Raw genomic sequence first — 72,089 nt, 5'->3', positions numbered from 1 at the left:
TCGGCAGGCTGATTGTCTTTATACCACAAGAACCTCAAAAAATTTGATATTCCTCGCAGACTGTGAAGCAATAAAACATCTGCTGCACATCCGAGTGACTTCGGCTGGTTCTTTGCAAAAACAGATCAGGACCCCGATAAGGGTGTTGTTCAGATCAGGACCACAAAGGAGCACGTCATTAAGAGAAACTCTTTCATGTTTAGCACTGGAATCGAGCACTGATTCAATTTTATTTTCAATTTTATTTACAGTGGCAAATCATAACAAAAGTTATCTCAGGACACAGAGTGGCTATAGACAGCACTCGTAGACATAGACACATAGACCAAACAATTCCCCCTATGAGCACAGTGGCAACAAAAACCTTCCCTTTAACGGGCAGTTCCACACCATTGTACGATATTGGAGAAGTTTAAATGGAATAGCTGAGGAATGCAATAAGGTGGGATGAGGGTGCGTTTAGGTGGGATAAAGAGAGGGGTTGAGGGAATGATGAGGGTTGATCGCCAGGGATTAAGGCCGTGGGTCGATCGTTGGGGATGAAGGATGTGGGTCGATCCTCGGGGATGAATGGTGTGAAGCAGGTTGGGTTGAGCGTGGCTCAGAGTGGGTTTACGCCTTGATGTGTGCTGCTTCATCAAACCCCAAAACTTCATTGGATAAGACAAGAATGGACTGTTCGGATATCGTTTGGATGGCTGTGCATAGCTTAGGTAGTGTTGTTGAGGCTTGCATGTAGCGATGGGTTGTAGGTGGTAAATGCTGGACGCTTGAGGAAACCAAAATTGCTAAGACAAACATAATTCAAGAGTTGGGTTGACACGGGAGAAGATGCATTCTGCTCGTAGGGTCTGGATGCCGGGGATGAGGAGGTCGGCTACCGAGGGTGAGTGCTTGGAGCAATAAGGGGTTCTGTGTTTCGTAGGTCTGATTAATACATTTATGCGGGGTAAAGGGTAAAAATATAAAATAGAGGGGCTGATGCTCCGGCAAGCTGTATGGGTTATGCAATTAATTGGATTTAGGAATAAGAGGGGGTTGGCGATGGAGTTAGTTGCCTGAAAAGTGGGCGGTGCGGCTGAGTTAAGGCTGTGGATGGACATGTGGTGTTGAGCTGCCTTGTTTATGATTTTGACGGTAATCTGGTTGTCTGGATGGATTTATGAGAATTACCACTCATGCCCCCAAAGAATGGCAGCGACAACAATGAGGCAGGGTTCGAAAGCGCAGGGGGAGGAATAAGAAGTTCTGGAGGCGGACCGCCTACCGCCGAGGTGACGGCCGACGCTGCGGGACAGGGGGCTGCGTCTGTGCAGAGCCCGATGTCGCCGGATCGAGGTACGCTGCTAGGTGAAGGAAGGTGAAGTAGAAGAGCCAAGGCTGGGAGGAGTTACGGTGGCTGATGGACCTTACATGGGCGTTGTCGCATGAATTCGAAGTTACAGTGCTGATTCATAACAAAAGTTATCTCGGGACACTTTACCTATAGAGTAGGTAAAGATCGCACTCTACAACTTAATATGGTTTACACAGCCACAACAATTCCCCCATGATCGGCAACTTAGAGCACACGGTGGCACCGAAAACCTTCCCCTATACGGGCAGGAACGTCAAACAGACCCGGCTAAATGGAGGACAGCCATCTGTCTTGACCGGTTGGGGAGGAAGAAAAGGAGAAAGAAAGAAAGAAGCGACAGACAGTTGGATAGAGAGACAAAGACAGAGATCCGTGGAGATGGAGACTGACACAGACAGACACAACAAGAAACGTTACCATTCGGGATGTTAGGGGTCGAAGGGGAGGGATGAAAGGAGTAGAAGGGGAGGGATCGGTCGTTGTGGAGTGAGGGAGGGATAAGGAAAGGGGTCGGTCTTTGCGGGACGAAAGGCGGTCAGTTAATGCGGGACGAATGGTGGTCAGTGGTTGCGGGACGAGGGATGAAGGGAGGTCGAAGTGGAGGGATAAGGGAAGAAAAAGGAGGGGGGTCAAAGGAGAGGGATGAACCGGGTCGAAAGGGGAGGGATGAAGGGGGACGAAAGTGGAGGGATGATGGGGTCGAAGGGGAAGGATGAGGGGAGGGGTCGTTGTCTGCGGGACATACGGCGCTCAAAGGGGAGGGATGAGGAGTGGGGTCGGCCGTTCTGGTCACTGCTCTAAACCGTGGAGATGATGGAGGCAGTGAAGAGCCTGAACAACGTGGATTTATTGTCGGCTCGATAGAAAAGGATCGCTCTATCTTTGAGGGCGACAGTCCAGTCAGAAATGTCTGTAGCACGGGAGGCGGCAGGATCCAGGGCCAGCCATGGAGCGGTCAGCGGCGGTGCGGCACGTACCTTACCGGTGCGGCATCCAGAAGAGCAGCTGCCCGCCGAAGGACGGCAACGGCGGCAACTGCATCCCCGGCGAGGTGCAGAGAGCAAGGTTCTGTGGTGATCAAAAAGGTAAGGGGGTAACCCATGTGTTTGCTTTATCCTTATACGTTTGTTGATCCAGTGTTTCCAGAAAAATCCTATCTTCATTTAACAGATCAAGATTGTCGTCGTGTTCTGTTCTCTGAAATACTTGGTAACCAAGATCATCAGTCTCCCTTGCTTGGTTAGACAAGCTTGGAGTGTGACAATTGAACTTCTCTTTGACCTGAATGTTATTGTTGCATGGACTCAAAAGTGAAGCTTGTCCATGATGTAGAATGTTGGTTTTGTAGACACACCTCTCCAACAACAACCCACCCAAGGTCCAGACGTTGAGCGTATGGTTTATTGTGGAGTCCATTTTGCTGCTCTCTGACTTTGTGCACGCAGAGAAGTCTCTACCAAAGAGGATGAGGATTTCTGCCTGCGGAACGACTCATTTACAATGAAGGATTTATTGTTAAGGGATCTAACATTGAGGAGAGCCAACTTTAAGGAGCTTGCAGAGTGAGTAGGAGTGTCAGTTAAGGCAGATTCTGGCCTAGGATGGCAGGGGTTGTTCACTGACAGTGTTTGAGAATCAAAGCACACAGTGGCAGGACTCATTCTGTTAAGAATTGCTATGGTATTTGGAGAAACAGAGGCCTGGATCGAGTCCTGCATAACAGAGTGAAAATGCTATAAACTGAATAAAATTATTGGTCAACTGATTTATGCCCTTTCTGTTAGGATACACACCATCTGCTCTGTATAGGCTTGGATTTGTCCAAAAGTAATCAAAGTTTGAGATGAAATCATATCCTGCTGCAGAGCAAAAGTTTTGTAACCAGTGATGGAGACCGAACAGTCGACTAAAGCATTCTGAGTTTTTGGAGAGAGTTGAAATGGGGCCAGACAACAGACAACATTTTTTCCAGACTTTCAATTGTGTAGCAGAGGGACTCCAAGTCTGCATGCAATTTGCTGGAATTTCTAGCCATGACGTCACACGACGTGTGCTAGAACAATATTAACAGTGGGATGTAAGTCAATGAGCGTTGGAATGAGTTTAATTAAATCGACTACCTTTCCACCAGAGAGACAATTGGTAATAGCACCAGGGAAAGTCAGATACCTAACAATAGAGTCACCAACTATCAAAATCTCCAGATTGCTGCCTACCACACTGTTGCTGTAGATGACTAGTTTCAGTGGCAGCTGACCCGCCACGCTAGCTAGGCTAACCGGGTTAGCATCAGCGTCGGTCGCACCCAGCAGATTCACCGGTGCAGCCCCCTGGTAGGAGGGACCATGGCAGGGCTGAGATTGTAGACCTGCCGTGGTGGTGGCCAGGGCTCTAGATGTCAGAGCCGGAGCCACATCACTGCCCTCCGGTGACGATGCACACACTCGGGGTCGCCTGTCAGATGGAGAGACTGTTTGAAAGTGTGCAGTAAGATGTTAAAATCCTGCAGTCAAAACAGTGATTTTTGTTTGTTATGTTAGTGACGCTGCTGACAGCGGTTGGTCTGCCGGTGGACAAGAGTAGCCCTGTGTGAGTGAGAGAGGGATGTCAAGAGGGTGTCTCAGAGCCTTGGAGCTCTTAAAAATAGAATTAGGGTGCATAGCACACAAACATGTGTTGTCTCTGGAAGTACACGTCTTCATGTGAGCAAGAGATATTAGTGGGCTTCCATGTTTCAATAGTTCACATTGACAAAACAATGCTCATCTGGCCATTTTTGACACAAAGAAAATAGTTCCATCTAAGTACAACTGTGTAATTTATTCTCTCAGGTCTGATATAGTCCACAGAATGAATGATCTAACCATTTACAACTTACATCAATGTGACTATGACTCGCATTTACATAGTTCAAAATATAAAATATTGGAATGGGGCTTTCAGCACATATTTCCTTACCATCTCAAGGAGATGCAAACAGGCTTGCTCACCCCCAAGGAAGCTACTAGTCCCAGCTTGAGTTTCCCTAGGCTGACTAACTCCACGGGAACTGCTAGGCCTGTCTACATTCTTGCATGTTTGTGGGTTTGGATAACTTCTAATGCTACTAAGAAGAATTCTCACTGCATTTTCAATATCTGCATTCAGTTACTGACAGGAAATAAATACTAGGAATGAGGTAGTACAGCATTATCTGTATCTTCATCTGTATCCGTTTACCATAAGAATTATCCGTATCTGTGGAGTGGGTGTGGTCTAACCCGGAAATGGGTGGGATTTGACCAAGAAGTGGGTCGAGTTGTCTCGAAATGGCCAGGGCTTTAACCAGTATGTTATTTTAAGAGTGCAATTGATATGGGTTGATCAGAAATAGCTATATTTATTGATGATTAGTATTTCCAGGATAGCAACAGCATTGAGGTTCAGATCAATGGTTTTGATCACGACAGCGAACACACTATTTACACAAGTTTGAACAAGAATGTAATGAACAAGAGTTTTCATACTCAACATAACTTTCTTTTTCTGACTTTTAATTTTTTATGATCAGTATCAGTACTTATTTATTTGGTTCTTTTTTTTAATTTTATTTTTAAATTTTTTTTTATTTTATTTCCACACCAGGTATGTGTGTGTGTGTGTGTGTATGTGTGAGTCTGTGTGTAAGAGAGACAGAGAGAGGGTGGCAACGAAAAGTGACTGGTAGATTGAGAGCTTTGCCTTCCGGCTCAGCTCTCTTTTTTCATCACAATTGTAGAGCGACTGCAATACCGCCCCCACTGTTCCAATTTTCCGGCCAAACTCACGCTCCATCGTCCCCTCACCTGTGAACAAGATCCCAAGGTACTTGAACTCCTTCACTTGGGGAAAGGACTCCCTAACCGGAGTAAGCAATCCACTGGTTTCCTACTACTAATAGCCATGGCCTCAGATTTAGAGAGCCCTCACCGAGAACGAATCCGACTTACTGCCGAGGATCCGGACACAGCTCTCACTTTGAGTGTATATGCCTTCTCCAAATCCACAAAGCACATGTAGACCGGATGGGCATACTCCCAGGCCCCCTCCAGGATCCTTGCGAGAGTAAAGAACTGGTCAGTTGTTCCACGTCTAGAACGGAATCCGCATTGTCCTCTTCAATCTGAGGTTCGACTATAAGAACCTTTACCAGGGAGGCTGGTAAGGGTGGTGTTAATTTTTATTCTATTTAACATAGGATTGCACCAATTTTTACAAAAGGTAGTACCAAATGGAGCTAAAAATGTAAGAATGATAAGTATTAAATATTTCATCCACCACATTTTATGTGTACTCATACCAATAATAACTTTTATTTCAAAATATAACCGAAAATTAGATTTAAATTATATTTGTTCTTGCAGTATCAAGTGAGCATCTATCTATCTTCCCTATATATTTCACTATGTAATTAAAAAAAATACAGGGGATAGTGAGTGAGTGAATAAGAAAAAAATTAAAAATACAGCTATAATTAACATTAGCCAAAGTACGCATTCACTCTCATTTCACTGCTACACATTATTAGGAATGTGAGCTTTTTGTGGCGTATGTTTATGTACTCCTTAATCAGACAAGTAATCAAACAAAGCTTTCAGAAGAAACTTACCCTGGCTTGGCATGCTATAGTGGCTTCTCAGATTTGCAATTACGAAGGGCCGTGAACGACAGCAGAGCGCTTATGCAATATCATATGAGAAGCTCAGTGCAAGTGCTACAGACATAGGTAGTAGCACTAGCAGCAGGTCCTCTCTTGTTTGTCTTGCGCATCACTTTAGTTACATTACAAATGTTCTCACTTCAACTCCAACAGTAAAAGATAGTGTCCAAGACATCAGATAATACATTGTGGCACTCCAGAGTAAGGAAACAAATTGTGTCTAACATTATAATAATAATAATAATAATAATAATAATAATAATAATAATTATAAAGTAAAATGATTCATCTTTCACATCCAGAGTCTATTTTTTTTCTTCTTTAACTCATAACCGTGATCTTTTCCATGAAAGCAGTAAAATCATACATCTGCGGGGGTCACTTCATTGCCATCAACCTTCATTTTAATCACAAATAATGCAATTCTGCCGGTCATGCATGTTTTGTATGTATAACAACAAAAAAGAATGCACAGTTATTCTTGCATTTTCCATGTCTATATTGTGTGTATTCCATGTGTTTGTAAATTAAGAAAGCAATGCACTGCAGTGCGTGTTTATTCCATGTATTTTCTTGCTGTGTATTTCACGTATTGCAAGCAGGGGACGTAGTAAACTCAGAATGTTCACCCGGGCAAACAGAGTTCGTTTCCCAATGACCTTCATGTCCCACTTAAACAAACCACGGCATGTTTTCCATTGCTCACCCTTTATTGGCTAAAATTAATCTTTTTTTTTTCCAGCTGGTCTGGTTCACTTTAGCAGCTATTAATTCGATCTGGTCCGAAGCAGTTGATGATGTGCTGAAGGTAACCAAAATGTAGCTGCACTTCGACTCAATAAAGGTTTGGGACAAATAAAGCACTTCACTCAATGGTCAGATGTGTCTGGGCCTGCGCATAATAACGTAGATCCTGAACTGCTTTCTGGTCAGAATTGCCATGCTGACAAATGCTGAGAATGTAAACAGAGTGATAGCAGACAACTATCCACCACAAGTAATGTTACAATGGAGAGACAATTGTGGAGGTTGATTTTGGCGTTGGTTGGTAAATCACGTAGCTGCCTACAGGAGCTGGGTTTGTCCGAAAATGCACAGTGCTTTCTGCAGTTAGTATTGACCCAGGTCCTATCACGTTCTCACCACAAATGAAGCACAGCAGAGTTTGTTAGGAAGCCGACCACCTCTCCTACCAAAGAATCTCAAGGTTGTTGCTCCATTATGTTTAAAGATGACCAATTTATTATTTTAAAAAAACGTTATTTCCTCATTGATTATAGTGCCATGCAAAATCCTGCTAGCTGCAGCAGTGATAGCATCAAATGGCACCAAATGAAAAAGAGGAGGAAAGAGCAACAGGATTCCAGTGGAGAACGGACCGGACAACGCTTGCGGGTGAAAACAACAAAATATTTTACGAGATGTGCCTTTCGTTTAGACCGCGATGGGATTTTCGGGGCTTAAAAACGTAAAAAAGTGAAACCACCCTCCCGAGTGGGAATCTTAATAACTGCGTTTCTGTGTAAAGGGGTAAAAACGCAAAAGTGTGCTCTGATCGGGGCAGCCGGTAGCTGAGTGTTTAGAGCAGTCACCCGATATAAAGAGGCTGACTCTGACCAGCAGCCCTTTGCTTCATGTCTCTCCCTCTCTTTCACCCCATTTCCTGTCTGTCCTATCTAATAAAGGCTTGGAAACCTGCCATAAAAATTATCTTTAAAAAAAAAAGAAGTGTGCTCTGATCTGCTCATGCTGGCTCATGTGGCGTACGTGTTAATTAACATCCATGTGCAGAGTACAGGTAAACAACAACAAACATGTCAGACTATTTCAATCAGTCAGACATTTTAGTGTCCTGGGTGGGAGCTGAGGCGGTGGGAGGCTGAAGACCACGCTGCAGATCCTGTCACACTGTACGGCATCCTGCTTCACCAGCTGCAGGGAGATAGTATTTTTTATTTTATTTGGTTGTTTACTGTTTGTAAAATACATCGACTGATGCAACCTGGACACATCATCAGTGATGTTACCTGGGGTCACAGAGTGTTTCGGGTCTTTCAAGCGTCATACACTCTCACCCAGGCGACCCAGCTGGGGTTGATCAGGCCCTAGCTTGTGTCCAGGTAGCGCTACCGCACCCATGGTTCTCCTCTCCTTAACCACAGCCATCTTGAGGCAACCTCTGCTGCCTCCGTGACCTCCTTAATGGCCCTTCGCTTACTGGCCCCTGTGATGCCCAAGATGTTGTAGGCCCTGCATAGAGACTGGCCAGCGAACCCTCTGCATCCCACCTCGATGGGCTCACACCGTGCTCTCCACCTGTTACTCCGACACTCCTCCACTAGCTCGGCATATTTTGCCCTCTTCCTCTCATTAGCCTCCTCGATACGGTCCTCCCAGGGTACAGTGAGTTCCAGGAGAACGATCTGCTTGGAGGCCTCAGAGATAAGCAGCATGTCAGGCCGCAGTGTTGTGGTGGCGACAGACTCTGGGAATTTCAGTTGCTTCCCCAGGTCAACTTTCATCTCCCAGTCTTGTGCTGTCGCTAGCAGGCCAGATGAGGTAGCCCTGGCAGCTGATGGTGGCTTGACCCCAGCCCGGACGAAAGCGATGGATTGCTTCACTGGGCGGAGACGCTTGCATTGGCCAATCCCACAGCTGATGGTGTTTGCTATGGCCTTCAGGACTTGGTCATGGCGCCAGCGGTAGCGCCCCTCGCCCAGGGCCTTCGAACAGCAGCTGAGGATATGCTCCAGGGTCCCCCTCTTTAAGCAGAGGTTGCAGGCTGGTGACTCTACTAACCCCCAGCTGAACAGGTTGGATGGGCTTGGTAATACGTCGTAGACAGCCTGGATCAGGAATCGTATGCGATGGGGCTCAGCTTTCCACAGCTCTGCCCAGGAGACTTTGCGGTCCACTGCATGCTCCCATCTTGTCCAGGCTCCCTGCTGCCGCATTCCAACCATCTTGCTGGCCCGCTCCTCCTCTACTGCTGCCCGCACCTCTTGCTGCACCAATAATCTCCGGTCCTTCCCCTGCGCCTTGTCATAGCAAGGTGTTGTGCTGCTACCCAGGCCAGCTCTTCCATGTGTCACTGTCCCCACCAGTGCCCTGTGCCGTAGCCGCGACTCAGCCACATCCACCGCTTCTGCTACCCTCCACTTTCTGCCAGTCCTCACCTCGATCCCAGCCTGGGAGACCTTTAGATCCTGTGATTCTCTGTATTGCAGCACCTCCCTAGCACGGCCCACCTTGAACTCCTCATTCAGGCTGCTGATGGGAAGCTTCAGCTTGTTGTTCTTGCCATACAGGGCGATGCTGCTCAGGCTTCGAGGTAGGCCCAGCTATTTCCGTAGAAACCTGCTGACTCTCCTCTCAAAGCCCTCGATGGTGGAGATTGGAACCTCATAGATCAGAAGGGGCCAGAGGATTCTCGGGAGGATGCCGTGTTGATAAATCCAGGCCTTGAACTTGCCAGGTAGGCCTGACTTATCCACTGTGGCTAGCCAGGCTTCTAGCTCAAGGTTGGTAGCATGGATGGCTGCCGTGTCTTTTAGGCTGCAGTCAAACACCTTTCCCAGGCTCTTCACTGATTTCTCAGTGATTGATGGTATCTGGGTAGTGCCAAGTGTGAAGTGGAACTTGTTGGTGACCTTTCCTTTCTTCAACACCAGGGATCTGGTTTCTGCTGGCTTGAAGCACATGCGTGCCCAGGTGGTCATCTCTTCCAGGCCCTTCAGGATCCACCTGCTTCCTGGGACGTGTGATGTTGTCACCGTCAGATCATCCATGAAAGCCCTAATGGGCGGCTGGCGGACACCAGACTTGGTGAGGGGACCTCTGCACTGGGCCTCTGCAGATTTCACCAGCATGTTCATGGCAAGCGCGAATAATATCACTGAAATTGTGCACCCAGTGATAATACCCTTCTCAAGCCTGTGCCAGTCTGATGTCGTAGACCCAGTAGAGACTCTCAGACTGAAACTGTCGTAGTAGTCCAGAATGAGGTGTCTAAACTTGTCTGGGATGTGGTGCCGGCGAAGGGCCTCCTCAACCAGTTTGTGGGGAATGGACCCATAGGCGTTTGTGAGGTCCAACCAAAGCACTACCAGGTCTCCCTTGTTCTCCCGGGCTTCCCTGATCAGTTGTGTGACCACGCCTGTGTGCTCCAGACACCCTGGCACCATTGGGATCCCTCCTTTCTGGACCGAGGTGTCGATGTATGAGTTCCTCAGGAGGTAGTCAGACAGACGCCTGGCCACAATGCTGAAGAATATCTTCCCCTCAACACTGACGTGTAGACGGGACGGGGAATACTGAGGGAACCCGCCTCCTGCTCTGGTACGTGCTGACGTGTTACGGTGACGTATTACGTTATTTCCGGTGCTTGTGTGTTGGTCACTCGTTGTTGTTTCACTGTTAGCTGCTCTCGCTAAATTCAACTGTTTTTGCTATAATATTCACCACAGCGGCTAACTACCGCTTAACATTTAAACATCCACTAGTTCTACTCAAGCACTCACAGCTCTCCTTCTTTCAGCCGCTTTCTGGCTAATTAATCGTTACACGCTGTTAGCCACTTTAGCTTAGCAGTTAGCTTCACGGCTGGTGATGGCTTCCCCCGCTCTCTCTCCTGCTCTCTCTTGCTCGGAGTGTCGTATGTTTAGCTACTCCTCTGCCTCCTTTAGTGATAATGGTAAGTGTAATAGGTGTAGTGTATTTGTAGCGCTGGAGGCGAGGCTCAGTGAGTTAGAGGCACGGCTCCGCACCATGGAAGCTCAGTCTTACGCTACAGTAGCTAGCCAGCCACCTACAACTTTAGCCGGTGCAAAGCCACATAGTGTAGCGTTAGCTCCTGCTAGCCCTCCCCCGGCAATCCCTGAGCAGCCAGGGTCCTCCTGGGTAACTGTGAGAGGAAAGCATAGTTCTAAATCGAAGCCCATGGTTAACCATCCACCCGTTCACGTTTCAAACAAGTTTTCTCCACTCAGTGACACGCCTGCTGAGAAAACAACACTGGTTATTGGCAGCTCCATTTTGAGAAACGTGAACTTAGTGACACCAGGGACAATAGTAAAATGCATCCCAGGGGCCAGAGCGGGCGACATTGAATCCTATTTGAAACTTCTGGCTAGGGATAGACGTAAATATGGTAGGATTGTTATTCACGTCGGCGGTAATGACACCCGATTACGTCAATCGGAGGTCACTAAAATTAATGTGGAGTCGGTGTGTTCTTATGCAAAAACTATGTCGGACTCCGTAATTTTCTCTGGTCCCCTGCCCAACTTGACTTGCGATGACATGTATAGCCGCATGTCATCATTCCGTCGCTGTCTGTCTGGATGGTGCCCGGTAAATAATGTGGGCTTCGTAGATAATTGGCAGTCTTTCTCGGGGAAACCTGGTCTTATTAGGAGAGATGGTATTCATCCTACTTTGGAGGGTGCCGCTCTCATATCTAAGAACCTGGACGCAGTTGTTAGCGGTCTAAAACCATGACAACCCAGTGTTGGGATCAGGAAGCAGAGTCGCAGTTTAATACACCTCTCTGCGCTGCCCTTATCGCAGGTGCCCAGGAAGCAGAGTGGCAGTCTTACACACCTCTCTGCGCTCCCTGTGGAGCATTTTCCAGCTCAGTTTAGTATACAAACACTGTCTGCCCCACGATCATTTAAATTAAACAGATCAAAAATGAACAGAAGAGGAGCTACAAAGAAAAACCTGATACAAATCAACGCAAAATCTGCGACAATGCAACAATATCAGAAAATAAAATGTGGACTTTTAAACATTAGATCTCTCTCATCTAAAGCTGTATTAGTAAACGATCTGATATCAGACAACCATATTGATTTACTCTGTCTGACCGAAACCTGGCTGCGTCCCGAAGAATATGTTAGCCTAAATGAATCCACTCCTCCCAGTCATATTAATACTCATATTTCTCGAGGCAGGAGGAGGCGTTGCAGCTATTTATAATTCAGGCCTATTAATAAACCCTAAACCTAAACTAAATTATAATTCATTTGAAAGTCTTGTTCTTAGTCTTTCACATTCAACCTGGAAAACTGTGCAGCCAATTATATTTGTGATAGTGTACCGTGCTCCTGGTCCGTACTCTGAATTTCTCTCCGAATTCTCAGAGTTTCTGTCAAATTTAGTCCTTAAATCCAACAAAGTAATAATTGTAGGTGATTTTAATATTCATGTGGACAGCGATAATAATAGTCTCAGTATCGCGTTTATCTCTCTATTAGATTCGATTGGTTTTAGTCAGAGTGTACATAAACCTACTCACTGTTTTAATCACACCCTCGACCTTGTTTTGGTTTATGGTGTGGAAATTGATGACTTAATAGTCTTTCCACAGAATCCTATTTTATCAGACCATTATTTAATAACTTTTGAATTCATATTACAGGACTACTCACCACTGGGTAAAAGTGTCTACACCAGATGTTTATCTGATAGTGCTATGACTAAATTTAAGGAAGCGATTCCATCTGCATTTACTTTAATGCCTCATCCTAATATTCAAGACTCTTGCACTAACGTTAGTTTCTCTGAAATTGATCACCTTGTTGAAAGTGTTGCAGGCTCTCTAAGAACAACACTTGACTCTGTTGCTCCTTTAAAAAAGAAGATAATAAAACAGAGGAAGTTAGCTCCGTGGTATAACTCACAAACCCGTGAATTAAAACAAATATCGCGAAAGTTGGAAAGTAAATGGCGCTCCACTAAACTGGAGGAATCTCACTTAGTTTGGCAAGAAAGTCTTAAAACCTATAGGAAGGCCCTCCGTAATGCCAGAGCAGCATATTACTCATCTTTAATAGAGGAGAATAAGAACAATCCTAGATTTCTTTTCAGCACTGTAGCCAGGCTGACAGAGAGCCACAGCTCTATTGAGCCATGTATTCATATAACCCTCAGTAGTAACGACTTCATGACCTTCTTTAATGACAAAATTATAACTATTAGAGACAAAATCAACTCGCTTGGCACCAATCTTTCATCGAACCCAGGAACCTTACAAACTGTACGACCTGATATATTCTTGGACTGCTTTTCTACAGTCGACCTTAACAAATTAAACTCTACTATTTCAGCATCAAAACCTTCTACTTGTCTTCTAGACTCTATTCCAACTAGGTTACTTAAAGAAGTGTTACCTTTAATTAGCACTCCTGTATTAGATATGATTAACATGTCTTTATCAGCAGGTTATGTACCAATGTCTTTTAAAGTAGCTGTAATTAAACCTCTTCTTAAAAAGCCCAGTCTTGATCCTGAGGTACTAGCCAACTATAGACCTATATCTAACCTTCCTTTTCTCTCTAAGATCCTCGAGAAATTAGTTGCCAATCAGTTGTGTGACTTTTTACATAATAATGAGTTATTTGAGGATTTCCAGTCAGGATTTAGAGCAAATCATAGCACTGAGACAGCACTGGTGAAAATTACTAATGACCTTCTAATAGCTTCAGAAAAAGGACTTGTCTCTGTACTTGTCTTACTAGATCTTAGTGCTGCCTTCGACACTATTGACCATCACATCCTGCTACACAGACTAGAGCATCTGATCGGCATTAAAGGAACCGCACTGAGCTGGTTTAAGTCATATTTATCAGATAGATCTCAGTTTGTACATGTTAATGACAAATCCTCCATGCACACTAAAGTTAGTCACAGAGTCCCACAGGGTTCTGTCCTTGGACCGATTCTTTTCACCTTATATATGCTTCCCTTAGGAAATATTATAAGGAAGCACTCTATTAACTTTCATTGTTATGCTGATGATACACAATTATATTTGTCGATCAAACCAGAAGAAACCCATCAGTTAGATAAACTTCAAATGTGCATTAAGGAAATAAAAAGCTGGATGACCTGCAATTTCCTGATGTTAAACTCAGACAAAACTGAAATTATTGTACTTGGCCCCAAAGGCCTCCGAAATTCAATAGCTAAAGATATTGTTACTCTGGATGATGTAGTGTTGTCCTCCAGCACCACAGTAAGGAATCTGGGTGTTATTTTTGATCAGGATATGTCCTTCGATTCTCACATAAAACTAACAACAAGGACTGCATATTTTCACCTGCGTAATATTGCAAAAATTAGGAACATTGTGTCTCAGAAAGATGCAGAGAAACTTGTTCATGCATTTGTTACTTCTAGGCTGGACTATTGCAATTCCTTATTATCAGGCTGCTCCAATAAGTCTGTTAAGAGTCTCCAGTTGGTCCAAAATGCTGCAGCTCGTGTACTAACTAAAACAAATAGAAGAGAACATATTTCTCCTGTATTAGCTTCTCTGCACTGGCTACCTGTAAAATCTAGAATAGAATTTAAAATCCTTCTCCTTACGTACAAAGCTCTTATTGGTCAGGCTCTGTCGTATCTTAAAGAGCTCATAGTACCGTATCACCCAACTAGATCTCTGCGCTCTGAGAATGCAGGGCTACTCGTCATTCCTAGAGTCTCCAAAAGTAGAATGGGAGGCAGAGCCTTCAGCTACCAAGCTCCTCTCCTGTGGAACAAACTCCCAAATGTTATTCGGGAGGCAGACACTGTCCCCATATTTAAGAGTAAACTTAAAACTTTCCTTTTTGATAAAGCTTACAGCTAGGGCTTACGATGAGACTTTATTCTGCTTAATTATGCTGCTATAGGCCTAGTCTGCCGGGGGATAATACTTTTCCTGATACTCTGAGCTTCTCTCCTCTCTGTCTGAATCATTCATGTCCCATCAATGCATGTTACTGATTCAGCTTCTTCCCCGGAGCTGTTTGTGCTTTGTCGTCTCGCAGGTCTCTGCTGATCGTGGTGGTGCTTGCTGCCATGGTCCTACATGACGCTTCCTGCTGCTATTGTCACTGTTACTCATATATACTATCACTAGTTTAATAAACTATAAAATTTGTAGCTGTATCGTAGCTGCTATAGCCACTACTCATCATTGATCATGTTTGCCACCATAATTATTATCATTTTCATATTCTGTCACCTTAGCTGTGCTTGTTTCTACTATTCTGTTGTATTAACTGCCTTAACATATACGTTATATTCACATTACTATAAATATTATAGTTACTGTTAGGCTTTGCTTGCATCTCTGGAAGTGTGTCTGTCTGTCTCTCTCTGTCCATCTGTGTGTCTTTTCTCTCTTTCTCTCTCCTTTTCTTCCTCCCCAACCGGTCAAGACAGATGGCCGTCCTCCACAGAGCTGGGTCTGTCTGACGTTCCTGCCTGTTATAGGGAAGGTTTTCGTTGCCACTGTACTCTACAGAGGAATTGTTGGGTCTATGTAAATCATAAATAAGTCATTGAGTGTGGTCTTTACCTACTCTGTAAAGTGTCCTGAGATAACTTTTGTTATGATTTGACACTATAAATAAAATTGAATTGAATTGAATTGAACTGAGCAGCGAGATGTTTCTGAACTGGTCGATGGACTTTGACTCTTCCTCCTTTGGAATCCACACCAATTAATGTCCCATGTTCTCTTGTATGTGCTGCTTGGGTTTTTGCCCTCCACTGCAAATCAAATTTCTCCTTGAAAGACAACAAAGATCTCAAGTGGATGGAAGATAGAGTGACAATTGATGAAATGTTGATGAAAAGTGATGAGCGGAAACCTATGTTTCCTTGTTTTGGACAATTTGTGCATTATGAATGCAGAATGTTTTTTCTTCTTTTAATCAGAGTGCTCTTGACTACTTGTCTCTATGTGCCCTGGGATAGACTGGTGTTCTATCAAAGGTGTACCCCGCCAGATTTCGGCTGGGATTGGCTCCAGCCCCCAGCGACCCTGGTAGGGACAAGCGGTTGACGATGGATGGATGAATCGGTGAATACCATCAACGGGTACCAACTAAATAAGATTTCAATATGTCTTGCATTGGGCAACTTTCTTATGTGTGATGCTTATTTGTGTATTTTAAGTTTGTATTTTTAGTTTGTCTCATTCTTTAAACCCTGGCCAGATGTACGCAACATTTGTCTTACTTGTCCCTTTAATGTCAACTCAAATCTCCAGGAGCTCTGTAACCCGAACCCATTGTTGTTATTTTATATGTTCAACAGGGCCTGTCTACTTTGATTTGTCTCTGAAAAACAAAGCAGAGAAGCCAAGCCAAGCGCTCATCAGCTGTTGCGTCAGAGACAGAACAATACTTCTAGGGACAGCATGACATCCCCATCAGACAAATATTGGCTTCCGCATGTCCTCTATTATCCATCAATATTTAATTTCATGCTGATTCCCTTCCCCCTGTCAGCTCTTAGCATGCTGCTCTGTATTAAGTAGTGCAGCAGTCTGCCGTGGTGTCCAGCGTCTATATAAATGCTAATGAATGGCAGGGCAGTGAAAGACCACAGAGCTTTTGTCATGTTAATAATACATTTGCCTCAGAGGAAGTTGCAGGCCTTCGTATGGGGCTGCAGACGAGTACTGAGGCTTTGAAGATCTAACACATTATTATCTAAAGTGTAATCACATGAAAAGGCAATGATTCCCTAGTAGAGGAGATCTCACAGCCCTCATATAAAACCTACTTACCTATTCTTTTTCAAAGATGGAGGGAGAATGAGACTGAGTCTGAATAATGTGACAGAAGGAAATGCTTGCTCTGTCAGGTGTGTTGCTTTCGTTCATGTTCACACATATTGGTTGAAGATTAAACCAATGGTTTCAGGTCTTCTTGAATTTTGACCTCTTACAAAGATTTCAAAAAAAGTCAGGAACTAAAAACAGATGTGTGTATCAGAACTTCTTCTTTCATTAAACATCTTATCATCCCTCAGATTTATCTTGTGACCATTTAGGCTGTGACTTTTAACCAAAAATCGTATTTGAAGTTTGTTTGTTTATTAATAGTAATATTAGAATATATTTGTACATTTATTAATAATATTGTGACCATTAAAATGCCTTCAGTAAGACCTATATTGGTATCAAAATTAAGTTGTATATGTTCTTCTGTCCACCAGAGGGCAGTGTATGTGACAATGACAATAGGCAGGCAATGATGTTCTCATATCACCATATTCAGATCATCATTTTTCAATGCTGAGTGAAATTCCCCCACTGACGCTAAAGTCAGCTAGAGGCGCCCAGATGGACTATAGCAGCCTTGCTAATGAGCTTCACCAGGTGTGAAAAAGCTTCAGAATCTGAATTGAAAACAACGTTTACAAGCAAACACATTCACAAAAAATAACGTCCATAACAGGTTTGAATATTAAGGGCTGCCTAATATTCGTTCAACTATCATAAATATTTTTATTATTTGAATTATATTCGAATATTGAAGTTAGGAGTCAAAGCATTAGTTGGGAACCACTTGACTAAACCAACTAACTGTATATAACGTACACCATAAGTAGCTCCATCTGGGGCAGCTCTGATATTTAATTCCCCCTCCACTCAAAAATGTGCTTTTCTTCTGTCTATGTCCTCTAAATGTATGTGTGTGATGAATGAGCATATCTGAGCATATTTTGCCACTAGAGAGGTGTTGAAAATCAGAATCAGAATTCTGATTCTGATTTCATATTCCTCTCGTGAAGGAGGAGCTGTCTGTGCACTTCTCTGAGCTCTGAGATTCAAGATGAGATGAGATGAGCTGGATACTGGTGTAGGTGCAACCGGCATCCCACCGATAATTGTTCATATCTGGATTAATGTGAACTTTGATTAGTGAAGTTTGATTATGAGAAGGCCTCAGCCTGATCAAACAAAGGAAAAGACTAGGCCCACAGCCTCTTTCTGTTCAGTTCAGTCCTGCTCATCCTCCTCTCTGCATCACTGTGAGAGTGATGACAGTGCTAGCATAGTCTTGCCTTCACCGGAAAATATTGTTTTTAACATGGTTGGTCCATGGTTTCTTCAAACCATGGACCGAAGCTTTTAACCATAGGGCCTGTGGTTGCCTCTGATTACACTGGTGAAGTAAAACACGGAAGTCATGACGCCAATTTTTAAAGAACTTCAACTCAGTGGGATCTAAAAGCAACTGGTGAAGTGGGCTGCCTGCCCAGGAGTGATGATGGTCCACCTCTTTGTGGTGGTTCTGTGTCCCGGGGTGACGGATCCCCAGCACAAACTACGACATGATGGCCGTGTGCAAGTCCTGTCTCCCCAGGGAGAGCGTCTCTGGCCTGAAGGCTGACCTCAGGGAGAGGGACAAATCCTCCTGTATCTCTCCACCATCGCCACGATCCATGCGAAGCTCGTTGCCCATCTTAGGCCGCCGACAACACCACCCTGCCGTGGACTGGCTCCATCACCACCGGATTTCCCGCACCAGCACTCACGGAGTCCCATTGGCACCACCAGGGAGCCACGCCTAAGTCTTTGGCACCCCTCACCTCCTGCCTTTGCCCAGCGGATAGGCATTGCTCCATCAGGGAGGACAGAGCGGTGGCTCCGGTTCTGGTGAGTGCAACTCCACTCAAGCCGAGTGAACCCTGATCAGAGGTGAACAGGGACACTGGGGCTTGCCCATCTCTCCCTCCTCCACCTCCGGATCTACCACTGGATAACAGGTAAGACGTCCTAAGCTTGCTGGATTTCCCTCCGCTGGGTGTGCACTCCAGCTTTTCCCCGGGATCCGTCCATCCAGTCGGTCGAGGCCCTCGCCGATCAAGTGGTCGGGATCTGCTCACGCAACCTATCCCTCCCCTCCTTCTCGGTTAGGAGCAACAGGCACGTGAGGGTACGCGGCGGCCAGACCTTCTACTGCCCTGGAGCCCGCGTAAGGGAGGTTGAGTCCTCCGCCCTCTGGCTGTGTTCACAGCACAACTCGGCCTCCACGCTGGTCCTGCAGGCCGGTACCAACGATTTAAAGAACCGCCTCAAGCTGGACTTCAGGTCCATGGTGAACCATGGGAAGCGACTGATTATTTCTGGCCCGCTTCACTCGCCGCGTTTCGGTGACGTCATGTACAGCCGACTCCGCCAGCTGCACCTGTGGCTTAAAGTAAATGGATGGTAAATGGACTTGTACTTATATAGTGCCTTTTTAGTCTTCTGACTACTCAGGGCACGTTCACAGTGTTTGTCACAATCACCCATTCACACAGACATATACACAGATGGCAGTGGACATCTACATACCATCTAATCTAATCATTCACACCATGCTTGGCACGGGGAGCAATTCGGGATTCAGTGTCTTACCCAAGGACACTTCGACATGTCCGAGCGACAGGACGACACAGTCTGCCACCTAGACACAGTTGCACAAGATACTGCCTGGGGAAAAGTATTCCATTTGTGGACAACTTTCCGGCTTTTTTAAACAGACCCAGGCTTTTAAACACGATGGCCTGCACCCTAACCAGAAGGGGATAAGACTTTTATCTGCCAACATTGATCTGACTGTCGAGTCCTGTACCACCACCTCCTCCTGACAACAACCCAGTGTTGGGATCAGGAAGCAGAGTTGCAGTCTTACACACCTCACCGCGCTCCCTGTGGAGCACTTTCCAGCTTAGTATCCTAATCTGCAATAATGCAACAAAATCAGAAAATAAAATGTGGACTTTTAAACATCAGATCTCTGCCATCTAAAGCTGTATTAGTAAACGATCTGATATCAGATAACCATATTGATCTACTCTGTCTGACTGAAACCTGGCTGTGTCATGAAGAATATGTTAGCCTAAATGAATCCACTCCTCCCAGTCATATTAATACCCATATTCCTCGAGGCAGTGGTTGAGGAGGAGGCGTTGCAGCTATTTATGACTCAGGCCTATTAATCAACCCTAAACCTAAACTAAATTATAATTCATTTGAAAGTCTTGCTCTCTGTCTTTCACATTCAACCTGGAAAACTGTGCAGCCAATTTTACTTGTGATAGTGTACCGTGCTCCTGGTCTGTACTCTAAATTTCTGTCTGAATTCTCAGAGTTTCTGTCAAATTTAGTCCTTAAATCTGATAACGTAATCATTGTAGGAGATTTTAATATGCATGTGAACGTTGATAAAAAATAGCCCTAGTATTGCGTTTATCCCTCTATTATATTCGATTCGTTTTAGTCAGAGTGTACATAAACCTACTCACTGTTTTTTGTATTTTTTTTTTGTATTCATTTATTTCAGACTTGTAATCCAAAGATGAGAAAAAAAAACAAAAACAAAAAACAACACATTGAGAAGAGAAAAAAGAAGAATTAACAAGTTACACATACAGTCTGAAAAGGGGATGGAAGGAAGCAACGCTTATAAATTTCCAACCCCTCACCCAGCACCACCCAACCCAAAATAACATATTATAACAATACAATATATTGTAGTGACACAAACAGATATACATGACAAACAAAACAGACATATAGACAGACAGACAGGCCCAAACTTTTCCTGCTTCTACACCCCCTCTTCCCTCCAGAACATATAGGCAACAGAGCAAATGCCAGACAGGCAATTAGCAGATAGACAGGCATTCAGACAGACAGGTGTTTAGACAAACAGACACACCTTCAACCTTCTGGCTTATGGTGTTGAAATCAATAACTTAATAGTCTTTCCACAGAATCCTATTACACAGACCATTATTTAATAACTTTGGAATTCATATTACAGGACTACTCACCTCTGGGCAAAAGTTTCTACACTAGATGTTTATAGTTATGTAACTAAATTTAAGGAAGCGATTCCATCTGCATTAAATTCAATGCCTTATCCTAATATTCAAGATTCCTGTACTACCGTTAGTTTCTCTGAAATTGATCACCTTGCTGACAGTGTTGCAGGCTCACTACAAGCAACACTCGACTCTGTTGCTCCTTTAAAAAAGAAGATAATGAAACAGAGGAAGTTAGCTCCGTGGTATAACTCACAAACCCGTGAATTAAAACAAGTATCAAGAAAATTGGAAAGTAAATGGCGTTCCACTAAATTCAAGGAATCTCACTTAGTTTGGCAAGAAAGTCTAAAAAAATATAGGAAGACCCTCTGTAATGCCAGAGTAGCCAATTACTCATCTTTAATAGAGGAGAATAAGAACAATCCTAGACTTCTTTTCAGCACTGTAGCCAGGCTGACAGAGGAGATGACTTTGGCTCTGCAGTGCGTCTTGCTGCAGCCGCGCGCCAACACATTCATCCTGTTGGGGTCGCGGGGGGCTGGAGCCGAGCTGTTTAGAAATATAAAAGAATCGTGTGTGTGTGTGTCCCGGCCACCATGTTTAAAAGCGATAGCTTGACATCACAAATCACCTGTACATTTATCTAGTGGTAGTTTTGGCAATTGATGAATGTGTAATCATTCATGGATGGTGCTTTCAGACGCACATGAGTGCAATCAATTGCTCAAACCACAATTTTTTTTTTTTTATTCGTTTTAAGAATCCGTTTTGATCTGTTCTTAATATGTGACTGCTTATGCTTAATGACAGCTGAGGTTTGTTAATTAATTTCAGCCAGATTTTGCTGTGCTGCACCGCAAATACACAGGCTCAAATGTGCGTACACAATCTCAGACCAGACGTGAGATTTGATCGTAGCTCCCGCTCACGTCCAAATTGATAAATGCCGAAGTTTGCCAGAAAATGGTCGTACACACGTTTTTCTGCCGTACGTTCGTTTGATAAATGAGGGCCATTGTGTCTCAGAAAGATGCAGGAAAAACTAGTCCATGCATTTGTTACCTCTAGGCTGGACTATTGCAACTCCTTATTATCAGGCTGCTCCAATAGGTCTGTTAAGTCTCCAGTTGGTCAAAAATGCTGCAGCTCATGTACTAACTAAAACAAATCGAAGAGAACATGTTTCTCCTGTATTAGCTTCTTTGAACTGACTACCTGTAAAATCTAGAATAGAATTTAAAATCCTTCTCCTTACCTACAAAACTCTTATTGGTCAGGCTCCGTCGTATCTTAAAGAGCTCATAGTACCGTATTACCCGACAAGATGGCTGTGCTCTGAGAATACAGGGCTATTTGTCGTTCCTAGAGTCTCCAAAAGTAGAATGGGAGGCAGAGCCTTCAGCTACCAAGCTCTCCTGTGGAACCAACTCAACACTTCATTCAAATTAAACATTCTCGTCAAGAGACTCCCAGAGACGATCATAAACGTTTGAGACACGTATACTTTCAGGGAAAGAATGCACCAGGCTTAGAAAAGAGCCTGGTGCAAGTTTCTGTACTTGCAGAATCTTCATCCTTGTATACATACGAACGTTATTCTTGAGACAAGAAAACATAACCTCTCTCTAAACAAGGTTAGGAAAATAGCACAGGTGGCTTGGGAAACTGTTGTCACTTGACAAAGAAAGGGGGAACAACATCTGCTTCCAACAGCTCAAACACCGTGAGGTCACACAGACCTTCTGTCTCAGAATCTCACCCTCAGAAGAGATCGAAGGGGGGTGACAAAAGACAGTATAGTGACGCAGAGTGTACACGCCATGTCCGCCAGCTGCCACAGGATAGTAATGCCCACAGCAGGAGCTTTAGAAGGCCAGATTCTGGTCCAGCATAACGACCAGCAAAACCACTTCATGCATAGCCAAGATATTAGCAGTGTTTAGCCTATTAGGCCAACCCCTCCCCCATCAGGCCACACCCAGGTGGGGGAAAACCCTCAAAGGGACCCCAAACTGATATTGTTACTGTCTATTGGCTGACCTGACCTCTGGCTGATGACATCAGCATGTCTATAAAACTGGAGGACGCCATTTTGCCCTCTCTCTTTCTTGGAATCTCTTCACTCAACTCTCTCCTGCTGGATATCATGGAGCCTCAGTGGCCTGGCACAGAGAAGAGCCTCCTGACGAAACAACAGACCGGCAGAGACGCGGGTGCCTGCCGTTTACCTGCTGATAACTGTCCACAGAGACCACCTTTGTACAACCACCTCTCCTGTATTTGAGGGCAACACAGGAAAGACTTTCAGACAAACTTGTCTTAAGGATTTGTCATTAACCTGTACAAACTGAGATCTATCTGATAAATATGACTTAAACCAGCTCAGTGCGGTTCCTTTAATGCCAATTAGATGCTCCAGTCTCTGTAGCAGGATGTGATGGTCAATAGTGTCGAAGGCAGCACTAAGATCTAGTAAGACAAGCACAGAGACAAGTCCTCTGTCTGAAGCTATTAGAAGGTCGTTAGTAATTTTCACCAGTGCAGGAGCACGGTACACTATAACAGATATAATTGGCTGCACAGTTTTCCAGGTTGAATGTGAAAGACTAAGAACAAGACTTTCAAATGAATTATAATTTAGTTTAGGTTTAGGGTTTATTAATAGGCCTGAATCATAAATAGCTGCAACGCCTCCTCCTCGACCACTGCCTCGAGGAATATGAGTATTAATATGACTGGGAGGAGTGGATTCATTTAGGCTAACATATTCTTCAGGATGCAGCCAGGTTTCGGTCAGACAGAGTAAATCAATATGGTTATCTGATATCAGATCGTTTACTAATACAGCTTTAGATGACAGAGATCTAATGTTTAAAAGTCCACATTTTATTTTCTGATACTGTTGCATTGTCGCAGATTTTGCGTTGATTTGTATGAAGTTTTTCATTATAGCTCCTTTTCTGTTCATTTTTGATCTGTTTAATTTAAATGGCCGTGGGGCAGACAGTGTTTGTATACTAAACTGAGCTGGAAAATGCTCCACAGGGAGCGCAGAGTGGTGTGTAAGACTGCCACTCTGCTTCCTGGGCACCTGCGATAAGGGCAGCGCAGAGAGGTGTATTAAACTGCGACTCTGCTTCCTGATCCCAACACTGGGTTGTCATGGTTTTAGACCGCTAACAACTGCGTCCAGGTTCTTAGATATGAGAGCGGCACCCACCAAAGTAGGATGAATACCATCTCTCCTAATAAGACCAGGTTTTCCCCAGAAAGACTGCCAATTATCTACGAAGCCCACATTATTTACCGGGCACCATCCAGTCAGCCAGCGACAGAATGATGACATGCGGCTATACATGTCATCGCAAGTAAAGTTGGGCAGGGGAACAGAGAAAATTACAACATAATTCAAGTCCAACATAGTTTTTGCATAAGAACACACCGACTCCACATTAATTTTAGTGACCTCCGATTGACGTAATCGGGTGTCATTACCGCCGACGTGAATAACAATCCTACCATATTTACGTTTATCCCTAGCCAGAAGTTTCAAATAGGATTCAATGTCGCCCGCTCTGGCCCCTGGGATGCATTTTACTATTGTCCCTGGTGTCACTAAGTTCACGTTTCTCAAAATGGAGCTGCCAATAACCAGTGTTGTTTCCTCAGCAGGCGTGTCACTGAGTGGAGAAAACTTGTTTGAAATGTGAACGGGCGGATGGTTAACCATGGGCTTCGATTTAGAACTATGCTTTCCTCTCACAGTCACCCAGGAGGACCCTGGCTGCTCAGGGATTGCCGGGGGAGGGCTAGCAGGAGCTAACGCTACACTATGTGGCTTCGCACCGGCTAAAGTTGTAGGTGGCTGGCTAGCTACTGTAGCGTAAGACTGAGCTTCCATGGTGCGGAGCCGTGCCTCTAACTCACTGAGCCTCGCCTCCAGCGCTACAAATACACTACACCTATTACACTTACTATTATCACTAAAGGAGGCAGAGGAGTAGCTAAACATAAGACACTCAGAGCAAGAGAGAGCAGGAGAGAGAGCGGGGGAAGCGGTCACCAGCCGTGAAGCTAACAGCTAAGCTAAAGTGGCTAACAGCGTCTAACGATTAATTAGCCAGAAAGCGGCTGAAAGAAGGAGAGCTGTGAGTGCTTGAGTAGAACTAGTGGATGTTTAAATGTTAAGCGGTAGTTAGCTGCTGTGGTGAATATTATAGCAAAAACAGTTGAATTTAGTGAGAGCAGCTAACAGTGAAACAACAACGAGTGACCAACACACAAGCACCGGAAATAACGTAATACGTCACCGTAACACGTCAGCATGTACCAGAGCAGGGTTACCCCCTGAGAACGTGGCTGTTGACCCCTCTCACTAACCCCGGCACCGACCAAGAGGGGAGGTACAAAGACCACCATTCCCGAACTCGGGCAGTGGTGGAGAGGGCAATTGGCCTATTGAAGGGGCGCTGGCGCTGTTTAGACAGGTCGGGCGGGGTGCTGCTGTACACACCTGAAAAGGTGTGCTGCATCGTGCTGGCCTGTGGTGTCCTGCACAACTTGACACACCGCCATGGCCTACCACTGCCAGAGCACATCCCCCCACCAGAGGAACCGGATGCCGGACCCGTCGACCGCGACCCACCCCGCGAAGCTATACGGGCTCGGCAGCATCTGATTTCAACGATGTAAAGAGGCAAGGACACAAATTATTTTTTAAGTGCATTTATTGCTTGACAAATATCCCCCAGTGCATTTACAATTTGATCTAAATGATCACTGACACCAAGGATTGCTAGCACTATTTCCTCCTCTGATTCCAGCACAGCTTGCATGAGGATACGGCCAGTCGGGCGGACGTCAGCAGCTGGCCTGGAGTCGCCAGGGCGCGTGGTGCTGGTGGAGCCGCCAGGGCGCACGGTGCAGAGGGAGGAGCCCTCTCCTGGCTCATCGTCTTTCGAGAAATAATGATAAAAAAATGAAGTAATTAAACATGAGTCAATGTGTTTATATCCTGGCAACTTAAAGCACGAGCGTGTGTAATGTGAGCAGCCTATTTTCGACCAGTATAATGACATTTCTGAGTTTAACACATTTACCTTGAGGATGATCTGTGTCGCCTTCATGGGCCCCCACAACTCCGCTTAGAGCTGTGTCCCCCACAATAGCCGCCACTCTCTGGTCAAAGGGGTTGGTAACTGGTTGGTTAACCTGGCTGATGATCCTACTCCATACAGGCCATGTTCAGGGAATAGGGACAGCTGGCAGCTGGTCCCTGGATCCAGCAGAAGAGAGTCGAGTCGAGTGAAGATTCGAAGAAGAGAGTAAGAATAGTAAGAGACTGAGGAAGTGGCTGTCCTCCACTTTTGTAGACAACGACTATCCACTGAAAACGGTATCTATTGAAACTGGGTCCCAGTGTGGGAATTGGACCTACATTATTAAATGGGGGGAAAAAAAGAAGAGACAAAATAATATGTTTATTTCACAATTTTCTTTATTGAATTGTGCAGATAATTAAACAAGAGAAAGTACAACAGTTGTACAGTGTATCAACAAAAAACAAAAAGCCCCAACATAAATCCCACTATCCCTCCCAACAACCCATGTCAGACGTGGTCACAGTAACCAACTAAAGAACTGGATAACATATAACATAAGTAAATAAATAAGGTACAATGAAACCAAATAGTAGTAAATAACTATAGCTAATAGCAAAATAAATAAAGTAATTCAAAAAGAAAAGGAGAAAAGTGAGAGAGAGAGAGAGAGAGAGAGAGAGAGAGAGAGAGAGAGAGAGAGAGAGAGAAAAAAAGGGGGGCTCTCTCCTTCCAAGTAAAAGGAAGTGTCCTCAGCATCATCAGGAGTAACAGTGAGGCTATTACTAATAACAGCCAGCAGTGGGTCCCAAGTTTTGTGGAATGCTGTCGAAGATCCCTTCTGTGAAAACATCAACTTCTCTAACCGTAGATATTGTAAAATTTCACGTATCTAACTATTGTGAGTCGGCAGAGAAACATGTTTCCATTTAAGGAAAATCTTACTTCTGGCGAGCAGGGTGGTAAAGGCCACGCCACGTTGTGTAGCATATTTTCAGATGGAAAAGAGCAAAGAGCAGTCAGGGGATTGGGTTCCAATTTGTGCCTAGAGCCTGTGTGAGGGTTGGAAATATACTGGACCAATTTAGCATTGGTGAAATGGGCTCTATAAAGCACCTTCCACTGTAATAGGCCGTGTATGGCAAAAAGGGAGGATGCGTGGACCAGTTTTAAAATATCCCTCCACTGGACCTCAGTAATGTCTACCCCCAAATCTTTTTCCCATGCATTTCTAGGCAATACAGTGGGGACTGGGCTCAGAAGAGCAATGTTATTATAAATGACGGATATCAGTCGTTTGTGTTGTGCGTTCACAGACAGGGATTGGTCCATCTCAGCTTCAGGGGGGCAGTTCGGAAAATGTGGGAAGTGCTTTTGGATAAAATGTCTCATTTGAAGGCACCGAAAGAAGTGACTATTATGCAGGTTGTATTTTTCCGCCATAAATGCAAAGGACGCAAAATCACCTTCCTAAGTTGTTGGTTTAGATTAGTAAAAAAAACTATTAAGACAAATTGGGAGTTGTTGAAAACGATACAGAAACTTTTGTAAAATCACCATCTTAATAAGATTAACCCGGCCTGCAAGGAAAAGGGGGAGGGCCGCCAATCCAGATAAGTCTGACTGGCATGTATCTAATAGCGGCTGGAAGTTCTTTTGAAAAAGGTCCCTGAAGGAGCTGATGATAAACACCCCAAAATACTTGGGGTTCAAGTGTTCCGCTGTTTTAAAGGGAAATATGAATTGAGGGAGTGATCTCGCCACTAACTTTTCTGAATATTCAACTTATATTCCGATAGGTGCCCAAATTGGTTCCAGAATTGGAGGATGTGGGGTTTGAAATAAATAAGAGAAGGTCATCAGCATATAAGGAAAGTTTGTGGACCAGACCAAAACAAGTGATGCCTTCAAACTAATTCTGGTTTCTAAACCAGATGGTGAGAGTGGACAGCCCTGCCGGGTCCCGCATTTGAGAGGGAAATATGCTGAACGGACACCGTGCAAAGGGGGTTACATACAGAAGCTTAACCCAAGAAATAAAATTAGAATCAAAGCCAAATTTCTCCAAAATGAAAACGAGCCGACAAACGTGTCCGACCAAGGTGAGAATATGATGTTGAGCAGCCTTCTTGTGTTGAAGAATGGATGTCTCCATAATGTGAAGCCTGTCTGGTCTAACAAAGTTATTGATGACATCACACTTTGGTGGCGGAGGGTCCCTGTCTTTCTTCAGGAGCAAAGGATCATAAAAGGTCGCTGGCAGTCTGCCTTCAGTAAAGGAGTCATTGAACATTCTCACAAGGATGGGGGCTAATAGCATCGGGTATGCCTTAAAGAATTCGACTGTAAAACCATCGGTAAACAGTGTTGTGGAAATAGATTCTTCAATAAAGATCAACAAACAGGATCAGCTTTTTCTCCGTGGTTTATTTTGCCAAAGCATTTTCTTCTGCAGACAAAAATACGTTCATCCCCACATCCTCACAAGTTAGAGTCTAGTAGGGAATGACGATTTGCCAAATCTCGCAACAGTCTTTTAGGGAGAGGGACAGGACGCGAATAGCCTTGGTTGGGTGACGTCTTTAGACCAAACAAAAACATGCCTTAGACATTACAATTCTGAACATTCTGAACCTCTCTCATCACAAGGTCTCTAACACAGGGTACAGATGCACAAATGTGCCAATATATCATCATGAGTTAGTTATTTGCATTATCCATTAAGAATGTGAGACAGAGGAGACACTGAACTGCGTCTGACCTGACAAAACTATGATTATGAATTACAAATATCCAAAATTCCCACAACAACAGTCTAAGGGATTAGAGGTTGCTGCAGGAAAGTATGGTGTAGAAATCAGAAAAAGACTTGTATCAGAAGTGTGGCTTCCGTCCGGTAGTTGAATTTCAGTCCAGAAGCACTAGCTGCACAGGCCTGCTGAGCCAAGAGTCTCCTGCCTTATCTCCCTTCTCAAAATAGCTTTGTTTGGATTGTTGCAGCTGTCTCTCCACTTTGCATGTAAGAGGCCGTGTTCAGAATGTAGTAGTAGCCATTTCTTAAATAAAGAGGGAGATGGTGGAGTAAGTTCACAATTCCTCTGCGATCTCCACCAGCCTAACACGTTCAGCCTTTCTCATTTGTGAAATATAGGATATCACTTGTCCTGGAATAGTAGCTTTAAGTGCTTCCCACAGCAAGCCACTGCTGACATCAGGGTTGTCATTACCGTGTATGTAAGAGTGGATTTGAGTCGCAACAAAATCTTTAAACCTACTTTCCAACAGTAAGTGTCAACTGAACCTTCATGGTCAACGTGGAATTGTATCTCATGGAAAACTAATGTCAACTGTGGTAGGAGCATGGTCAGAAGTGACTATTGGGTGATATTCACACGCATTCACACAGTCGAGGAGATTGTTATCGAATAAAAAGAAATCAATTCTAGAGAATGTGTGGTGCACATGGGAAAAAAAGGGGAAATCTTTACCATGGATCCGGGTGTGCTCATTTGGATAGTGTAGGAGAAGATCTCTCAAGAGTCACATCCTGCACTAGGTTTAAGTCTCCACCCATGCCAATGCGGTGGCTGTCAGCAAATTGTGAAAAACTGTTCATCCTCCCAGGTGGGCGCATAAACCAAAACTAAGACCATTGGTGTGTTTTGAAGTGTGCCCAGAACTATGACATAACGGCCATCAGTATCTAAAATTACATTTGTGGCTCAAACAGGACCCTTTTATGAATGATGATAGCTGCCCCTATAACTTTATCTTCAAATTTGGAACGGAAGAAGTGGCTCATCGATGCCCTCTTAATACGTGGGGGTGTCAGCTGATTTGTGATGCGTTTCCTGCAGGAGCATCACATCCCCCTTAAGTTGCTGTAACTGTATCAAGACCTTATCGATTTTGATCACGTTGTTCATTCCCTTAGTATTCCAGGAAACTAGACGCACTCCAGTACTTGTCTTTACAGCATTAGCCATAGGAACAATAATAATAAGTTAGAATGACACTGCATAAGCTTAAAGTATTCTGTAGTATTGGAGGAGAGGTAGGGTAAAACAGAACAAACAAACAAAAAAAGAAACCCAAACACACATAAAACAGAACAAAACAACATAAAGGGAATAAAAAAAATAACATTTGTGTCCAATCTGAGGGCTACTCCCATAACAAAAAATCATCTGAGCTCTCCAGCTCACATCAAGTGAAATCAAAAGCCTTTCATGTGGGTGGATGTTATGAAGGCTTAAGCCCCAGTGACCGAAGAGAGCCTCTTCCTCCCTCCGTCCTTAATCACGATGACAAGCCTGGCAGGGAACAGCAACGCTGGATTAAAGCCCAAGTTGTACAGCTCGTCTCGACAGGGCAGCAGAGAACCACAGTTTCATCGGCTTCGTCATGGAAGTTGAGGGAGAAGAGGTACTAGGCCAAAAGAAACACCTAGGCCGTTCTCCTCTAACCAGGAGTGGAACATGAGAGTCATAGGAATCGTCTCGACTGAGATCTGGGCTAGCTCCTCACCACCGAGACCATTAACCAGTAGGGGAGAATCTAGAGGTACTGTCGGAATCTGGCTCTTACGTACCAATTCCGCATCTTGAATATTTGTATCTGCCCCTGAATCAATTAAGACTTGGAGGTGTTAATCTCTGTCGTCTCAGCTCAAAATGATGTCCAGGTTGATAAGTTTACGGGGAAGTGCAGGGACAACAGAACGACTCACCAGAACCCTTTCTGCGACTGGTGAGCCTGGGAGTTTAACTGGACCGGACAGGAGGCCAATTGGTGGTTGGGAGCCCCACAGTAAATACACAGCCTCTCCCTGAACCGACGTTGGCGTTCTGTTCGCAGCTCAAAATGATGTCCAGGTTGATAAGTTTACGGGGAAGTGCAGGGACAACAGAACGACTCACCAGAACCCTGTCTGCGACTGGTGAGCCTGGGAGTTTAACTGGACCGGACAGGAGGCCAATTGGTGGTTGGGAGCCCCACAGTAAATACACAGCCTCTCCCTGAACCAACGTTGGCGTTCTGTTCGCAGCTCAAAATTATGTCCAGGTTGATACGTTTACGGGGAAGTGCAGGGACAACAGAATGACTCACCAGAACCCTGTCTGCGACTGGTGAGCCTGGGAGTTTAACCGGACCGGAGAGGAGGCAAATTGGTGGTTGGGAGCCCCACAGTAAATACACAGCCTCTCCCTGAACCAACGTTGCCGTTCTGCCGGGGTAAGGCGACTACGACCCAGTTGCATAGGAGCTAACCCGATGAGTTCTGGGAAACTACTGGTCTCGGACCTACCCACCAAGCAGTCCTTTACCTCCTCGTTAAGACCCTTGAGGAAAATACTCTGCAATGCTCTATCATCCCATCTCAAATCAGCCGCCAGGGTAAGAAAATCCACCGAATAATCTGCTGCACTGGCGGAACCCTGGCGCAGGTTGAGCAACGGGTTGCTAGTGTGGCAGTCAGAAACCGGATGATCAAACACCGAAAGCATTTCACGAGAAAAATGCAGAAACGAGTCGTAGTCAGTCTGCGGGTTAGGCCAGAAAGCTACTCCTCAGGTACGGGCCCTACAGTGAGCAAGCCTAACACATAGGCTATCTTAGCGCCATCGTTAACGTAAGTAAGGGGCTGCTGACCAAACACTAGTGATTACTGAAACAAAAAATCTCTGCATTCCCCCTACTTGCCATTATAATGCTTGGGTGTAGGTACATCAGGTTTGCGGGGCAGAGGAATATTCACTGGGGTAGCGAGTGACTCAGAGTTAGCAGAGGAAGCTAGGGCAGGCCTAACCTGACTACTCTCGATACGGGAAACACAAGCAGACAGCTTACTCAGACTTTCCAGGAGTGTCTGCGAGTGTTGACCAAGTAGGACTCTCTGAGCGGACACCGCCTGGCAAATGGAAAATCCTGGAGGATCAGTCACATTGTCTGCAGGGTCCATGTTATGGCCAGACAATTCTGTCATGAACGGTGTGGGGAATAACTCTGAGGAGCAGGACCCAAATGCAGACACGGACAACGAGTAAGATTTAAACAGATATGTAATCAACAAAAACAAGAAACAAACAAAAACCAGGGAACGGGAAAACAGGTACAGGGTCCGGGTGAAGACAAGGGGAAAACCAAACGTGGGGATCAGGGGACGAGACACGAATGGATGGTGGGAAACAGGAACTCGGGATACTATAATAAAAGAAACAAAGAAACGATTAACATAAACCAAAGCAACACGGAAAGGTAACACGATCATCAAAGGAGGTAGCCAACCAAACAAGAGACACGAACCACGAAATAGCAATACTGTCTGGCACCGGACATAGGTCATATCCCTATCCCTGCACTGATGAGCAGATGAGCCACAGCTGGGCGGAACCACACCTATCAGCTCCAACAAACCAAACACAAAGGGAAAGACACATGCAGGGAGAAACAAACAAAGGGAGACAAACTCACACAAAAGGAAGAGGGAAGAGACTGACAGGACCGGAATCCTGACACTGAGGATCTTTGAGCAGTGAAGTATTAAAGCGCCATGTATGGCAGTGGGACCGATTAATCAATTTTCAGGGAGAGTGTTACAGGTGTATGATCACTAATCATGATTGGGCTGATGTTGTTTGTGTGTCTAGGATATGAGGAGTGATTCATAAAAATGTAATTGTATTTGGTAATCAACTTGAATGGAGTAGTATTCTACTAGTAATAGTAGGTAAGTCTTTCAATAAATAAACTATTAACTAGTAAATGTTAACATACTATTTTTTTGGTTAAAAAAGATGTTTTAATGCCTTCACAGTGCTGCCCCGAGCTAATCAATGTTAGCCGCAGCAGACTGTTAGCATTTCTCCAGAAAATCTACATTAATAGTTCATACACAACAGTCTCGATGGCTTATTTGATGACCAAATTGGATAAAAAGACCCTGGGATGATTTTACATGGGAATTTCACTTTAATGTAAACCAGCAGCTCTTGCTTGCTCCATCTATTAGGGCATCAAGTCACTCACTGTGTGAAGTGTTTTCAAAAATGAAAAATATTACAGAAGCCTGTGGCAGAGAGAGAGAGAGAGAGAGAGAGAGAGAGAGAGAGAGAGAGAGAGAGAGAGAGAGAGAGAGAGAGAGAGAGAGAGAGAGAGAGAGAGAGAGAGAGAGAGAGAGAGAGAGAGAGAGAGAGAGAGAGCGAGCTCACAGAGGCAACTGCTGATCGCACCTCCTCGCGAGAGTAGCATCCAGCTGCAGACCCGGAGTACAAGCCCCTCACTTGACACAGGTCCCTCACTTGACAAAGCCCCTTGCTTGCCGGAAGTGAGATTGTTGTGTCGGCCGCTAAAGGCTTATTAAACTGCCAGTGCTAATGAAAACCATGAGCACCACAATGATGAAAAGACAAGCCAGCCTCGGCATGTTTCTCTTTAACCCGTATATGGATGCACCATTTGACTCCACTGTTGTAAGTAGGCATTATCAAACAGAAATAATATATCTCTGGAATCATGAGGTTACCGTACAACATAGAAAAATACAAACATGCACTTTGTATTTGTGGCAATGTTCTTCCTTTAGGATGACATGGCAGCTCTGCGGAGATGGTGGTGTGCAGTGCTAGTGGAAAACCTGCACCTGGAGGGGTCTGTGCCTGTTTTTGTCTGTGTCATATTTTGACTATTTATTTGTTCTACAGACATGGCAGAAGGATTGCCCATTTTTCCAAGGAGGCAGAAAGCACGCTGAATGGTCTTCTTCCACCAGTCTTTAGACTAAACGAAAGACAGGTGAATTAAGTGTCCAATATTATAAAAGGCTATGTATGTTAATCACCATAACTGATTGATTTCTAATAGTTTGACATGGTTAAAAAAATAAATACTTTCCTCAAAAGGACACAGCTGTTTTTAATGTCCAGGAGGAGGTGACAAGCCAAGCGGAGGACAAAAATGGAAAGGTTTGAGACATTATTTGTTTAAGAAACTAATGTTTTTTACAATTTTAAGTAGTGGTAGTAATGTAAATTTTCATGACATTGCTATAAGTTCATTATATTATAAATGTGGCCAACAGGAGCTAACACAGGATGACCACGTCATCAGGGAGCACAGTGACTTAAAGAGGCCATGCACCATCAACCTGGCTGAGTTGGTTAGTATGTGATTTAGTTATTAGTATCAAGCATGCTATCTTGTCTCCCCAATTTATATCAAGCATTTACTAAACATAACTACATTTCAAAATGTTTACTTTTAGGACGATGGATCTAAGGGAGCATGAAAAGACTAGAGGTCAGTAAAAAGCCATCTAAGTATGTGGAATTAACTGCGCTTAGTATAATTTTAATATTTGCTTTATAAAATTACAGGAAATGGTAGAAGAGGAGCAGGAGAAGCGGAAACAGCGCTGTTGAGTACTGATTGACTTCATAACAGGGAAGACTAAACTAAGACAACACCTTGAGGTATCTATATGGCACTAAATTCATTAGCAGTTATGGCATTCACTGGATGTCCATCTTAAAGCATTTATCAGAAGATGATCAATGCCATGTCATTTTAAACTGATGTTTATTTGCAGGCCATCACCACCGGCTATCTGCATTCGCTGTGGGAAGGAAAAAAGCAAACGGCCACCATCTACTTTGATGATGACACGCAGCTTGATGAAGTTAAAGACACACCAGGAGCAAGAAAACCTATAGATTCTGTTGCCTTTGTCTTTAACGTGCTTTTGCCTGAGGTAAAATGTCAGTGTTCATCATTCAGATCCAGATTGGTAGAAACTGGTTGTGGCAGTGGGGTGTGGTTAAGGTGTCGACTGCTGGAGGAGAGGGAGGAGTGGCTCAGCCGGTGATCAGACAGCTGGACAGAATCAGGTAATCAGTCAGCTATATAAGCATGGTTGTAACCTGGTTCGGCCTTTTGCAGTAGGCTGGGTCCTGTGAGAGGACCAGAGCGGCGACGACCCAGAGAGAGGCAGCAGACACTTGACCACAGCCGTCAGAGGGACGGCTGCTCGTTTGTGTAGTTTTGTTTTATGTTGAGTCACGTTTGGGGGGAGCCTGGATTAAACGGTTAACCACCGACAACGCTGTCTCTCCCTCATTTCCCGTCTGTCCTGTGAGCAGTGAGGCTCACACTGGTATATTGCCTTACCATACATGACTATTGGTTTTAAAGATTTGAACGGTATAGATGTGAAACCAGTGCAGGACACCCCTGTGGCCTCCAGAAAGGAAGACACCTACATTCACTCCAGTGTGACGTGGAGATCCAGAGACAAGTGGAGAAGTTACCAGAAGGAGCAGCTATCTTCTTTGAATTCAAGCACTACAAACCAAAAGAGGTTCACCGGCACTAAATGTTTTGCCTTGGGGCCCATTGTCATGGAACTGTACAAGCCCACAGACACAAAGAGGAAGAAACTGCAGCTTCTAACAAAAACACCTCTATCTCCATCTTCACAGCCACTGCCTTGATAAATAACACGCAAAACGCATCATGTTTTGATCCATCCTGCCACAAAAAGTCCCAGAATTCTGTCCAGAATGGTTTCAGTGTGCCATAAAGACTTTTTTGATGTTTAATTATTACCATTTAAATAGATTAAATAAAAGAAGCTAGATCAGCTCCAGCCCCCCACCCCACCCCGACAGGGACAAGCGGTTGAAGATGAATGAATGAATGATTACAAACTGGTTAACTTTGCCTCATTAAGATTGAAGTTAAAAGTGACAAAAACTTATGTATTGTTGCCTAGATGATTATTGATTATTGAATTCTAAAATTGGATCATGAAATCAATATTACAAGGCTATTAAACTAAACTTTGTTAATCCAAACTCATGTCTGCTGGTCAAACTCTGCACCATCTCACAATTTGTCTGCTTTAACATTTACAGTTTCCATTTTGTGATTTCTTTAAAATTAACTGACCTTTCACATTACATATAATCATTTAATATAAATTCATATATTTTTCAATTTTATTAATATTTATTGGCAGTCACAGGACTGTTGTGCTAGTGGACTGACAAAGTATCGTCCTTTCCTACAGCCCACTACTTTTATTTTGAAATTTCATGTCACCCTGTTACAAAGGGCTTTAAAATATTTGTTTATTAAAGTTGCATTTAATTCTCGTTTCCATTAAAACTTTGCAGATGTTTATCTTCACTAAAACATCCACATTGTAATATTTGATTTTAAATTGTATCTTCATGTCACAATATTCAGGACTACATTAACTGTAAGATACACTAGCTGTGTATAAAGGACAGACCTGACTGAGGGGAATTGTATGTTCTTTTTCAAAAAAACGAAAACTTATTTTTTCAATAAAGTTAAAAAACGATTTCCTTTAACTTGCTATGTTTTTTTTGCTTTTTCAAAAAAGTTTAAATAACCTATTATAAAAAAAACTATTGCGTGAGATTGCATAAAGTAAAAAAAACAACTACATTTTCACTTCCGGCAAGCAAGGGGCTTTGTCAAGTGAGAGACCTCTGTCAAGTGAGGGGCTTGTACTCCGGGTCTGCAGCTGGATGCTATTGCCTCGCGATGAGCTCGCGACGCACACTAATCTGCTACAAGGCTCCTGGTCGGTGACAGCTACAGGACCGGAACCCACAAACACGGACAAAAGGACAAACGTGTGTCACCCCTGTTGTCAGTATCAGGGGAGAAGTTGTCCTCTGCGGCTGGAGCTGCTGCTGCTGCTGTTTCACAGAGGAATTGTTATGTGATGGTGTTGGAGCGGTGCCCGGGAGAGCTTTCCTGCGCCAAAGAAGCCGGTCGATGATGAGGAGCAGGCTTCTGCCGCTGCCTGGGAAGTTCGGTTTCTACTTCCAGGCGACGCTCAGTGGGGAATAAAGGAGGCAGCTTTTCACTGAGGGATTAAAATGACTTGTTCCGATTGTCTTTTCTGTAGAAACACTCCGGCTTCGCTGGAATTGTGTTTTAATGATGCGGATTGCAGCCTACATGTTGCCTGGCTGATGCAGCGGCTGTCTCTGGATGTAGCATCCGTGCCCATATTTGGAGTGCTTTGAGTTAACCAACAGGACGCAAAGCATCCAGGTCAAATCCCCGTCTAATGTCCGTGCTGAGTGAGACGAGCCGCACTGTGACATGGAAACAACGGGACTATACAGCCTACTTTATTACTTCATTCTCAATTGGCCCTTTATGGTTTGTGCAAATGGTAAGTGCACCCCTAGAGAGGAAGCAGATAGGGACTGAGTGGAATAAAAATGTTGACGTCGGAAATATACTGTTGGCTTTTAGAAAAAGATGTAGTTTAAAATAAACGCCGGCTGTCTGCGGGATTAAACATCTCCTGCTATTGTTGAAACTAAGCCTGTTCGATTTTCTGTAAAGTTTTTAAAAAAATACTTGGAGCACTGTAATAATTTACCTGATCAACATTACAAACAACACACAGAATGATCCAGCTGTGTCCACATCAGAGCATCATGGAGGGTGGAGAATTGTTCTTCGGTATTTGATCAAATAAAGCCTGAGGCAGTTTGCAGGTGGGGGACTCAATGGCAGACTATAGATGCAGTGTGCGCAATGGCAGGAGAATGAATGGCTGGACTCTGGATTGTTTTAGGCTCATTAGAGGTGTTTTACACTCACATCACATTGCCATCCCACTCATTAATATGTGCTTCCGTGTCTTGCCTCTCTTTTCATTACCCTTCATATACCAAAGCTGCATTTACTGAAGTCCCTAAAGATGTGAGTGTGGGGGAGGGAGATGATGTGGAAATGCCCTGCGCCTTCAAGGCTGTCAGCTCAGCACCCATGTCTTTGGAGATCCAGTGGTGGTACCTGAAGGAGGATGTGCCTAAAGAACTCCCACATGAGCTGCAGATCAGTGCCCCGGCCAACAGAGCCAAGGTAGCTGCAACACTGACCACAACACAGACACCATACATAACTCAGGTGTGTGTGTGTGTGTGTGTGTGTGTGTGTGTGTGTGTGTGTGTGTGTGTGTGTGTGTGTGTGTGTGTGTGTGTGTGTGTTTTGTCAGTGACAGTAGAGCAGCAAAGATTAATTGATTAGTTGTTAACTATTAAATTAATCACCAACTATTTTGATAATCGAACAATCAGTTTGAGTCATTTTTATAAAGATTACATGTCTAATTTTCTGCTTTATTTCCTCCTATGCCAGTAAACTGAATATCTTTGAGTTGTGGAAAAAACTAGAAGTTTGAGGACGTCATCTTGGACTTTCGGAAACACTAAAAATCTTTTAAACTACTAACTAACTAATCTATTAATGGAGAAAACGATTGAAACAATTGACAGATTATTCGACGATGATGATAATGATTAGTTGCAGCCCTACAGTATAATGACAGTCTATATCTGCCCTATAGAACCGCAACATCTTTGAAGCACAGTAAAGATGCTTCAAAGATGTTGAGCAGCTAAAACCCAGCAGCTAAAAATCTGATGATATGCAGCTGTCAGTTGCACTTCTACAGTGTAAATCTGCCAATGATCAACATTTGTACACCTTGCATGTCTGCATTCGCACTGGCCTGCATTTGTAAATCCACAGGATGCAAATCTGCATCTGTAAATCTGTAAATGGTAGATATGTGAGCCTGATGCAGTGTGTTCCACTTCCTAAATTTTTTTCAAGAATCACCAGCTTTTGTCAGCTGTCCACCCTGTGCATTACTCAATGGTTGCTGAAAGGGCACTTGTTGGTTATCAACACCGTTACATTCCTCTCAGGTCCGCTGCATCAAACCGTCATGATAGGATATTGCAGCACACGATGGGAATTACTTGTCCCTTCAGCATGACAAATCAGTCTTTTTCCGTTGTCTGAGGAGTCAGGGACGATCACATCTGCTGCATTTTCTCTGCGCTTTAAGCAGATTAACACATGCAGCGGGGGTAAAGAGTGCAGAGGAAAAAGGGAAGCGTGAGAGAGGGGTTATCAATGGCGTCTCTTAGAAATGTACGCAGCCAGCTCTGCTCATACCATTTGCTCTCTCTCTCTTACCAAATTAAATGATAATCTTGTGTTATTGTTGTCAATAATGTGCATCTCTGAGTAATATAACAGTTGATGCTCTGTGAATTAGTAAACATGCTGTGATTCACAATGATTTATTTTTCAGGTTGTTCCAAGGGAAGCCACAAAAATCAGTGTAAGTGAACACTTCTCTGGCTGCACACACTGAAGAGTGTTGATCAGCAGACCTTTATTTATATACATACCTTTATAAATTACATGTTCATCATGTTCTTGTTTTTTAAACAAAAAATCCCTTAGCATGTCTTAATGTCCTTACTGACATAGTGGAGTGCATTAGGATTTAAGGTGAAGGGTAACATTGTAACATGCTCCTCTTTTAATGCTGAATCCCTTTCTGTGTCAGTCCATGACACCATGAACACCTGAAACTCACTGAAACGGCTTCTAGTTTTTTTGCCATAGTCTTTTATTTGCTCTTCTAATCCTTACTGGTTAATGAAAGTTTGATCCTCTCAAAATCTGACAGCTGTCCTAGGTTCTTCAGACTTGTTTAATCTCGTTTTCAGAGCTCTAAAATAGTGTAAGTGTTTTACATTCTGTGGTAGGTTGAGCTTTGGTAATATGTGTTTTTGTGCTGTTGAAGTGTACGCCTGTTAGGGAGCATTGAGGCTCTATAAGCACTAATGTGTAGGTCTGCTGAGAGGCTAATGCAGGATCAGGAGTTGTGCTTTTGTTGATGCCTATGCCTCCATTTCTACTTATAAAACAAGAAGCGACCCTTTTTAAGCCAGTGATTAATGCGCACTAAAATACTGGTAGTTGTTGAAGCTAAGGCTGGGAGATGATTCAATAATTCTATAATTTCATATAGTAGACTATTTATTTGTTTAATTATTAGAAACATGCTGCATCATGATGTAGATCATTCTTCAGATATGAAATGACCTATATAGATAATTATGGTCGTGCAAGGGTTGTCAATTACCATGTTTCAGTGTTTCTTCCTTCCTTTGCCTCGGTTCCAGACTGTGCGTGTTCAGGGCAACGCCATCTCCCACCGCCTCAGCCTGTCCAAGGTGAAAAAGGAAGACGAGGGAGTGTACGAGTGCCGTGTGTCTGACCTGTGGGCCGATGAGACTCAGGAATTTACGGTTAATGCCATGCTGCACGTCATGCTTGGTGACGGCATGGTGGCCGAGGAGGCTGTGTCGCACATCCAGAACCGCTGGCCACTCAGGAATACCAACACAGTGCTGGGAGGGGGTGGGGCAGGGAAGGCCACCTCAGAGCCTGGCCAGGGTTTGGCAGGAGGGCAGAGGTTAGGGCAGGGGAAGCACCCAGGGCCTCAGCAGGCTCAGCCTGGCCTCCTCCCTTCCATTTCATCCACCACCACCTCTGTGGCCAAGTCGTCAGCTTCATCACTGCTAGGGAAAGCAGCCATCCTCCGGCAGCATCTTGGAGCTGGTGAGTGTGTTGGAGGGAGGGTGGAAGTAACAGAATCACAGGGACCCCTAGTGGTATTAGAAGGAAGGGACCACCTGAGATTTATGACAGCTCAACAGACAGATCTGGCTGCTGTGCTGCTCTGCATCTGTATCAAGGTTAATCCATTTTAGTAACTCAAATCTGAGCAAATGTGCTGTTATTTCTCTCTGACAAGGACCCTTTATCTGTGTGCTGTTGTGGAGAATATTCCAGTACATGTGTATAATTAATGCTATATTCTTACTTAGATACAAGCCTGGAGTCTTCGTAATTCCCATGTTATGTAGTACATCACATTACTAAAAATAATATCCTGTTAATGCAAATATTCTGAAATGATTTATAATCCAGTGACGTTACTTTCAATAGGCCATATTTGGAAATAGAGAGATATAGTATGTAGAAGGATGTTGTAATAAAATAAAGAATAGAGTAATAAATAAAGTATATTTCATATGAATATAATGTCTAAAATATAAGTTGCCTGCAATATTAGGCATGTTACATCCATATTTTATTATTTCTAGTCTCTTGAGCACCAACCTTGTTTTGACACATTTTACATCTACCTGCTTAAGCTTATTAGAGCTTGTTATATTATCACTTCATCATAACAATTACATTTTTCTTGTTCTTCAAATTCGGAAGCTAACCTACATGAGAGCATGCATATTTGTCTTTTGTCTTATGCATGTGTCCTCTGATGAGTGTGATCGCCCAACTCAGCTGCTATGTACCTCTACCTCTGCCAACCGCTTAGCAGATGGCACGGGGAAGAATGGAAGAAGGGTGGAGAGTTGTGATCCACCTCCCCAAGGCTCTTCTACCTGCCCCAGTTCTGTTCCATGAAGCATACTTGGGAATAATTAAAACTCATTGAAGTCTGGTGGAGTCCTGTCAGCCGTGCTGCTGATGCAGAGAATAGTCAGTCAGCCCTGTACGACAGATGTTGGGTGCAGGAGTGAAACTCCAGCTATTATACCTCCATGTGCTGACAATATGTTGCTAAATGACAGGGGCTAATCAGTGGTGTGGGAGGTATTACCTGTGTCCAGATCTCAAGGGTCTCAGATTGTCAGGTTCTCCGTCTTGTATGCCTATTATCTAGTTCGTCGTCTTTTTCCTAGTTTATTTTGCAGGTTTCTCCACTTGTGCCCTGTCTTCCAATCTGGGATTGTCTCCCTTTCCCTGATTGGTGCCACCTGTGTTGCCCTCACCAGCTGTGTCTTGTCCGTGATTAGTCTGTCTTTATGTACACTGGTCCCCTGTTTGTTCTTTGTTGTAGATTGTGGTAGTTTATTGTAGTCCGTTGTTTTTCCGCTGTCAGTTTATGGTGGAAGTTTTGCTTATTGCATCATACCTGTACGTTTTGTTTTGGAATTAAACCTTTCATTATTTCATATCAGGTCAGTTTTTTGTTGCCTTTTTGCTTTAGGGTCCTCGCTCTGTACTGCTCCCGTGACAGAATGAACCAACCACAAAAGAAGATGGACCAAGCAGAGCCCTTATTATTTTCTGTTAAGAAAGCCCCAAACCCTTACATAGGATCCTGTTTGGCCCTGGGAAGACCTAGATCCTTCTTGTTCCCTGTCTTCCTGTCTGTGATTGTCTCCCTTCTCCTAATTTGTGCCACCTGTGTTGCCCTCACCAGCCGTAATTAGTCTCTTTATGCGTTGACTCATTGTTGTAGATTGTGGTAGTTGTTGTAGTTCAGTGTTTGTCAGTTTATTGTAGAAGCTTTGCTTGTTTGATCATACCTGACGTACCCAGTCAGTATTTTTTTTGTTGCCTTTTTTGCCTTTGGGTCCTCACTCCGTACTGCTCCTATGACACATGTTTTTCACTCAGATGGCTCACGTCAATAGTTACACAGATTAAAATGGGTATCTGTCTGTAGCCGCTGTCAAGCTTGTGTCTAGCTGCCTCTCATGGACCTTTTATGCTTCGAGTCTTTTAACGACAATATGCGTGTAACTTGAGGTTGATCGAAAATAAAGACTGACTGTACCCGTAAACTGTAACCTACAATGTACATTTAATGACAGTTTCATTGTCTGTCCTGCTGCTGGACGCTTTGAAATTTGTGGCCCAGACGACTGATTCACTCACTTTAGTGTCACATGGACACTCCGTACGCAAGTGTGATCAAGACATGGCTTTAGAGGTTATATCCTGCTCTTATGTGTAATTTTAGAAGACTCAGTCCACTTTGATCAGTCATTCAGGGCGATGACATTCATCATGTATGTAGAGCCTTTTATTTAAGATGTATGAAAGACTGTCTCATATTTGGATGATGGATTCATAACGTGCAAACATTTTTACAATTATCACTTAAATTGATAAAGCTTTGTTTGCATGTGTCAAAACATATTTGATGCTCAAGATTTAATTTTTGCAAAAAGTGATTTAAAAAGTATTTAATTTCTGTGACATTCTATAGATAGACATTGAAACTGTAGTGAAAGGTGTAATGTTGCTGGTATGGCTGTAAGATAATGAGGCAGAACCGGAAGAGGTTCAGTGAGGTAGGCGGTACGGCCATGGCTCAAGGACTATCATTTTAACAGGGAACCTATGCCTGCAAGAGGATAAAAAAGACTACAACATAAATGTTCCACCAAAATAACTGACAAGTTTTTCTACACTTGAGCTGAAGTAATGTGTGCTCATCTCCTTCAGTGATTGCAGGCAATAGGGAACAGTGTAGTGCTTATTGTAATAAGGATAGGGACTATGGAGGGAAAAAAAGCAAACAGCTGCACCCACTCCAAACATTGCAGTCATAATGAGGAAACCCCTCTGGTGTCCAGACATGCTGAGACAGCCTGAAAAAGTTGGAACATTACCTAACTGAACACAATGCGTGTTTACTTTTCAGCAACAGTTAGCTTTATTTGTACTGGTTCCCCAAAAAGCATTGTCTTAGACTCTCAGGATATATCCAGTGTCGTCATTCTCTGTTTCAACAGTGCGCTAGCTAAAGTGAAGCTTTCTGCATGATGATCAGAGTATATAAAGCTGGAGGTAAGTTTGGTTTTAATGAGTTATTTGATGTTGTGATTGTGTGGCTGTATGGGCGGGACCATTCGGTCACTACTGTGCACATTTGGGCACCAACATCCATGTCTGGGATATTTAGGCTTCACTTTTCAGTGGAAAGAAGTGTCGTCCATCTTAATATACTACCCACTGGGTGAGATGGGTTAGGGTGGGTGCAGGGTAAGTGGGCTCAATTTGTTTTGCAGTCTGATGGCCAGAGGATAAGAAAAAACTGCCTCAGCCTAAAGCTCCTGCATTTACACTCCTGCGCCTCCTGCCAGACCAGTGACTGTGGTGGTGTCAGCACATTTCTAGATGGGCTTGTGTGAGGCGACACAGTTGTAGGTGAATATTGTGTAGAGAAGGCCTAATCCACTGGCGGCCAGCGGTTAAATCAGCGAGCTAACTCAGTAAATCAGTTCTGTGCATAGTTCAGTATATGCAAATAACACTTTAAGCATATTTACCCATTTTGAAAACGGCAAAACATTCTCAAAATAACAGGTGAATCACTCAAAAGGAAAGGTTCTCTACTTCCTGTTTTGGCTCTTCACTTCACGTGTTGTCTTGTGTTATTTCCTCTGCAGCACTTCTCAATGTGGGGATACCTAGAAGGGCACAGTGCCATCCAGTGGCTTTAGTGTCAATCCCCTCCTTTCTCTACCAGTGGTACAGCTACACATGGCTAACAAATATCCAGGTCAATGATGTCATCTGACCTTCACTGTGACAGAGTACCTAACTCACATCAGCAGAGGGAGGAGGACAGGACAGGAGGGAGGACTGATAGGTAGATAGATGGATAGATCTACTTTATTGATCCCAAGCTAGGAAATTGCAGTGCAGCAGATACATAAAAAAATGTAGAAATAGGCAGTTGTAGTGCAATTGTAGTGCAAAGTAAACATATAATAATATAAGGTGCAGTGGACAGATTATGTAAAAAACACAAGGTGCTTGAAGACTGTGTTGTAAAAAAGTTTTAGCTGTTATTGTACCGTGTGATGGCATGTGGCAGGAAAGATTTTGAGTATCTGTCCCTTCGACAGTAGCGCTGGAGCAGCCTGTGTGAGAAGGTGCTCCACTGTCTGACCACTGTGTGATGGAGAGGGTGCTGATTATTGTAAATGATGGCTAAGTTTATTCCAGAGCTGGGACCAAGTTATTGTCATGCAAGTCATAAGTAAGTCTCAAGGCTTTGCCCTCAATTCCCGAGTCAAGTCCAATGTCAAGACTGGCATGTCTCAAGTCACGTCCAAAGTCCTAAAGTTTGAGTTTTGAGTCCTTTTGAGTCAATTTAACCACAGAGCAATAATATTTTTAACCAGTTCATCTATGCTTTTAAAATCTGTATTTATTTATTAAAACTAGTGCAATTGAAATTGCAGGAAAAAAAGTACTGAAATTACACTATTAACCAGTCATTTTTAACAATGAACTCACATTGCTATTACATATTGCACTTTAACTAGTTCCACAGCAATTTCTTTCCTGTCTTGATCTCATCTGCTTACATCAGGAAGCCTACATCAATCGTGTGTGTGTGTGTGTGTGTGTGTGTGTGTGTGTGTGTGTGTGTGTGTGTGTGTGTGTGTGTGTGTGTGTGTGTGTGTGTGTGTGTGTGTGTGTGTGTGTGTGTGTGTGTGTGTGTGTGTGTGTGTGTGTGTGTGTGTGTGTGTGTGTGTGTGTGTGTGTGTGTGTGTGTGTGAGAATAAATACATGATCATAACAATGAACAGGGTTGTGCTTTTTATATGTCAGGGCCCTATGCTGCATTGCATTTGCAAAAGACCAAATTGGCCAAAAGTATGATGCCACCATAGCTGGAAAGTCGGAGCACTGGAGGCAGGCACTGCCAAGGTTCTCTACATTTTGTCAAGTCGAGTCTAAAGGCATCAAATTCATGACTCGAGTCTGACTTGATTCCAAGTCATGTGACTTGAGTCCACACTTCTGGTTTATTCAGCGTTCTCGTCTCTACCACAGACTCAAAAGACTCCAGCATGAGACCAACTACAGAGCCAGCCTTCTTGTTGATTTTATCAAGTCTGTTGGTGTCAGTGGCTCTGATGCCGCTGCCCCAACACACAGCAAAGAAAATTGCACTGGCAAGCACCGACTGGTAGAAGATCTTCAACATCTTGCTGCACATGTTGAATGATCTCAGCTTCCTCAGGAAATAGTCTGCTCATCCCCTTCTTGTACACGGCCTCAGTGTTAGATTTCCAGTCCAGTCTGTTATCAATCACCACTCCCAAGTATTTGTAGTCCTCCACCTCTTCCACCACCTCCCCCCTATTTCGTAGTGCCTGTGAAGGCATCCTCTTCTTCCTGCCGAAGTCGATCACCATCTCTCTGGTCTTGTCTCGGATATTTGAGTTCTAAGAAATTACCAAATAGAAACATGGACAAGAGCATGGCTGTGTAAAAATTGTGCAAGGAAGAATTCACCTCCCACTGGAGCTCTTCAGCCTCCAAACATGCTGCAGCTAATGTGAGTCCCTCAAGAGCGTTGTCTGTGCTGCCATTAGTTGATGGATCATTTTTGTTTCTGTGTCTTTGAAAACATGGAGAAAAAGCACTCTGTTTAACTGTTTATTTTATGCCAAGGATATTATTCTGAATATCTTTGCAATGTTGGTTGTTGAGAAAGTTGTTTCCACCTTTCTTGAATATACCGTACTAAGCACTGTTTTATTTTTATAAACTAGATGTAAAAGTTAACAAAACAGTTAGTGCTCACTGATAAATTTCTTGTTTAAACTAATTTTTGTGTTTATTCATTAAGTCATATACCAAAATCCATTTAAATTGAAAAATGTTGCTTCTTATGTCAAGTATTTATATGCGATTAATCATGGTTAATTTATTACAAAGCCTCTGATTAATTAGATTCATTTTTTTAATCGTGTCCCACAACTAATAAATACATTCTAATCCCATTCTGAATTTATTCTTTTTTGAAATTGCATTTTTCCTGAAAGCAATTGTTTAAAAATGAAATAACCAAGAGTATCGATAAAGAGTAGTATCATTAAAATCCTAGTGATACCCCTCACTAATTATGACTGAAATTGTGTTGCTGAGAATAATTGCTCAGGACAAATGGCTGGCCCCCATGCCCTTAGCTTTCTGAAAATGTGGCCAAACTCATATTTCATTTGTCTCTCTCATTCAGACAGATTTGGGTTTAGGTAATGTTTCATTGCTGTGATTGGTTGTCAGGGCTGGCATAGCTAACCTGACTTTCGCCAGATGAATTTCAGCCTTGACTCCGCCCAGCTCCACTCAACCATCTGGGATCGCTTCATAGGGAAGTGATTTCAGGTGGTTGAGCCAATCAGGACCGCCGGGCAGGGGTTTTATAGATGCGACATAGCAGAGAAGCGACTGCTTCGGACAACAATGGCGGCTCGCATCGAGGCAGCAGGCGTCAACACCAATTCTGCTATTTCATCCGTGTTGTCCAATCTAGCGAATCTTTCTTCTTTAAAAGAACACCAGAGAATGGCTATGAAGGCTTTTGTTGGTGCAATCGATGTTTTCGCCTGCCGCTCTCATCAGCCCCATGGGTTGGTTTAGATTACAGTGGTTGAAGTAGAACGTCAATAAAGATGACGGACAAGCGGTTTATCCAATCATATGCAAGGATATTTGATAAGGCCCAGCCTCCTGAAATCACTTTGCTATTGAGCAATCCCAGATGAATGAGTGAAGCGAGGAGGAACAGAATTCATCTGGAGTGAATCAGGTTACGGCATGGGGCCCTAAGTAGGATTTGTTTTGGGGCCTTCAGCTCAAATAATGCTATTATCAAAAATGAGAAGAAATTCAAAATAAAGTACTAACTCTAACATTGAGGTCTGCTCTCCACATTTCTACCTCTCAGAAATTACTTCACTTTTCCACTTTACCCTTTAATTGATGTTTTCTGGCTTTTCTGGAGGCAAATGTGTTTATGACATCACTGTAAGATATCTGATGGCCTATTGTGTCGTTGATGAGTTAATAAGTGCAAGTCCACCCTTTCTTGTGCCATCGAAGAGCTTAAGTAGTTTGAGCTTAGGAAAAGCTCTGTTCTGCAGATGCAACAGTCACATGGGGAGTGCAGGTTATCCAAAGCTACCCAAAGATCTAACTCATATCTCATTTTAAGAGAAGTAAGGGAGAAGCTCAAATGTTGTCATCTGGTCTTAGCACTCCAATATTGTCTGTAACTTCTCCCAGAAGGCTGTCCTCCAAAGACTGCATGCTGCGGTCTACCACTGCGTTAAAAAATTATAATTCCAGTCTCCTCAATGCATCTGCTTGAGGCTCATCAGCTGCCTAAAAGACAATGTTTTTGTGGACCGCAACTTCTTTTCCTTCCTCTCTGTGTTCATTTGTTCACAAATTTCTTTTGCCGAGACCTGTGCATCCTTAAAACCAGTGGTCCTGTAACATGTGGGCGTACCCTTAGTGTTGACAAGCCAAAACCAGTAGATTTAGGAGATTGGAGTAATCCCAAAAGGTGTTCCTTATATTTCAGGTGTTTTGCCAATACTAACAGTGGGCATGTGTATGGCATAATACTGTATTTGGAAGTATGAAGTCTTCCACCATTGTGTCTAGTATTTTGTCACTCTGGATTGTTTTTCCCAAATATGTGATATACTTCGCTCCACTGTCAATTCCTCTCACATGATCTTTCAAAACAGGATCAAATTTAGCCATTTTAAACTGAAGTTTCCCTTTACAGGGAGTGGCCCTCTCCTTACCAGATCAGTCCTTTTTGAGTTAGACGGAATAGATGACTACTCAACTTGGTCAACCGGAGGAGCTGCTAATCCATGGTGTATGTTCTGGAAGATGCTGAAAAAGTAGATGTGACATCTATCTTAATGACCTGATAAGTTGAAGGACCTATAAGGAAATAAAAAAAAAAATTCTAAATGAGAAATCTTTATCTCAGGATATTCTAGAGTAAACTGAGCAATGTGGGAATTTTACACACAAAACTTTAGTAAATTCAGAAGGACCTCACAGAGTTATATATTGCGTAATTCAAATTCTACAGGAGGCTTTCTGGAGTCAGCAGAGTCGTTGGTAGTTTAGTGCGCCAGCAGGCATTTATTAGTAGGAGAACATCAGAATGATACAGACGTCTGGAGAAATGTTCTATTCTCTATCTAGAGTAACTGTGAACACACAGTACCCGTGATCAGAGTCAAGAAGTTCTGATATCTATTCTATCTGCTCCAGCATATAAACTTGTTACAAAGGCGTGGTTATGTGTCTGCTTGTGCATATGTTTATTTCAGAAGTAGCAGTCCTCCAGCCTCCATCTTCCTCGCTGCGCGTAGGAGTAGCTTCTGTATAGCAGGAGTCTTCTTCTTTATCTGTGAAGAAAGCACAACATGTACAGCAATTTCCCTAATCTCAACTAACTTTGCCAGGTGCATATTTGCAACATGGCTTGTTCATTGTCTTTGTGACCTTGACCGACTGACTGTTCGTGTGCTTTTGGAGAAAGCAGAAAAGCTTGAGTCAAAAGTTTGTGTGCTTTGCTGTAAGAAGAAAAGCTTGAGCTTGGACTAATAATTATTAATCATTAATAATACACACGTTAACATATGATTATTAATTCTTCAATCATTGATTATCACACTCTTATTAATCATTACTGATACACATGCTAACACATGGTTATTAATTGAATCATTACTAATACACACACTAACACATGATTATGATACTTCACACAATGATTTTTAATCCTTCAGCAACTAAGAAATACTGCTGTGTTTTATTTAACATACCAGCCACATTGGACACTGAAGAGACAGTATCAGTGGATGCGGGAAAGTGTTCCTTACCTGCAGAGGAGGATGAACCTAAAATGAAAACCATAATAAAAAGCTAGATATGTTAAATATCATAGTAAAGATCTCCTGGGCACTGCCGAGGTGCTGTTGAGCAAGGCACCGAACCCCCAACTGCTCGGGGCACCGGTCACTGGCAGCCCCCTCGCTCTAACATCTCTCCATTGGTTGCATGTATATAGGTCCTGTCTGAGCATGTGTGTTTATTTCGGGCCTGTGTGTGTGTAATATGAAAAGAATAATAGAGTGAAAATTGAATTTCCCCATTCGCGGGACTAATAAAGGAATTCTTCTTCTTCTTCTTCTCCTTCCAACAACCCACTTCAGACACGGTCGCAATAACAAAAAGCAAGTAACCTAATAACATGTAACAAAAGTAGATAACGTAAGATAAAGTAAGAAAGAATAAATAATAATAATCAAAAAATTAAAAAAATAAAAAGGAAAAGAAAGAGAAAAACCCACTAAAACGAATAGCAAAAATAATTAATGTAATTCAAGAAAGAGAAAGACAACAAAAAATAAATAAATAAGGGGGGGGGGGGGTCTCTCCCTCCAGCACTAGGAAGTGTAAGCATCATCAGGAATAACAGTGATTCTATTGCTAATAAAAGCCAGCAGTGGGTCCCAGGTTTGGTGGTCAGCTAGGGACTGCTTAAGGCCGTTACAAGCGTCACTGTGACTAGGGTATATCATAGCCAATTTAGCGTTGGTGAAATGGGCTCTGTGAAGTACCTTTCACTGTAGTAGGCCGTGCCTGGCACAAATCGAAGACCAGTTTCAGAATGTCCCTCCACTGGTCATCAGTAATGTCTACCCCCAAATCCTTTTCCCATGCATTTTTAGGTGAGGCAGTGGGGACTGGGCTCAGAAGAGGAATCCTATTATAAATGACAGATATCAGCCGTTTGTGTTGTACATTGAGAGACAGGAATTGGTCCATCTCAGCTTCAGGGGGTGGTTCGGAAAATGTGGGAATTGCTTTTGGATAAAATGTCTCATTTGAAGGTACCGAAAAGGCTATTAGGCAGGCTGTATTCGTCCGACATAGATGCAAAGGACGCAAAAAACCCTTTATCATACAGGTCCTTAAGAGTTTTGATGCCCTTATCTGACCATATGCGGAATGCAGGGTTGGTGCAGGAAGGAAGATACGCATGATTATTCAAAACTGGGGCAAAGACCGAAGACCTTTGCAAGCCGTACTGCTTCCTGAACTGGATCCAAATTTCAATGGCATTAACGACAACTGGATTGGATGAGACCTTGTGGGCAGTTATGGGGAGCTGTGAGCAAATCGTAGAGTGCAAAGAGCAGGAGGAAAATGCTATCTCAGTATGAGCCCATGGCGGGCACGCGTCTGCCACTTCACTGCGGAGCCAATATAAAAGTTTATTAATGTTGCAAGCCCAGAAGTAGTTGCGGAAACTAGGGAGTGCTAGTCCACCTTCAGGTTTAGGGAGTTGAAGAATATGTTTTTTGATACAGGCTGGCTTATTTTGCCAGATAAAGGTGTTAAGTTGTTGGTCCAGGTTAGTGAAGAACGATTTGTTGAAATGACCATCTTAATAAGATTAACCTGGCCTGCAAGGGACAGGGGGAGGCTTGCCCATCTAGATAAGTCTGACTTGCATTTATCCAATAGTGGCTGGAAGTTCGTTTGAAAAAGGTCCCTGAAGGAGCTGGTGATAAATACCCCCAAATACTTGAACCCTTAGTTCTGTTAGCTGTTTTTAAAGGGTCATATGGATTGTGGGAGTGATTTCGCCAAGTTGTTGACAAAGAATAACTCACTTTTCTGAATATTCAATACCCCGATAGGTGTCCAAACTGATTCAGGATTGCTAAAACTGGGGGGAGGGAGGTTGTGGGGTTTGAAATAAATAAGAGAAGGTCATCGGCATGTAAGGAGAGTTTGTGGACCAGGCCAAAACGAGGAATGCCTTTAAAACTCATTATGGGTTTTAAGGGCGCACTCACACTGTCGTTCTGTACAGGGCCAAAACCGGTTTTTCAGCTAAAGCCTAGTACCTTTAAGCAGTGTGAGTGCACCCCTTCCGCGCATAACAGCCGCCCACGGCCCGCTTGAAAGAGGTGGGCTTTAGCGGAGCCGTTTGCACATGTACGAGCACAAGCGTGCGCACGTGTACGAGCACGAGCACGAGCCCTACGGCGGTAGCGTTATGTGCGCCTGTTCGGACATAGTAAATAGAAGGACGGACCATGCGCGGACATTTAACAACAACAACAATGGCGGTGAAAGGTTCACGTTGGTGTGATGCGGAGGTGGAGTGTTTACTGCAGATTTGGTCGGATGAAAATATTCAAAAACAGTCGACAAGACGCACAAAAACTCAGAGGTCTGTGGAAAGATTTGTAAACAAAGCCACACACACGCGATCAATGCGTGTGACGTGTTACGGCGTGATGTCGTATGGACAGCAAGAAGCATTGGCCGAGGCCCAGGTAGTGTGAGTACAAATGGGGCTGGGGCGCGGGGGGAGAGGGAGGGGGGACAAGTACCCTAAAGCCCGGGTCGCGGTGCGGAAGGACAGTGTGAGTGCGCCCTAAGACAGATGGCTAACGGCTCGATGGCTATGTTGAACAACAAGGGTGAGAGCGGGCAGCCCTGCAGGGTCCCACGCCTGAGAGGGAAACAGGCTGAATGGACACCGTTAGTGTTTACAGATGCAGAGGGGGTTGCATACAGGAGCCCCACTCTACCCGGTCGAAGGCCGAAGAATTTTAGAGATTAGTCTGAAAGCACTAGCTGCACGGGCCTGCTGCGCCAGGAGTCTGCCTGCCTTATCTCCCTGCCTTATCTCCCTGCTCAAAAAAAGTTTTGTTTAGATTGTCGTAGCTGTCTCTCCACTACGCATGTCATTAAGAGGCTGTGTTCTGAATGTAGTAGTAGCCGTTTCTTATATAGAGCGGGGGATGGAGAGAGAGTAAGTTCCATCGAGTTTTATTTGCAATTTCCTCCACAATTTCCCCAAACCTAGCCCGTTCCGTCCCTTCTCATTTGGGAAATATAAGATATCATTTGTCCTCGAACAGTACTTTTAAGTGCTTCCCATAGAGTGCCGCTGCTGTAATCAGGGGTGTCATTAAACTCTATGTAAGAGCGGATTTGAGATGCAACAAAATCTTTAAACTTACTATCCGACAATAAGTTTTGGCTGAACCTCCACGGTGAACGTGGAATTGTATCTCGTGGGAAACTAACCACTAACGGTGGTAGGAGCGTGGTCACAAGTGACTATTTGGTGATATTCACATGCATTTACGCAGTTGAGGAGGTTGTTATCGATTAAGAAGAAATCAATTTGGGAGAATGTGTGGTGTACATGGGGAAAAAAAGGAGAAAGCTTTCCCATTGGGGTTTCTAAACCTACAGGGATTAGAAATTCCCAACTGTGATGCATATGTTTTTACTGTTTGATGTGATTTGGACAGTGTAACCTGTGTAGGAGAAGATCTGTCAAGAGTCACATCCTGCACCAGGTTGAAGTCTCCGCCTATGATAATGCGATGACTGTCAGCGTTTGGGATTTTGGAGAATAGCCTTGTAAAAAACTGTTCATTGTCCCAGCTGGGCGCATAAACCGAAACCAAGACCACTGGTGTGTTCTGGAGTGTGCCCGGAACTATGACATAGCTGCCTTCAGTATTTAGGATTACATTTGTTGGCTTAAACAGGACCCTTTTATGAATATTGATAGCTGCCCCTCTAACTCTATCTGTAAATTTCGTGAGGAATAGGTGGCTCATCCACGCCCTCTTAATACGTGTGGTGTCGGCTGTTTTGAGGTGTGTGTAGAAAAAACACATTCTGAGCTCTCTAGCTCGAACTAAGCAGTAAACTGAACTTCCGGGGTCTCCTCCCTAAACAAACAGTGTTTGACCCCTTAAAATCACATCAGAATAATAGTAAGGAATAAAACATAGAAATAGTATTAATAATTATGCCAGAAAAGACATTAAATTAGTCAGCAGAGGGTGCCAAGATGTCATGGGGCAGACAGGTCATGAGGGTATTTTTCTACCTCAGTTCAGATGAATAGAATGCATTTATGAAACCCTCCACCCTGGTCTGGTCAGGCTTGGGCTTGGGCAGAGAATCTAAACTCTACATCGCACACTACTGGGCTGCTTACTGGCTGCCAAATGCTACACACAAATGAAACATAACTAACTAATAAATAAATAAGGATTGTTTCCGACTTGTGTGATTCAAACATATCCAAAAGCAAAAAAATGTTTGACAAAAGACAGATGTAATAATTTCCAACACCAAATATTCTGATTCAATCGACATTTGTTGCCGTTCAGCTTTTCAAAAATAGACAATGACATTTTGTTTTTAAAAACTTGCCGCACACAAAGGGAGGCATGCATGCATGCACCTAGCAGCACCATGAATAACATTTATTCAGCAGAACTCCATTGTGCATTCGCACCACTATGGCACTGCTCTCACGCCGTCGCCTGGTGGCTGGTGTTGCAGCAGCTGCTCTGCGAGCAATCAGCATAGAACGTGTTCAATGTAACCTCTCCACACACATGTTCACGTGAAGTGAAGATGATGTCAACAGTACCGTTACAAACAGGACTGAATAACGTAGTTACAGTAGATGGTCCCCAGTGTTATAATTTGACAACCTGACAGACGGTCCCCAGATGTTCCCGTCATTGTAAAAAATATTAAAGAACTTATGGTACAGCCATATCAGCATATTTAATGACAAAACCAGGACTGTCCCTGATTAAATGATGTGTTTGTTGACATACACATACAATTTTGTCACCCAAATAATTAGTTGATTTAATCGACATATCTGTAAAACGGAGTTGCTCCACAAAAACATTTCTGAGAATTAAACACCCCCCTTCATGCACTACAGCTTATACAACACAAAAGCGACAGAGCTGGTGGACTCAGCAGTTCCAACACTAGCTACCAATAGGCTAAACTGCTAAAGAGCTGCAAATACCATGGCTAGCTAACATTTATGCATGCAAACTAAAAAGTTACTTTTGCCTTGCCGTTTTTCTCACTTTCCATTTTCTTTTTCTTTCACTTATCTGCTCCAGAGGGATATGTCCTTTTTTGCGACATTGCTATTTTACAGTTTCAAAGCAGAGTTCAGTCCCTAGCTTGCAAAAAACGTCGGTCTGGTCATTGATGGTGTGAAATGGGCATGGAGATGTATAGTTACCTCTGCTCCAGCAGAAGCAGGTATTTATTATTTTTTTAGATAAATATTTCTAACCAGGACAGATTAGCAATAGCATTGAAATTCATATTTCAAAATAATAATAACGTTTTTTTCTCCCAGCAGAACACCAAGGAATCTTGTACAACACAATAAGTCATGGGGATGGTATTGATTACAATTTCTATCTGTTACTTAAACTAAAAGTCAGTTTAACAGGTGAAGTGAAGATAATCTTGTCGGTAGCCTAGCCTACAAACTGGTTTGGAAGTGCTTGAGACGCTAACGTCAGAAACATTTGGTGTTATTGTGTTTTTAGGTGAGCTAGACCTAAGAATCCTCCATAAAACAGATCAGTGATGCTGTTTTGCCCTTGCTGTTCTCTGTGAAGTGATGTACATTAATGTACGCCGGGAGTGAGCGCTGCATCCACTGCACTGAACTTCATTAGCCCGCCGCTAAATGAGAAAAGAAAGAAAAAGGGAAGACACTGTGTCATATATCATTGTTTTTCTTAAAGCAATATCGTCAGTAGGGGAATTTAAATATCGCCCAACCCTATTTTGAGGTTAGATTTCTAATCCTGACAGACTGCAGCCAGTTACAGAGTGTGGGATTCAGACTAGGGTTGTACAGGTTGTTTGTGAGTCTGTGGGGGAGGACTGTATTAAAGGTTGATCCGTAATGAATGGAGAGCATCCTGATGTAAGCCTCTTTGTTTTTCCAGGCAGGAGAGAGCTATGTGCAGGGCTGCAGGGATAGTGTCCTCAGTGGATCTGTTGGTGTGGTGAGCATGCTGTAGACTAGTGTAGAGGGTCCAGTCACTCAGGCGTGTTACTCTGGATGTGGGCCAGAATCGCTCTCTCAAAGTGCTTCATTATGATGGGAGTGAGTGAAAGTGGCCGAGTTCCTTTTGGTGACCAGGATGATGGTGCTGGTTTTAAAGCAGGTTGTTTCCTACTCAAAGGAAGGGTTAAAGATGGAGGTCAAAACATCATCCAGTTCTGTAGTAAATGTCCTGCGGGCCCGCCCTGGGTTGATATCTCGGATTAATTCTCCTCATAACTTTGTGTACATCATGTTGATGTCTGTGGTGGTCTTTGCATGTTCTGAGTGTGTGAGTATTTCATCGTATTACGTGAACAAGGTTTCCATAGGAACATAGCCGTCATGTTGATAGGATCAACAACAGTCCTTGTCCTCCTATTCAGTCTATGACCATGTCCTTGGTTTTGGTCATGTTCAGCAATAGGAAGTTCCCTTAAGAACTTCACTAGTTGAAGAGCCCTGTCTGGAATGGGGGTTGGCTGATGGAAATGATTCAAAATGAGGGGCTCGAAAAATATGGCTTGAGAAATATGAGCATCACTTTAATAGATATTGTAAAACACTACAGTGACATTGGACTGTATGAATTATCTTCATTTTATCAAGGTAAATATTAGTAAAAGATCATAAAAAAAATCATTTTTTAATTAAGATACCTGTTACCCACAGGTAAAATGTAACTAACTTACACAATTACTGTACAGTACAAGTTTGAGGTTCTTGTTTTTCATTTGAGTATTTTCTTTTCTTGCTACTTCTATATACTTCTACTCCACTACAATTCAGCGGGAAATATTCTACTTTTTACTCCACTACATGTATCTTATAACTTCAGTTACTATTTACTTTATCAGTTTTTGCATATGAAAAATATGAGGGGTGTATAAAATATTGTAAAAAAAAAAAAGCCATCTCAAGATATACTCTTAACGCAGAGTAAACACACAGGCTTCACAGTGACAGTCATAAACAAATAATTATATGTCCATTCACAGTTGAATTGTTGGTGTTCTGACTGAAATGATTGCATGAACACCAACAACAGGCGCGAAAGGGAGCTCAGTTAGCTGTTTCAGAGAGGATGCAGAAGAGGGAAGATAGTTGCTCTGAGACTGTGTTGCGCAGAGATGCCAGAGAGGACAGTATTCAACATCGGCTACTACGGCCGGGAATTATATTTTTAACATAGGCTCCTACTCAAAGGAATAGCCCCGCTCTAGACCAGCTAATGAGTGGTGGAGTGGTGTCAATATGCAAACGTATGTTGAAGGGTGTTTCCACATCAATGTGGTGATTCCACATCAAAGACCAGCCTTTCTGTGACTTTCATAACATGTCAGGGCAACTGGTCAACAGTCATGGAGGTTGAGGGGAGATGCCTTCAGCTAAATAAATGTGATGTAATGTTCTTCATTCTCACACACACACAGACACACACACACACGCACACACACGCACACACACACACAGAGGCATCAGTATGGAGATATGTCAGAGGTGTACTGAAGAACAGCCCCGGAGCAGTTAGGGTTCCTTTGCCCAGCTCAAGGGCAACCTCGGCTGTGCCCAGGAGGTGAACTGGCAGCTTTAGTCCGTGCTGGACTTCACCGTCCATATGAAGTAAGCCTACCCACTTAGCTATGACCCATTATATCTACTTTAATTGAAGTTGTACTCCATAAGATTTGAGATACCTTGTTTTTAGCGGCCTCTTTGGCAGTAAGATGTAACTGCAGGTGAGCCTGTCCTTTCAGAGCCTCCATCTTGTCACGTTCATGGTCACTATGTGTGTTGACTTTTTTTTATTTTTGCCTTTTTGTAAACTTTATTGACACATTACACAAGTACTTCTGCCCTTACTAATGAAATGAAGAAGTTGGAAGTTCCCAATTTCTGATTACAAGCGAACTCAGCATAACCGTTAGTGACATGATCTGGGCCGACAGACCAACCACTGTCAGCAGCGTCACTAACATGGCGGCCTATTTACATCTAGCCCAGGAATAAGAATAGGTGTCACAATGCCAAAAATTCAGTGTCGGTGCCAATAACAGTGAAATTACACGATTTTTGATGCCAATTCGATACTACTGTAAAGAAAAAGAAAGAAGGATTTTCCAAGATCCCATAACATATTACAGTACAACCATTGGTCATAGTGCAACAACTTAAGATTCACATACACGCTTTACCAACAGTAGATGTAGTCACTTTGACAGACATGGTGGTGGCAAGTAGTTGATTTTAAAACATTAACATACAAATATTTGTAAACATTTGCAAAAGTATTTAGTTGGGAAGACTGACTGAAATGTAAAGAGGCGTGCTGACTGATTAGCTAAGGCTGCATTACTACGAAGTACAGGCTAACGTTAAATCTACGGCACACATTATATGCTATATAACATAAGGTATAATTGCAACAGATGTGTCCGCAAGCCATCCAAACATCATGTAACATGTATTTTGACAGATAAAAAAAGAAAATGTTAACTCGTTAACTTGTTTGGATGTTTTTAATCTATAAATCAAAAATCACCTTGAATTAGTATGTACCGTAGCTGTCCTACTTAATGCCTCCTATTTAGTTTTTCATTACAATGTTAAACAAAACGTTACCTATCTGATCCGTCTTTATAGTTTTGTTTGAGGAAATGTGTCTGTCATGTTTTTGAACGTTGCTTGTTGGTATGGTAAATGCTAAAAAGGAAGTGTTGTCTCCCCTTGTCTGATGACCGAGGTAGCATTGTTTGCATAGTGGCTTCTGTGGATTGAGTACGCCACGGTTATTTGCCTCATACGCAAAGTACTTCCATAACGTTACACGGCTCATGATGCCTTTTTTATCAACGAGTCGAGGCTAAGTGATTGCTGTAGTTTACTTCCACATAGGGTTTGTTATGCCACATGAGTTCCAATCATCATTGTTTTAACTCACTCTTTGATAGATACTAACTTAAAAGACAATAAATCGATGAAAATATTACGGAGTACAACTTTAATAGTTGGGATGGGATCTTTTAAGAAAATCATCCTTCTCTGAAATGATCCCTGGTTTTCCTTGTGATTAATAAGGTTTATTTATTAAACAAGTTGTTGTTGATGAATGCAATCTAGAATTGATATTCAGTTTTATAAAAATGCTTACTTTGATATTTGATGTGAAATTGTCACCTTGGACAGGTTTTGTTTATTATTCCTGATTGAAAAAAAGCATTAGATGAAATGGATTGTACTGGAGTAGCATAAAGCATGTGCAGATTTGAATCTAAAAATACTCCTGATTATTGTGGTGGTGGGAGCTGATATTTTCCCATTTGAGTCCTGGAGTAGACTGTCAGTGGGACAGACTGGTGTCTATTAAAAATGAAATCAAGTTGATCTGCTCTAACAGCAGATGAAAGTTCACTCTCTGCTCAGCTGACTGAGTGGCAGATGATGTTCATCAGATACTCAAACCTTCGTTTGTCATTTCAAACCAAACCTAAGTTGATCCCTGGCAATGAAAATTTGGGCACAACCTGGGTCGCAACCCAGGAGGAATGTATATCAATTGCCTGGTACTGGTACTGTAGTGTGGCATTAATTTTGAGATTGACCCGTGTCCGACCCAGCTCACGGCCTGGATCACAAAGCAGAGTCAGTCCACACGGGTTAACCCTTTCAAACACAAAATCAACCCAGGTTCAACTCTGGTTGAGACCCTCAGTGTGAACACAACATCAGACTGGAGTATGTTTGTAAATGTATTTGTATGTATTCAGTGTCTGACATTACTCTCCCCTGAACATTACTTGTTGGATAATGCAACTTAAGTAGTGAGCTTTAGGAAGGTCACTGACACATTATTATATATAAATACAGTCCCCTCAAATAGGCCTACTTCTATTTCCCAGTCGCAGTGAACATGCACACACTGATATCACAAGCTGTCTGACTCTTACATGTTTAGCTGAGAGCTACTTTTAGATAAAGAATTTGATTATATTCAATTATTAAATATTATTATGCATTGAATTTAAACGTATACTATGCAGGATATTCCTAAAAAAGAAAATCTGCTTCAAGTGAAGTAAAAATTCAAGAAAGACACAAAGAGAGAAGTAATATGTATTACTGGGCAGACAGAACTGTACGTTAGTTTTTTATCCTGAGCAGAAAGGAGTTAGAAATATTGGAAAATAGGTGTTTTGTATTTGTATTTCTGTACATTTTTAGGATTGTTGCTCTGTGACAGGTATTAGTTTTCAAAGGTATAAATGCTTTATGTTATTATAAAGTTGACAGGCGAAAGAGAACTAAACTGTTAGCTTCTGAAATAATTAAGTTACTGTTCTGCTCTGCTCCCAAATGTCAACATTTTAGAGAATGTAATTGATATATTCCTTAATGTATATTCCTTAATGTATATGCTCCAACGATGTTCCTGACCACGCCTCATTTTAAGGCCAACAGACCCATGGGAGCACAGATGGGCGCAAGTGCATTTGCTACTTATACAATGTGGGCGCTGGGCGTGACAACTGAGTCTGTTTGAAATTAGCAATGACAGTTGTTAATTGATCAGACTTTAGAAACATTAATAAATGCAATAAGTCTAAACGTTATTTTCAGAAGACTCATTTTCTTTTACCTTTCCCACTCATCCAGGTTGCGGTGTGATGAGCACCATGGACCCCCTCCCCTGCATCACTCTCCTGTTCCTGCATAAACTCATTCCCTTCCTGTTGGCTCATTGAAGAGACCACAACCAAAAGGATGTTGACCTGCAACGCTCTCTCACTTTCTATACCAAAAAACAAAACAAAAACAAGCAGCAGTCAGTGCTCACCAGGCAAGAAGGGGTCACATTAAATCAATGTTTACCGTTGCAACAAATCACTGCAGGAAGGGTAAGCAATGAAAAAAGGACGGAGGAGTCGGACAGAAGAGACTTAAAAAAACAGAGGAGACTTGGTCAGACTTGAAACAGATGGAAACTAGGACTAAGCAGAGTGTGGAGAAGAGAAATATGCTTACTATGAATGATGGGAGCATTCCCACTTATTCACGCAGCCTATACAGCGCGGCCACATGAAGCGCTGCTTCTGCTCTGCACCTGCTTCATGCATGGCCCTCCTCAATGACTCCACATTCACATTTCTTTTGCACCATTTTTACTGTAAATCCTGTTCATCTGACGGCACAGATCACTTCAATGTTCTGACTTAGTCACACGTTCTGATCACTGATCATTGATGTATTTTCTGTAGCCATGTAAGTTTTCTCCATCATACAGAACTACTGTTAACTACCATCCAGTGTGTTAATCTGATGTAAACCATGTATACCCTCCTCCTACACACACACACACACACACACACACACACACACACGCACACACTTACTTTTGTTTTTATAGCTGTGTTCTATGATATAAACAAATGAGCTGATATATTTTGATTAAGATAAGGCACATTTTACCATTGTTGTTGCTAATCACCTCCAATAACGTTTATTTTTATTAAATATATGGAGATCAAAGTTAGACGTTTAATTTCTATGAGACAAAAAGTGATTTATTGCTAACTTGCCCACGGCAGTTGAGATGGTTTATTGTTTTTGTAATTAAAGGTAGATTATAAAAGTGTTGCATGGTAAAGGTTTTCTTTCACCACTGAGGGTTATTCACAGTAGCAAAAGAAAATCGCCATCGGAAGTTGGGAAGAACCTGTGCAATTCTCTGCTGCTCCAACACTGCTCCAACAGCAGTGGGAAACTTCAACTTTGGAAAAAACTGAATGCGAATCACACAAACCTTTATCTCATGAGGAATACTTGTGATTTACATTGTGGTCATTGGTTAGAGCCCTAGTTAGAGCAACTTACGTTATATTTGACAATAACACCACATTGAGTTAATTTACTCATTGACAGAAGCGTCAAATGTGAGCTAGCTAAGCATTGTTAGTTTAGTTGACATTACTTATTCACTGTGTTAGCTAGGTTAAGTGTGAACCAAAACTTAGCATGCTGTTGGGACAAAGTACTCTCTGTTAATATTCTTGATCCACTTCTGGCGAACATCTGTACACCCAGGGAATTGATGTAGACCGTACGGCATCAGACAGGGGAACTCTTCATGAGGTAAAGGTTTGAATCCATGTAGACTCTACTGCCTCAGACAGGGGCACTCTTCATGAGGTAAAGGTTTGTGTCATTCATTCAGTAGGTTTCCAAAGTTTCCCACTGCTGTTGGAGCATTTGAGAATTGCACAGGTTCTACCCACCTTCCTAGGCATCGTTTTCAAAAGTAATGCTGCTTAAAAAGTACAGGTAAAAGTAGAAAAGTTTCACTTATAATGACAGCCCCCATTCAAGTGCACGCATACTGGAGGGGGACGCCACCCCAGTAATGGCGGCGCCGCCGCCTCAGCTGCCTGATTCAGCTTTTGGAGTAGCGCAAATCAATGTCCCGCTGTGTGGCCAATCATGTAACTGGCTATCAGACTTGTTACAGTCCATATGAGGTGTCATCACACATACAGGGTGTGTGAATGCAGCCAGAGTTTTCGGACTAACAAATCTTCCAATAATCCTGATCAGTAGTTGCCTTTGCATGTTTCTGCCACTTGTTATTAATTCATAAACATAATACTATACAATAGTGATACAACAACAACGCTGGTAGTGAGGTGCTTATCACTGGAAGACAAAACTCATAAATAACCATCCCAGACATTCTAATATATCCAAATCAAAATATATAAATAATCAGGAGAAAACAAATGAAAACTAAAACAAAAGAAACAAGAACGATGAACAAAGAAACATGGATTGAGAAAACGAGCATGGGTAATGGTAGCCAACCAAGAGAGACACGATACCACGTAAATGCGTAAAACGTTCTGGCGCCGAAAATGAGCCACTTCCAGCTTTTTATCCAGCAGGCGCTGATGAGGGGATGAGCCACAGCTGGGCGGAACCACGCCTACCTGCTCCGACAGACAAACAAATGGCAAAGACACAAGCAGGGAGAAACAGACAGAGGGAGAAACACCCACACAAAAGGAAGAGGGAGGGTCCTGACAGGACATGGATCCTGACATGTGTGTGAGTGTGTAAACTAGCTTTTTCAAAATGACACAGGAAACATGTTTTTTGTTGTGCTGTGCTGAAAGGAGAGGCTGGTTTAAGATTATAATAGAGCCGGGAATGTTCTCTTGTACAGCCTGGGAAAGTGACTTTCATGATCCTTGCTGGGACATATAAAGATACCCACTAGCTCACTGGGTACGTTATCAGCTCTGTGCTGCAGTGTTCTGAAAACGCCAAGCTTGTGTTCCAAAGGGTGGTGAGAGTCGAAAAGTAGATATTGATCTGTGTGAGTGGGTTTTCTGTATACCCCTATGTGGAGGCTCCTGTCATTCTCCATATGGACGTCACAGTCCAAGAAGGGCAAGCTGTTGTCCTTAACTTCCTCTCTGGTGAACTTGATGTTTCTGTCCACTGAGTTGATATGTTCAGTAAAAGTTTGCACCTCTTTGGATTTGATCTTAACCCATGTGTCGTCCACATATCTGAACCAATGGCTTGGGGTTACTCCTTCCCACTAGCTCACAGGCTCAAGGGGAAGAACGCAAGCACCTGAGAGGCACCCTCACAACTTGTGGCTACCCCAGCTGGACCTTTGTTAAAACGGCAGCTGCCTCCAGAAAGAAAACCAAAGTGGTTGAGAAAGAAAAAGATAACAGGAGAAACAACATAGTCATCCCATATGTGGCTGGGGTATCGGAGAAACTCAGGAGGATTTTCAACAAACACTGCATCCCTGTGTATTTCAAACCCGGTAACACACTCAGACAGAGACTAGTACATCCGAAGGACAGAACACCACACCACCACAAAAGCAACCTGGTTTATGCTGTCCAATGCAACGAGGAATGCAAAGATCTTTACATTGGAGAAACAAAACAACCACTGCATAAACGCATGGCCCAACACAGGAGAGCTAACTCCTCAGGCCTGGACTCGGCTGTCCACTTACACCTCAAGGAGAAAGCCCACTCCTTTGATGACAGCAATGTCCAAATCTTGGACAGAGAGGACAGATGGTTTGAAAGAGGAGTAAAAGAAGCCATCTATGTAAAAGTGGAGAAACCATCGCTAAACAGAGGAGGGGGTCTGAGACACCACTTATCTCCAATTTACAATGCCGCCCTTTCATCCCTTCCCAGGAGATTCAACAATCTAACCTCAAAGGACAACTGTTCACACATGGCCCGGGTGACCCAAACGACTGTCGTTCAGACTCAATAGAGCACTAACGAAGTCGAAACCAACTGCCCACCAACGACTGTCACTCTAACGACGGGCGTGGGCACTTGGAGCACAAAGGGTGTCAGTGACATCATCGGCCTTGTGAGAGGTTAAATACCTGGATCTCCACACCAGTTAGTTGGACCAGTCCCAGCCTGGTCAGATGCGTACATGAACTTATGAAGCCTCTTGGATGAGAGGTGAAACGTCTTCCTAGACAAACAACCAGTCCAGTTGTTTTTGACTGAAATTGCTTTGAGGATACATATATTAAAAGGATAAGTTTGCCTTCCATTCACTACATTTTTAAAACAATGGTAAGTACATAACACTTGTTGAGCAGATTAGAAATATGATGTGAATTTGTGTTTATGTGGGATTTCACCAACTGACAAGCTCATTACTGTAAACATTAGTCTAGTGTATCTACCACCCATTGTGTTGTCTCTGTATTTATTCAGTCAGTATGTGCTCATTTGTGGAATTTTTTTTAATGTTGCATTTTTTTAATGTTGAATTTTTAACATTGAATTGTATACCATGTAATCTGCATTTGAATTTGGTATATTGAATTTTTTAATGTTGAATTTTTAACCTTTTTTTTACTTTGAATTCTTTAATATTTAGTTCATGAACATTGTAAAATAAGAGTTAAATTCAGAGTCAAAACATTAATTTTGATGCATAAATATTCAGTGCCAGAAATTCAATTTTTTTTCCATACAAGTACAGAAGAGTCAGGCAAGAACTCAAAAAAACAGAAAGTGGACCTGTATACTAAGACCAAGTCACCAAAAATAAACCAATATATTGATTTGATGACACTATGGTTAGGATTTGGTTTAGGTAGTTGATCTATGCATTCTGATATCCATCAACTAAATTACAATGACCCCCTCATTTGCACAATGGAGAAGAAAATGCAAAACAATACATAAATTCAAAATGAAAACATTTATTCACAATCTCTCTCTCTCTCTCTCTCTCTCTCTCTCTATATATATATATATATATATATATATATATATATATATACAGATATTATATATATATTGTATATTACTTTCAGAATTATGAATCTCTAATGCGCCTGTGTGAAACTTCTTTGTACTTCTTCAGTCTACAGTCAAGAACAAATGGACTAATTGTGAAATTCTCAGTATCCATGTATGATACTGTGATGAAGAGAAAGAGCTATCAATCTGTCAATCCTTTCCGTGTCCGGGCCGGGTGAGGTTTTCTGTGTTGAGTCGAATTAAGCCGCAGGCTCCACTCCTGGTGGATTCCTTTAAGTTTCAGCTTTCCAACCATACTCCCCCCGGAACCCAAAGACTTTGGTTTTTATTATTTTTGGTTGGAACACAATAGCCATGTAGGTTTCAACCTAGAGTCTTGTTTCCATCCTTTTCAAACTTAGAAATGCTGAATACTGTAAATAAAAATAAACATAAGAGCAACTCAAGAAAATATAGAATAAAGAATATCTACAAAATAACTAAACAGTCGAGATCCTCAGAACTTCATATTTAATCCATCTGTTCCTGCCTGACTGCTGACTAAAGATGTGCAAAGGAGTTACATATAGCAGATTCATAATTATGAAAGTAACATATATCATCTATGAATAGATTTTTCCTTTTGTTTAACACAGTTAATCCAACAGTCATGGATCTGTCTATGAGATCTGTGTTAACTGTTTTGAAAAAGGGTGTGAAAAATTTACAAAGGCCAATATTAATCATAGACTGTATCTTACAAAGAAAATTAATAAAATACATGGTAAAATAACACAACAACCTATGTTTACCTCGCCTATAAGTAAGAACATTACACTATACCACAGCAGAGGACACAAAGCCTTTGAAAAAAGGATAAAATCTCTTAAAAGTAATGTACAAGTTTGACCAGTTTTAATATGAACAGGTAAACTGTTCCAGAGATTAGGGGCAGCTAACGCAAAAGTTCGGTCACCACTGTTTCTGTGTCTGGATCTGGGAACATCCAGGAACATCTGATTGGTCGACCTCAGTGCTGTAAGTGGAGTATGTAGATTCAAAAGATCTGATAGATAAGGTAGCTCCAGCCAATTTAACTCTTCAAAAACAAGCAACACAATCTTAAAATCAATCCTGAAATGGACAAGAAGCCAGTGGATTGAGGGCCATTACTGGTGTTGTGTGATCACACTTTCTTTTTCCAGTTTAATGGACAAACTTAATGGCTCCATGGCTTTATTTGCACTCTGAAAGCTCCAAAACTAATGTCAAACATATTATTTGTGCAGAGTAGTATATTCAAAGATATTAGAGAAAAAGTAGAGATGAACATAGTGGAGATTGGCATACACAGAAAGAGATGGGATGAGAAAGAAACAGTGTGATAAGCACTGCAAGGCAGATGGAACAGTGAACATCTGGCAGTGAAGTCGTTGGCGAGCTGAAGCTGATGTTTGACGTGGGCCCTCTGGTCTCTGCACAAATCTGATAGGATTCCAGGTTAAACAAGGTCAGAAAGGATAAGATGGGGGATGGCAGGGTGTGGCTGATGCACACGCCGCACACACACACACACACACACAGATGTGCACTCAACATGCATGCATAGAATTGTATCCATACATACAGACTTGGTTTCCCACAACAGTACTCTATCTGCTTACATCACCAGGAAGCCTGCATCAATCCAAAGGCACGGGGTATTTGTGAGCAATTTGTGTGTGTGTGCGTGTGTGCTTGTCAGTAGTGATCACTGTTCCCACCCTTGTCTTCCCTTCTGTGCTTTGTCAGTGTATCCTCCTGTGGGCTGCAGACATGTGACTCATTTGCACTTGTTCTCACTCATGACATTGACCAAGCCTAGATTATACTCAGCCTTCTTAGAATAGACATATTCAGAGACAGAGACAGACAACCATTCACACCTACAGGCAATTTTAGAGTCATCAATTAACCTAACACGTGCTTGTCTTTTGGATTGTGGGAGGAAACCGGAGAACCCGGAGAAAACCCACACAGACACAGGGAGAACATGCACACTGACATCCTTCATGTTGTTTCGCTGGAGTTGGTTCTCCAGCTTTCTCCTATAATTGTCTTTAGCCTCCCTGATTTTAATTCTGACTACCCCTTGCCCTCTTCTCACCTCTTTATGGTTGCCATCTCTGAATGCTCTCTTCTTTTCATCCTGGATGGCCTTAATGTCCTTGGTGATCCAGGGTTTGTTGTTGGCGTAGCAGGTTACAGTCCGAGCTGGGACATTTCAGTCCACACAAAAATTAATGTAGTCCATGATGCACTCAGTGAGCCCATCGATGTCCTCCCTGTGCGGCTCACAAAGTGCAGGCCAGTCAGTCACTTCAAAGCAGCCCTGCAGTGTCTCATAAGCCACCTCAGACCACCCCCTCAAAGTCCTTGTGGTCGTAGGCTTCTTCTTCACCAGAGGCACTTAGCAGGGTTTGAGGTGAACTAGGTTATGATCTGACCTGCCCAGAGGGAAGACAGAAGAGGAGATGTATGCATCCTTAATGTTAGCATACATCAGGTCCAGAATCCTCTCTTCTCTGGTAGAACAGCTCAAGTACTGTTGGAAGGTCGGCAGAACTATATCCAAGGTGAAGTGGTTAAAGTCTCCTGACATGATTATGAGGGCACTTGGGTGTTGAGTCTGGAGTCTGGAGATGGTGGTGTGTATGATGCTGCAGGCAGATGTCGGGTACAACAGTGGTGACATGCGGGGTCTCTCTAGGCAAATGTTATTGACGGAGTCCAGTGGTCAGCAGTTCAACATCCGGGCTACTGAGCTGTTCTTTAACGGCGATATGACCAGGATAACACTATCTGCAGTTTACTAGAACAAAGGCCGTACATTTCCCATACCAATAGAGGGAAGACACAGCTTAAATCTTCTCCTCTCCATAAGCCCGTCCCGTCTCTACCCTCCTCTATTGCCCCGACGTTGCTTCCCACCTCTGCGTCCCCGGTGTGTTTTTCTCCTGAGTTCGGAGTGTGGAAGAAAACATGATTGAGAAAGTGAATAACAGGGCTAGGTCACTGTGTACTGGGGACATAGGCCTGATAAGCACATTCTGTTTAGAAAACAATAGAACTGTATTTGGACATGATGACGTCTTGACACCAAGTAGACGCCACTGATTGTAAATGTACTGAGTGTGTATTGGAAAGACCTGAAGGGGCGTGTAAACGTTGTCAGCCTCGGTATAAGACGGGAAGCTCTGTTAATAGACACTCGGAATTGGAATTTTGGTATTGTGGATCTTGGAACTCTGTGATGAGTGTATCAGACCTTGATTCAATAAATTCTCCTTGATTGCTGTGAGACCTCTCGTCTAACTCCTTCTTGTAGACCTTTCTATTTTTATAATACATCGTTCTACAATAAATTGGTGACTCCGGACGTTCGATCGGTTTGGACCTGCTCGCTCGGACGACGGCTGAGCTCACCATTGCAGGGGCTGTGCATAAGGCGCCAAAAAGGTAGGAACTTTTATCCTATCTCGCACAGTTGTATGCCTGTTGAGGCTCAGCCTCGACTCAGGGTAGCGTTTTTGAGGTGCATTCCAAGTTGAACAGGCTGAGTCAGCTGGGAGACCTCTGGCTGTCTTGTGTATTCCTGCAGGAAAGCTGCTGTAATTCTTTAAAATTTGCTATGATATAACAAGAATTTGAAACATTGACTGTGTCAGCAGCTGTGATAAAAAAAATAAAAACAAAGGGAAAAGAATACTGGCCAGAAAAAGTGTGAAATCTGGGTGTGTGTGAATGACCGGTCATTGTGATTGTTAAAGGGGGAGTGGATGAGTGTTTCAATAAAAAAACGGACTGAATTTTTGGTATTGGCTTAAGAGAATATTTCCAAAGAGGGAAGTGCGCTTTAGAGTCTGTCTATATAGGTCACACGCACATGCTGACCCGCTACCGCCAGGGGCTGATCACCGTGGTACTACAGAGTCAACTAAATAATTCATATAAACGTGAAACTGAGCAGGATCTGTTTGAGCACTGTAATATAACGATATGAACACACACACACACACAGCAAACAGGAAAAAGTGTCTCAAACGATCTAGTGAAAGGCTCACAAATAAAGTAATTCAGTCGGTAAGGAACACATTGCTTCTGAAAACTCCCATAGAAATATGTATAAACTCATAAACAGCATGTATGATATGTAAAGCACCAATTAATAAGGTAAAGTTAACATCAAAAATAAATAAATAAACGATTAATAAAATCTCTATATATAGATCTGTAAAAATATATCTATAACCTATAAATATATATGTAGATCCATAAACTGGATTCTAGAGAATCTTTGACGGAACGGGTTAATCACTCACTGACTCTCTTTCAACAAGGATGTTCGTAGGGGTGTGAGATCTGTTTTGACAGAGCGTGGAGTATTGAGATACTGCATGTGTTTTGAGAAACTGCTATCTGCATGTTGAGCAGCTGGCTTTCATGGTTCCAAGTAGAAAAGTTCATGTGGCTCAGCTGTGATCAGAGGAAAAACAGCTAAATAGTATTGTGTAAATACATACTGTGAATTAAACAAATGAGGTTTTGCGGGCGTTGTGATTTTTAGGCTGTGGCGCAGTTGTATTTCAGAAGTTGGGTGTGGCTATAAAGGCCAATCATCATTTTGGAACAGTGGCGCAGAAGAAAATCGGAAATAGGTGTAGTTGTGTTATCAATCGCCATTTTGGAGTCGTGGCGCAGTTGAAATTTTGGAGTTAGGTGTGGCTTGGAGGGCCGCCATTTTAAAACCTGATCGCTATTTTGAATCAAACGTTTGTGCAGTTTAAATTCTTGGTACACGTCATTTTTACCAGGAGTGGTTTGGCAGACCGCCAGACGGGGGGGGGGGGTGCAACAGATGGCACCAACTGAGAGGACATAGCAGTTAGCCAAATAGCATAGCTACCTGAAAGGCTAATCTAAGTCTTGGCATTTAAAATTGATTACAGCTATTACCATAGCCTAGCTTAGCATAACTAGCATAGCTAAGGCTAAGCTAATTAGCATTGAGCTAAAAACCTAGCAGATGGCGCTGCGTGAGTGGCAGCCTGTTACAGCAGCTCTCGCTCACTTTTGAGCTTTTTCCTCTTTTTATATTTCTTTTGCACTTTTTTTTAACTATTCTTTCTTAACACTCTTTTGAGCTCTCTCTTGGGCAGTATGGAGACCAGACTAGCGTACTTCGTTCTGGTCTCAATACATATTTTTTCAACTTTTTCCGTTGTGTCCGGGGAGCCTGTACACAGCCCTGTTGTTTACAGTAGGGATCAGCTGTTGGCCCTCAGTAGCGCTGCGGTGCAGCCGCAAGAGCGGTCTGATGTCCCCCGCGAGCTGAGGAGGAGGAGGACACGCTACAGACCCGTCCTCCCGTCTGTCATCATGGGGAATGTTAGATCTCTTCCCAACAAGATGGACGAGCTAACGGCGCTGACCCGGCATCAGAGGGACTACCGCGAGTGCAGCATCATAGTGCTCACTGAGACGTGGCTAACGGAGCTGACCCCCGACACGGACGCTAACCTGGACGGGTTTCAATTACGGCGGGCAGACCGGACGGAAGATAGCGGTAAGAGGAAAGGAGGAGGGCTGGCTGTGTTTGTTAATGACAGTTGGTGCAACTCTGGGCACATCACTGTTAAAGAGCAAGTCTGCAATAAGGACATCAAACGTTTAGCTGTTAGCATGAGGCCGTACTACCTCCTGAGGGAGTTCACACAGGTGATTGTGTTAGCTGTGTATATCCCCCCCTCTGCTAACGCTGATGCAGCTTGTGATGTTCTTCATTCAGTCTCAAGCTCACTGCAGACACAGCACCCACAGGCCCTCTTTCTCATCTCTGGGGACTTTAAGCATGCCTCTCTGTCCTCTACTCTGCCCACATTCACACAGTATGTCACCTGCCACACCAGAGACAATAAAACGCTGGACTTATTGTACGTTAACATCAAGGAGGCATACACCTCATCCCCCCCTCCCTCCCCTGGGAAGATCTGACCACAACCTTGTGCATCTTCTGCCTGTGTACAAGCCCCTAGTAAACAGTCAACCAGTGGAAGTCCGCACAGTTAAAGCATGGACTAAGGAGTCTGAGGAGGCTCTGAGGGACTGCTTTGACTCAACTGTGTGGGAAGAACTGTGTGTTTCTCATGGGGAGGACATTGACAGCTTAACAGACTGCATAACGGACTACATAAACTTTTGTGTTGATATCACTGTACCCACCAGGACTGTACGGTGTTTTTCAAACAGCAAACCCTGGATTAATCCTGGCATAAAGGCCCTTCTTATGGAGAAAAAGAAGGCCTTTAGGTCAGGAAACAAGGAGGAGCTGAAGGCTGTGCAGAGGGAGCTGAGGAAAAACATCAGAGAGGGGAAGAACAGATACAGGAGGAAGATGGAAAATCAGCTGCAGTAGAGAAACGTCAGTGGAGTCTGGAAAAAAGACTATCTCAGGGCAGAGGACACCAGGCTTCCAGGCTGCGGGGGATCAGACGTGGGTGAACAACATGAACCTGTTTTTCAACAGGTTTGATCAGACTGCAGTACGGGGGCCCCACAGGGAACGGTCCTGGCTTCTTTCCTGTTCACCCTGTTCACCCTGTACACCGCAGACTTCTACCACCAATCCCCTCACTGCCATCTACAAAAGTTCTCTGACGACTCTGCTATCGTCTGCCTCATTAGGTACGGTGACGACGGAGCCTACAGACAACTTATTCAGGACTTTGTGGACTGGTGCTGGCGGAACCACCTCCAGCTCAACGCCGGGAAGACCAAAGAGCTGGTGGTGGATTTCCGCAGGCACAAACAACCCTGCACACAGGTGAACATCCGGGGAACGGACATTGAGATGGTGACATCTTACAAGTACCTGGGAGTTCACCTGAACAATAAACTGGACTGGTCTGACCACACTGCAGCAACATATAAGAAAGGTCAGAGCAGACTGTACCTTCTGAGGAAGCTAAGGTCCACTCCTGACCTCCTTCTATGACTCTGTGGTGGCATCAGCCATTTTCTATGGAGTATTCTGCTAAAGCAGCAGCATATCAGCAGCAGACAGGAGGAGACTTAATAAACTTATCAAGAAGGCCAGCTCCATCCTGGGATGCCCTGTGGACAACTGCACTATATCATATGAATATGTATATATCAGAATCCGAAAACCTTTAATGTCCCGCAGATGGGGAAGTTCTTTTGTCACAGCAGCAACAGAATATTACAAAATAAGATAAAAAATAGCAAAAATAAGCAATAAAATTAAATTCTTTCTTTAGGGAAGAAATGTAAATAGACATATATACATATTCACATGATATAGTGCAGTTGTTCTTGTTTTGTTTGTTTGTAATAATGTAAAATGGAGTGAATAAATATGATTAAATATGTCCAAATAGTGCAAAAAACAGAAGTGTCCATAGTACAGGCATATTGCACAGTGCAGGGTACAGGGTGTAGGATGAGGTCAATAGTCTATTGGGAGTAGTGCTGATTGTAAAGTCTGACAGGAAGGAAGGACCTGCGGTACCTCTCCTTCGCACACTTAGGGTGAATCAGTCTGTTGCTGAAGGAGCTGCCC

At 43.1% G+C, this 72,089-nt stretch overlaps 1 protein-coding gene across 1 annotated transcript; it reads left to right on the top strand.

Annotated features, from left to right (window-relative positions):
• Positions 1-37,501: 37,501 nt before the first annotated feature.
• On the top strand, positions 37,502-59,917 carry vstm2b (V-set and transmembrane domain containing 2B; the record flags this gene model as incomplete). Its single annotated transcript, XM_083917317.1, has 4 exons — positions 37,502-37,648; positions 38,889-38,918; positions 39,772-40,210; positions 59,829-59,917. Exons 1-4 carry the CDS (start codon positions 37,517-37,519, stop codon positions 59,915-59,917), a joined length of 690 nt encoding a protein of 229 aa, XP_083773443.1. The 5' UTR covers positions 37,502-37,516.
• Positions 59,918-72,089: the final 12,172 nt, after the last annotated feature.

This window comes from Echiichthys vipera, assembly GCF_963691815.1.
Source record: "Echiichthys vipera genome assembly, chromosome: 1".
NCBI lineage: Eukaryota > Metazoa > Chordata > Actinopteri > Perciformes > Trachinidae > Echiichthys > Echiichthys vipera.
Note: the sequence above shows the minus strand (reverse complement) of the source record. Positions and strands in the feature narration are given on the sequence as shown.